The sequence below is a fragment of the Poecile atricapillus genome, chromosome 3, assembly GCF_030490865.1.
Source record: "Poecile atricapillus isolate bPoeAtr1 chromosome 3, bPoeAtr1.hap1, whole genome shotgun sequence".
NCBI classification, from domain to species: Eukaryota; Metazoa; Chordata; class Aves; order Passeriformes; family Paridae; genus Poecile; species Poecile atricapillus.
Genome location: NC_081251.1, coordinates 33,027,317 through 33,097,112, shown reverse-complemented (window position 1 = coordinate 33,097,112; position 69,796 = coordinate 33,027,317). Strand labels below are relative to the sequence as shown.

General features: G+C 38.7%; 1 protein-coding gene across 6 annotated transcripts; it reads left to right on the top strand.

Moving 5' to 3' along the window:
• Window positions 1-44,798: 44,798 nt before the first annotated feature.
• Window positions 44,799-68,702, top strand: HMGN3 (high mobility group nucleosomal binding domain 3). Of its 6 annotated transcripts, XR_009277279.1 has the most exons (7): window positions 45,031-45,516; window positions 59,680-59,730; window positions 63,762-63,791; window positions 64,427-64,474; window positions 66,772-66,885; window positions 67,392-68,123; window positions 68,542-68,702. XR_009277279.1 is itself a non-coding variant. In XM_058835920.1 (6 exons), exons 1-6 carry the CDS (start codon window positions 45,004-45,006, stop codon window positions 67,403-67,405), a joined length of 231 nt encoding a protein of 76 aa, XP_058691903.1. In that variant the 5' UTR covers window positions 44,799-45,003; the 3' UTR covers window positions 67,406-68,702. The 6 variants fall into 6 exon arrangements, 5 of the variants coding, with proteins under 5 accessions (XP_058691903.1, XP_058691902.1, XP_058691901.1 ...); XM_058835920.1 differs by lacking the exon at window positions 45,031-45,516 and adding an exon at window positions 44,799-45,018 and having other exon boundaries at window positions 66,772-66,844; window positions 67,392-68,702; XM_058835919.1 differs by lacking the exon at window positions 45,031-45,516 and adding an exon at window positions 44,799-45,018 and having other exon boundaries at window positions 67,392-68,702.
• Window positions 68,703-69,796: the final 1,094 nt, after the last annotated feature.

The window sequence follows — 69,796 nt, the reverse complement described above, 5'->3', positions numbered from 1 at the left end:
CATTCCAGTTTATACAATCCAAATTCAAATGAAATCAGTTGCCTGATGATCTCAGATGTTTCACCTCCTCTTTTTCCAAACCATTTATGAAACACCTGACTCTCAAACCAAGTTCAAGAGCACTCGGGCCCCTGATCTGCAGGGAAAGCAGTGGACAGTAGGTCCTGAAACACTCCTGAGGCCATGAGCATGGAGCACCTCTGAGTGAGAAGGGCCCAGGAGGCTGCAGCAGTGTGTGGGTGGAGCACAGATGCTGTGTGTGATATCTTGTGCTTATCTCATTAGCTTGCTGCTCATAGTGATCCTTCATGGGATGAGCTGGTTCCCAGCTGTCAAAAAACAGAACTAGCAAAGCAGAAGGTAGCCACAGACACAAACTAAACCTCAGCCTGGTCTTGTTTTTTGCCCTTTCTGAGCAGTTCCCTGCCACAGGCTCAGCTATAGCATAAAAAATAAAAATACTTGGCAATCTGGATACCTTGAAGGCTCCAAATTCACCTTTCTACCGAAAAATTGCATAGGTAATTCTAGTCCTCAAGTGAGTTCACATAGCAGCTGAGAGAGAGGCTTTCAGCAGCAGAGGAGGATGCTTCTCTTCTCACAAGTATACTCTTGGCTCTCATCTTGCTGGGAGCTTGTCCCAAACACAGCAACACTTCACCTGCCTCAGCCTGAGAGAGGTTTTCTACAAAAGGTGTCTTCTCCTGTTCTTCCTCTTCTTTAGGTCAGTGCTGCCTCTGGATGGTCTGCAGCCATTGATGCAAAAATTATGAAATTGTTCCTTTGTCACTATGTCTATAATGGGTTCTGCTTGAATTTTAAGCTAGACTTACCCTTCCAAAATACAATTGGCTTACTGGCTGGAAAATCCAAATTCAGTGGTATTTTCTTTATTTAAATGGAGACTGTACTTAATACAGCAATAGAGTTGCATCTTTCACTTTTTTCTAAATATTTTCTTTTTATTCCATTTTATGCTCTTTTATAACTTTCATGCATTGTTTAGACGACCAACACCCAGACCTCTATTTCAGTGTAACAGCAGAAAAGCTGAAAAACAGAAGGCACCTCTTCATCATAAAACCCAGTCCTGCAATCAAAGGAACATGTCATCTCGTCCTTAGCTTAAGCTGAATTATCTCAGTCTTAAGACTGAGTTGTCTCCGTTGCTTGTTCTTCCTTCTAGAAAGCTATTCTCACAGCTTTAGTGACAAGAAAGCCTCTGATTTTCAAAATTACTTAAATGGTACTCCTCTGTTTTCCCACTGACTCTAAGGTATTTTTGGAGGAAGCTACTATTGCTTTGTGATGCTAAGTCAGGTTCCCTTATCTCCTCTGGAAACAGGGCTCTGTATCCCCTTTTATGTCCATATACCCTCCGAATTTGTACAAAGTCCTTTCCCTCTGAGCTTCTCAGGCAGAGGTAAATTAGTGGAGGTGTCTGCTACAGTCATTAAACATTATTTTGAGTTGAATTTGATACATGGATGTGACCAGCTACAAAACTAAGGGAGCTAGGACCCAGGCATGCAATGTTCATCATCTCTTAATAATGAATAATTATTATGTATTATTGATTTCTTATCAAGTATTGTAATTTACAGTATTTTGGTCAAAACACTAATGAAAATGTGGCTGCAGCTATATTAAAATTCTGTGACAGTTATTCAAATATAATGAAATTTGTCATCCAATATATTGCTGATAACTGATGGGACCTACACAATCCCTGTAATTTCCAGCTTTGTGGGCTAACTGCCTTTCACACCTACAAACACAAAGACAAAGGACAGTTACAATGATGGACAATTCCCCATTGTTTCTGTTGAGGGTAGGAATGTTATTATTTAAGCAACTGGTGTTAAATACAAGAGGCATAGAAGCTCTTGCTCCTACTCAGTGTGTCATGCCTTATACATTTAAAGACAGTGTTAATCTTTTAGACCATCACTTTGCACTGAAGCTGCAGGATCAGCTCACCATCTAGTGTGACTCCTCAATTTCTTTTCCTTTCCCCAGGATGCAATCTCTGCTCCCATAAGCACAAATGTTCTTTTTCCAAGTATGTAACTATTTGGCTTCCCTGTAAATTAATTGTTTACTTGTTTGTGCTCAGTTTATTGCATCTGCTAGAGGGAACACCAGTCCTTTTTTTGTTTATCAATCCTCCTGGTTTTGTTTTATGTACAAACTTTATCAACAGTATTATAAATGCTCCCAGTTCACTGATAGAAGTTAAATAATGGGAAGACACAGGGCAATGCACTAAAAATATGCTTCCTTAGTAAGGATTTCCCAGGAACATTAATCTTTGAGATCAGTCATTTGATGGGTTTTATCATCTACTGCCTCAGTGATTCAGCCAAGATGCAATCTACAATAATCAAAATTTCCTATGTGTATATATATACATGTGTTTGATATATTGGATTGGCATTTAGACATTTATCAACCAAATCTGTCACATGACTAAAAGGATATTGAGTTGCTTTGGGAAAATACTTTGTTTTCTTATTTTCTTACTGGTATTGATTGTATGCCTCTGCTGTAATTTATTTAATAATAAAATCCATATATAGCCTTCTGTTAAATTTGCCAGAACTTATAATAAGCTGGCAGAAGAATGGTTAATTTAGTAATCCTTTCAATGCCTTTGACATACAAAAACACATTGAGAGCAGCCATGTGGAGAAAGATTTAGTGGTTCTCATGGACAAAAAACAGGACACAAGGCAACAGTGTGGACTTGCAACCCAGAAATCCAACCACATCCTGGCTGCATCAAAAGAGGGATGGCCAGCAGGTCGAGGGAGGTGATTCTCCCCCTCTACTTTTGAGACCCTACCTGGAGCACTACATCCAGGTCTGAAGTCCTCAGCACAAGATGGACATGGGCGTGTTAGAGCAGGTTCATAGAAGGGCTACAAAGATGCTCCAAGGGCTGGAACTTCTATGCAGACAGGCTGAGAGATCTGGGATTGTTTGGCCCTGAAAAGAAAAGGTTTCAGGGACACCTTATAGCAACTTTCCAGTACCTAGAGAAGGCTTATAAAAAAGACTTGAGAGTGACTTTTTACACAGGCAGTTAGTGATAGGACAAATGGGAAAAGTTTTAAACTGAAAGAGAAGAGATTTAGGTTAGATGTTAGAAAGAAATTATTGACTGTGAGGGTGGTGAGGCACAGGAACAGGTTACCCAGTGAAGCTGTGAATTTCCCATCCCTTGAAGTGTTGAAGGCCAGGTTGGACATGGCTTGAAGCAACCTGGTCTAGCTGGAGGTGTCCCTGCCAATGGCAGGGGGGCTGGAACCAGATGATCCTTGGGGTCCCTCCCAACCCAGACCATTATATGATTCTATGATACATTTTTATATGTAGCTACAATTTTTTTTCTTCTTGCTTGTCTTACTTTTAAAGGCAAAAAAATATATCTCATATATCTCATATCTATAGAGTTGCTGTTGGCATAAACCAGTATATTTCCTGTTGCCTTCTCTTCAGTCTGGGAGAAGATGAGGCTATCAAAGTGTTTTTCTAAAATCAGATGCAATGAATTATCCAGAACAGAAAGAGCAATATGTATTTGTATACTAAGTCCATCTATTTCCAGGGAGCATCCTTTAATGATGAGAGAATAATTCCTTTTGCTTCTCTTCATCTTGTGGGTACAATTTTTGCTGCTGTGCTTTTACACTGCTGCTTCTCCACCGTGACACACTCTTCTTTCTTCATTAATTTCAGGCAATGCTGCTCTTGTATCTGTTCTCAACATCTCCTGTAGCTATTTACAGACTAGAAAGGTTGGTTTGCTCTCTTCAGACTTATTTTGGCTAGTCCTGGCAAGACCCCAGGTTTGTTTATCTGAGGAAGTGGTTGGGAACTCATTGCTTTTCTCATCAAACCATAGTGAGGTTTCCCTTTCACATCTAGATGTCTCAGACACTTGAGAAGCTGAGAGCTAGAGATGGGTGGAAGACAGTTTTCACTTGCTGTAAAATTATTTCAGATTTCAAAAGCTGTCCTATCCTATTCTGGGACAAATATTTTTCCAAATATTTTATATTTACAGAGAGGTTGAGAGAGCTGGAGGTGGTTTGGGGTGTGGCACATGTGTGGAGGTTCTGCCACCCTCATCCAGGGCAGGAATTTGGTCTGTCCTGTGCAAGGCCCACAAGGCAGCTCTGGGGTGAAGGAGATATAGGTTAAGAAACCTAAATTTAGGAACCTGACTGTAGGTTGTAGAAGTATATCAGACATCTGAGCTTCTTCAGCTGGTGGGTATCAATGGAGCCAGTTCACCTCCCTCTGAAGCAGGTGCCCTGTGCCAAGTCAGACACACTGTGTTGATCCACTGCTTGATTCAGTCACCTACACATGGGGCTTTGAAATGCTCTGTGTTGCCTTGCCTGGCTTTGCAAGGTGCACATCTCTCCTACCTCCTGTGTCAGGTCTATGAGCTCTGTGTAACCCTGCATTAAACACCCCCAAGTGGCATTCGGCAGGGACTTTGACCTGAATCCATCACCTCTAAGTCAAGAAATTAATTTCTTTTTCTGGTTGGTGGATACGTCATTTGTACAAAGTTGAACAGCCTGGATAGCTGAGGAGAATTTGTTAGAGTGGGAGAAGAAGGATCAGAGTTAGCAATGTCTGCATCCTAAAAGCTATTGAATATTGCCAGAGGCACAATTGCCGTAGTTATCAATAGTAGAATATTTTGGGAAAAAAATGACAGCAGACACATTCCAGAAAAAAAACCAAAAAAAAACCAACAAACCAAAAAAACCCAAAAGCAACAACAACAAAAAAATAACCACATGCAAAATTCATGACCTGATGTTCTTAATCAACACACTTGGGGTACAGTTCATGCTCAGAGCAGTGCTGAGAGTCTGGTTTCCTTTCAGCCACCTGGCTGTTCTCATGGTGTATGAGGTTGAAGAGCTGGGCAATCATTTATCTGCCTACCTGGACTGCAGCTCTGCCTTTGGGGGAATTGCTGAGCTGTACCTCTTCCTGCCTCTATCCAGCTGGCCCTGCAGCAGGAAGCTCTCCTGCAGAGGAGTCCCTCCAGGCAGGCAGCACTGAAACTCCACGAGGAAAGAACACCTACAGGCAGTGGAGGATGATGAGGTGAGGCTGCTGTGGCACACAGGTGTTCTGTCAAGGAGATAAGAAGGCTCCTTTGGAAGGACAAAGTTGAACTGCTCACTTCTGTGTCTCTTACAGCTCCATGGCAGGCACCTTTGCAGAGACCATTTGAAGCCTCTCTCTGCTTTCTGTCAACATTTTACTATTTAAGATGGAATTTTGGAGATAAGTCTTATAGTTCTAAAATCCCACTTTATGTATTATCATCCTTAGAAATGTTGGTGGTTTTTTTCTGGCCTAATTACACTATGAAATGCACAAGACCACTTGTCACATCCTCTTACCAAGCATGACTTTTTTAATGGACAAGGAGAAAATGCAAACACTTTGCTTGGATTGATAAGGTGTTCGAGTGATCTCAGATTTTCTCTGTTGTGAATCTTTATTAATTAAGCAGTGATTTCTGTATGTGATTCCTCAAGTTCACCCCATCATTTTGGACTTCTGAGTCCAAAATGGCCTGGGTGCTGCAGATTAGGATACATCTTTTTTATTCTTTTTTTTTTTCCCCTCTCCTTTCTTGTTGTCTGGGATGAAAAGCTTTGGATAAAAATGTCTAGGAAGTTACCAGCCCAAATACACTGCTATTATATACCCACCTACCCCAGTGCAAGTCCTCTCAATGTTACTACTTGGCTTCAGTTCTCTGTTAACCATAAGGACAGTTTTGGTTTTATGTTTTTGAGGGTTGAATAAACTCATCATCTTCCTACATCTATCCCCCAGCAAATCTGGAGTTTCCACTTTCAGATATTCTTTTGAGATATCTTGGCTAACAAAACTGCCTAATTTCTGATTTTATTAACAGGGAATATTTACAGAATACCAAATCTCTTCTGAGGTCCTTCATTGAGGTTCTTCTTTAATATTATGGCTTGGAAGGGTGCATGGGCTCCAGGTCACCCTGTGTTCAGAGTAATAGATAGCCTTTGAAAATCAGAAATTCAGGAGTTGTCAGTCAGTGTTTCTAACAGAAGTATGAGCATCATACTTCATTTCATGCACAGACACTCCTTGTTAAAATGACTCCTGGGAGGTATTCTCTTTTGGTTTGTGAGTGGCTGACAAGAAGGTACTATGGTTTTGGCAACTGTTTTCTGCATGCCATTTTCTCCCCTCTCATTGAAGAAGTATGCTACCTAGATATAGCCTGAGGGCCTATCCTTTGTACTGAAATGAGTTGAATTTTTCCTGCTTTGGTCTTCCCTGACCGCATTATATATATGCTTTATCTTAAGGGCAGTAACCATCTGGACTTCCCCCTATTGGTGGAGCCAGTCCATAATGGCAAGGACAAACCAGCACCCCTGCAAATCCACTGGGAAAGGGAGAATCGTATATTTGAGACAGGCACAAATACCTGGAAGCTGATTCAGCAGCTGCAGGACCCAAACAACTCTTTATGCTGAACAAATGTTTTCTTCTACGGAGAGATAGAGAGAGGTTCTTGTTCTATCCCACCTTCCAGACCTATTCTTAACTGCCTCTCCATCTGTTTCTCAAAAACATAATTTCAGGCTGTCTTCTTCACCCACTTCTCTTTCGGGGATGCCCCAGTGGAGCTCCACTTCTGCTTCTTTTCTCTCCTTGTGTAACTGCTGGCTGATCCCTTGTACAGCAAATATCTCTATGCAGATGATAGAGGTGGTTTAACTTCTGTGCCTCTCTCCTCTGTTTAATCCTGTCCTGCTAGCAGCTCTTGGAACAATTATCAGCTCCCAGAGTGACTAACACAGATCTCAGCCAAGCCTTCTCCCAGGCTGCTTTCTTTGTGGGGAAGACTGTGCTGGTCACCCCATGCTGCCTGCATTAAGGGCCCTGAAACCAGGGATATGTTTTAAATCACACCTCTTATCTTCACACTCTTTCTTGACTTTCATAAATATAGATGTATATATGCCAAACATCATATGTATCAAATATATTTATTTGTGGCTTTACTCTTCTAGGAGACGCAGTTTCACTATCCATCAACTGATAGAGAAGTCACAAGCAGGTGCCAAATGTGACTGCCCTTTCTTCCTCATGCCATTACAACCAGATACTTTGGTGTTTTCTTACCACTTACACTGTGCGAGGAACTGGCAGTGGCATGGGCCAGGCAAGGCTGGGAGATGCTCATTGCTCTTCAGGGGTAGGGAGGCTGTGAGATCACAGGCAGAGGAGCACCTGGGGGCTGACACTGCTGTGAGCTGGGAGGGGTGGGAGTCCCTGAGCCAGCTGAGTGGGAATGGCTGCTCCAGTGGCACTGATTCCACACAAATGTTGCGAGGTCAGTTTGAACACAGACAACAAACACACACGAGAGGACACAGTCTCAAGCAGTGCCAAGGGAAATATAGGCTGGATATTGGGAAAAAAGTTTTTATGGAAAGGAATTCTTTTTATGGAAAGAATAATAAAGTACTGGAATGGTCACTACCCAGGGAGGTGGTGGAGTCACCATCCTTGGATGTGTTTAAAAAAAGACTGGATGTGGCACTCGGTGCCATGGCCTAGTTGTGGTGTTGGGGCTGGGTTGGACTCAATGATCTTGGAGGTCTCTTCCAACCTCTATTGGAATTCTATTGAATTCTGTTGAATTCTGTTGTTGAACATTAATTGGAAAGCCCAGCTCTCTGGTCAAACAGCATTGTCAAAGTTTTGGAAAGGTGAAAATTCAAAGTCAGGCTCTACCCAAGTCATGCCACTAATGATCTCTGATTTGTAGCAATTAATGGCCTTTTTGTTCTAGCTTTATGCATCATGCGATGAAGTCATGATCCATGACTACAACTCCTATGCAATAAAATAATACAAATAATTAATAATAATAATAATGAGTTGAGTTTCATTATGTGTCTCGTGCTGCTTAAAATCCCCTGTGAGCAGTTACTGTCGGTGAGAATATTTAATGTCTTGATGTAATTTGAAAATGTAGTACAAATGGCAGTGTAATAAAACAAAGAACTTCATCAACTTCTAATTGATATTAATGAGGACTGAACTCCTGCTTTGTGCATAAAAGAAGATACTTTTTCCCCAGCCTCAAAAGCTGTTAGCTCCAGGAGTGGCTTGACTCAATTTAAATTTTCTTCTTTTTTTACCTCAAAAAGATTTTATTGCAGAAAACTAGTCTTATTTCAGACAACCAGTAAATATCATATGGATTAAAAAGTTAGACTTTTCTCTCAATTCCTGCAGAAATGTTTTCCCCATATATTAGCAGATCTGTAAGAAATCATAGCCATCTGTATTTTGTGAAACTAGGAGCTGAAAATACATTCCTCATCTAAGAGACTATTTTCTACAATACTATTTCAGAAATTTATACATAGACCAAATCTTAACGAAAAAGACTCTTTTATTTCAAGGTCATTTTAAACCTCTATGGCAGAGGTATGAAGATTAGAAACGTCATCAGGCAAAAGCCCAGGCACTGAGGCCTGGCAGTGTGTTTGTCAAAATGGCTGTGGAAGCCCTTTTCCCATCTCCTGGCAGCAGAAGGGAATGGCAGAGGTGGCTGGAAGTGCCCATTGCATTTTATTACCATGCAATAAGACAGGCAGATATAATCCTCCATGCTAACATTTGGCACTGGTACAATTTCACAGACCCCTAATGACTGTAGTGGAGCACAGTTCAAGCCACTCAGCTCCAGGTAACTGAAGTGTCCCTCGTTTTCCAAGTTATCTGTAAAATTTACTTTTCTTGTAACTTTTTTTTTTTTGCTATAAAATCTGCTAAACCAAGAATTAATATTTTCTTTTTCTTTTTTCTTTGCCAGTTTGCACAGCTTTGCGGAGCTTTAAGAATGTTTAAATTGCTGCAAGCTTTAGCACAGCCATTTAGGTCATTCCACATTGCTATATTGCAGCAGTTTGCATTACGTCTTGTGGGTCACTTGTGAAGGGAAGAGTTGTTGTCATGTACTGTACTTGCCAAAAGCAGGCACAAATCAAGAGAATTGTACTTGGAAGCATATCATTAAATTTCAACAAACAGGTTTACTGAAGAAGTCATTCTTCCTGTGAGATCACTAAAGCTGCCATTGCCCATAAACTATTTAGAAGACCTGTATAAAGGGCTACTTAAAGTCTTCAGCTGATAAGGCTTAATGCTGTGTTTTCTCATTCCTTTGTTTATGATTCTCCTACTTACCAGTGGTTTTTTCTCATTGCCTGGATAATTTGTCTTCACGGGCACCTGCTTTCAGGATTGTTGGAAAGATAGGATGTTTAAATTCTAGCTCCATCTAGTACCTGCAGGGAGATCTAAAGGTCTGTAAGCTTTTTGATGTCACAGCATAAATGGATGTTTAGCTTGTGACAAAAGCATGCCACACAAGTCTGTAAGAAGGTGAGTTCAAGTGGCAGTTTTTACCTCAGATGCTTTTGGTTTATTTCTTTTCATAGCAGTAACATACACTGCTTCTAAAAATAATTTTTTTTCATATACCATCAGCCTGTACTCTGGGTCTAACTCAAAGACTGTGAAGAAAATGGAGATTATTCTAAGCAAAGATAAAAAAAAATCTCTATAAATAGGATAGAACTTGTGATATTTTGTTCTATTTTACTTTAACCAAATGTGAAGATATAAAAACTATAACTTCTGTTTTCTGAAAATGTGATTAGTCTGCACCTTCCAGAGACACAGGAAGCAGTGCCAAGAATCTACAAACTCTTCTCCAAAATGGTTACCCTCTTGGAACAAGAAACAGCTTGTCAAAATTCCATCTTTCATAATGGAATTTGCTACTTCTTGATGAAGCAGGATGCTTTCTGCAGCAGTGTTATACACTTACAAGGCATGAATCAATTTACATTTTAATCATGGGGGGCCCATACCATCAATTGGTAAGAGTGCTTTTAATTTACCTGAACTCAGTCACTGGGTTGATCCCAGCAGATTTGCCTCTATGGCAACACCTGCTTTTATCATGGCATCTCTTGAGTATTCAGCCTCCATAAAAATAAATAAATTTTCCTAAAACTGTGCTGAATTCCTTACCAATGAATCTTGTTTCACTATATGAAATTCTAAAAAAAAAAAAAAAAAAAAAAAGACAGGTTTATTTTAAGCTTTTTAACAGACTGTTGTAGTTAATTGTGTATATCAGGAAAGAAGCTTGGTTGCTAAGAAAATCTTTGGCATGTTTCCATGGGATTTGTGTGTTATTGACAGAAAAAGTACCAAATGATAGGAAATGCATCTGCTAATTTGAATAGTGAAACAAAACAAAAAAAAGAATAGAACAATTTTCTGCCCAACTTTTGAGTTAATGCAAGCTCAGTCCAAAAATAACATACTTCCCATCAATTTACAGAGAAGATTTTTGGCTTCCAAGACTTGATTAAGATTATGAAAAAATAAAATCTCCACTTGTATGCGGATAGAACATATGGATCGCTGGTTGTCAGTGGTTGCCCTTACACTGCTACACAGAGGTTCCTAGGATGAGCTCAAAGCTAGAATGCATTCTGGAGGTGAACTGCAGAAACACCCAGAGTGTTTGTTACTTCCAGAAGAAATAGCAGTTGTATTTACAAGGAGTGTTCTCCTGTGTGCAGTTGTCTGCCATTGTGATCAGGCAGATCTTTCTCCAGCTGTCCCAATTATTATGGTCCAGAAGAGAGTGAGAAAATGGCCAGAGATGGGGAAGGCAGAGTAGGGCCTCCTTTAAAATCCCTGACAGTGCTTGCCTCAGGAAAGGACACAGCAGTAGGCATCCAGGGCTTTAGTTGAACAAAGCCTGCCTAAAGGAACTGATGCCTAGTACTGGGTCATAGCCTGGAGCTCAAAATGCTGCCAGAGAAGTTTTGCCAGGTACTGGAGCAGCCAGTGGCAGAGAAAGCCAGAGTGGAGATGGAGCCCTGTACAGGCCAAGTTTTAAAGATTGGCTAACCATGAAAAACATACCTATTCCACTTCAAAAATTTTTCCTTTTTTTGTTTTAATATAGGCTGGAGTAATCTGGAAGTCAAGAATCAAGCAATGGGGTTAGATCTTATTGGTATATTCTCAGAAACCATCATTTTAGGTGCTCTGTATTTAGGTCCTTGGCTATGCTCCATAATCAGTGCATGACCCCATAATTTAGGATTTTGGAAAAGGAATTAATCCCTGAGGTCTACAAGCCAAATAAAACAGTGGATGTATTGTGGGAGGATATGTTGTTTAGCAGAATAACATAGTTCAACAAAGTAGTGTTGTAGCCAAGGAGCCTACTCAGAGAGCAAAGTTCCTGGGCATGCTGAGAGCATTGATCTGCAGTGCAAAGTTCATAAAATCTTGTGGTGTCCTTTTCCCAAACCAGGACCCCTTCAGAAGTTTCCTCACAAACTTGCTCAAAACCAGGACACGTGGAAAGGTAGTTATTCTGTGGGGTGATAATTTTATTCTGACTTCTTGAATTCCTTTTGCTTTTAGGCATCATTTTTTGATTCCTGGACAAGGAAAATCAATGGTACAGCTGAAGCCTATAGCCACATAAGGCTCAGTGGTTGCCTCCTACTGTGTTCTTTTACCTCGTGAAAGAAACATGGATTTTTTTGTTCTCGCTCATTTAAATAATTGTTTCTTATTTCAGTTTAAACATGGGAGGATTTTAAGGAACTGGGTTCTTACCTCTGATTACCATTGAGCTAATGAAGCAGCAAAGCAGTACTGGACAGTGGGGGAATCCTATGGAGGCAAGAAAATTGAGAATATAAAACTCTTTGTTACAATTCAGTATTTGCACTGGAGAGAATGATTCATTTGTTGTGGAAGATCTTTTCTGTTTTCTTTCTGCTTCTCTTTTTTTTATCCATTCTGTGACTTTGGGCAAATCCTCCCAACTTCTTGGTCCCTCAGTTTTCCCTTTCTGCAAAACAACAAATCAAACTACTTTGCTAGAATTTTGGAGGAGTGAATGTACTGCTTTATAAATATGTAACGTGGTCTATTTTTGCTAGGAGGCAGGATGGACTAATATATATAAATTTAATGTTTGCCACTGGGTTTGGAACTTTTTCAAGACATACCAATAAAAGAATAGATTTAGAAACTACTCTGACACATCTCATTGAGTGTCAAAGTTTTGCATCAAATATTTGATTCGAGCTTCTCTATGAGTCTCTTTTTAAAACAGCACAGAGGCAAGGCACATTTGCTTAGCCTGCATATCCCTAGAAGGAAATGAGATATATACATTTTTAAACTATCTTCATTTACTTATGAGAAGAATATCTATCTGCAATACTTCACAGAGTATATGTACAGAGCACATGTTTAATTTTAGTTCAGTACAATATTTCAAATTTAAACAAATTAGCCGAAGGCATAAAATACTACTAATCATTTTTTCCTGTTTTTAATACAAGCCAAATTGTAGAGAGGCATTACTAGTGAAAACAGCAATCATAAACCTGAGTATATTTTACTCACCCCTCATTAATAACAAAATATAGCTCTTTTTAAATTTAGATTTTCATATAGTGAAAGAAAATTAATTGGTAATGAACTTATCTTGTTATTTCTTCACAGATTTTTATCATCACTGGTTTAAGGAATTTTGAGCTGATGGTACCATTAAAACGTTATTATTTATGGCTATCTGCCTTCAACTTGTTCAGTTCCCATGCCCAGTAACCAGGGAACACGGACACCACCATCTCTGAACTACTTCTAAGATAACTGCTAATGATAACTAGGAAAAGCAAGTCAGAAGGTTTCCATTTACTGTTCAGGAATCCACATTTTTAATCCTGAGAAATGGTATCTATTATGTATATTGAACATGTACTCCAGTAAATCCTCCTTCTCCCATGGAAGGCTTAGCTTAACAAATGGGATGCTATTTTTCCAGTTACAAATATTCTATGGCAACACCATACATAGTTGCATTGCTAGTTACATAAAATTTTATGGTGAAGCCTCTTTAACTTCATTCAGAAGCACCCTCTTGAGAATCCTCTCACTGAAGGGAAATTCAATAGTTAATATTATTGCATGTTATTGAATACTCAGCTATTGCAAACAATTGTGTTAAGTCATAGAGATAATGAACAGATTGTTTTTTCTCTCCTGTGCAGCAAATGAGACATTGTTACAAAAAATATTAAGGACCAGGTTTAAAGTCCAAAACAAAAAACAATACATGTAAGTTTCCTACTAAAATTCATTTGGACGTTCCCTCCTTCTGTTCACAAGAACTCTTTTATCAGACAGGACTTCCTACAGGGTCCTCATATTTGAAATTCATCTATCTGACTTGCTCACATGAACCCTCCCCATTGGTCTAAAGTGAAGTTATCTGGGATGGCTTAAGCAGAGTTTGTTTAGGTCTCTGACACTTTCTCAGGAATGACTTATAAACAGCTCAGCTGGGAGGCTGAGTAGGATGGAGATCTCTGGTCCAAAAGGCAGAGAAAAGGAGAGAAAGGGAGGTGTGTCCATATGGAGAGGGTGCCCAAAGGGGAATGAGGGTAGGAGAACTGGAGTGAAAACTCTCCCATTGGCTCAGATAGAACTGGAGGAAGACATGCCCATGGCAGGGTGTGTCAGAAAGGGATCCGAAGGATGAACTTGGTGGAACTTGCTTTCAGACACTGAGCTAAAGTTGTCACACTCAGTGCAGCAGCAGTAGCACTAACACACAGGAGACGATGGGTACAGCTGTGATCCCACCCTGACTCTGGTTCCCATGGCACACACAGAGATGCACACACCCATAGATAACCCTCTGCAGGGAGACTCCTACACCCCTTACAACTCTTTCCCTGTTTCTCACCTAGGAAGGAGAAGGCTTAGGGACTCACTCTTTACAATTGTCTTAGAGTGAGAAACTAAAACTAAGGCCTGGTTCCAAATCTCTCTCCAGTTTGAGAGAATTTAAACTCCATCCACTTTTCTGAGGAACTTCCAGTCCTGTATGGATAAAGAAATATTTAAACTTGATGTACCATTTTCTGGAAACCTCCTTTTTTTTATTTTTTTTTTTTTCTTTATAGCAGCACCTGAGTACCACCCTGAAGGGTTTATGTTTCAACAGTGAGTACAGTGGGGTTTTGTAGGGAGCCCAGTCTTTTCAGCATGCGTTCTGTATGTATTCTGTATTTTTCTTTTTTTTTCTCTCTCTTTGAGATCTGGTCCTAAAAGTCTTGCCTGGCATCATATAAAGATGATACAATGGAACAAGAAGTGGAATTCTATGTCCAGCTTTCAGATTACTTGAATACCTAATTTGTGTTTCAGCACAGCCACTAGTATTCATTTATTTATTGAGAGATGCATCAGTGCAAAAAAATAAACTTTTCACATGAGTTCCCACAGACCTATTCTTGATTTATGGCATTATACAAGAAGCTCAGTCAAGCTAATTTTGTTCACCAGATATCAAGGGAACAAATTTTAAGTGCTCTATTGAACCACTTTTCTAGTTTGAATTTCATGTGAAAACCAACAGTCTGCTTCAACTTATTCAAGTGCAGATGAGAAGAAACTACTGCAACTATGGTACATGAAAAGCAGCTTTTGTTTCAAATAGTCATTTCTTAAAGTGGTAGTCACTTTCTCATTTCTCTTTGTTTCTTGGTTATAATTAATCTTTAAAAGAAGAATGGTTCAAATTTTAAATTAACTATAAAATCTATAAAAATATAAAATGAAGTATCTGAACCCAGGCCTTTGACAATTACATTTATTACTGCACACTGACTGAACAAGATTCTGCATTAGATACAGAAGGACAATTGACATCAAACAGGCTCTCAACATAAAGTGCAACAATATGTATTAGGAAAGGCATTTGTGGGATATTTGATTAATGTACTTTTAATTGGACTTTCCTGCCTCATTGGTTTTATTCTTTCAATTTAGTTTGAGCTGCTCAAAAATGTAAATAGGCAAAGCACCTACTATAATTAACAAAATACACTGTTTGCAAATCACCATATTTCTCAGATTGTGTATGCACAAATAGGATATTGTGCAAATATTGCTGAACTCCAACAGAAATATAAACAGGCAAGGAAAGTCCACAACTGACCAGAAAAAAAACCCAAACAACCGAAGAATAATAATACCAACACCCTCCTCTTTGAAAGCTATTTGGGTCACTTGATCTTTGTGATTTGTTTTCAACAGCAATTGTAGCTTTAGTTGTACATTTCAGTAAAAATTCATAGGATGTTCTGTCAATACCATTCAAGCTCGAATTTGAGTGTACTAAGTTTTGTTCCCCATATGATGCTCTCTAATCATATTAAGAATGTTAGAGACCATTCTTGTACAACCAAATTCAAGAAACAGCACTGAAAAGCAAGCATATACTGAATAAAGGATGCCTAGAGTATAGAAACCAAACAGAAAATGCTAAGTCCTATTGCTACTTATAATGCTGAAAATATTCCAGGATTTTTAAGATCACATTGTAGGTGCTATTAATCTAGGATGTAATTTAAAAATAATATTTATATTGCACAATTGCCAATAAAACACATCAAACATTTAACAACTGAAAACCATATAGGCAATTTGGATTTGATACTTGCATTCTCAGCAAATGTGAATGGCATCTGGGCAATAAAGCACATGGACAGAAATTCCACAGTCAGGATATAAGATGAGTGAAAAATTCATTGTGGGAATATTTGGAAGAAAAGGAACAGACTGAAAACTGCACATCTTCCATGTTTGTTTGAGAGGTCATCTAGCTTTACATTATTTAGAAATTAGAGTTAGTATAATATTTAATATATTTTAGAGGTTTTACACTTTAAATACTCTTCAGCTACCATATTAAAACCTCCAGAATTCTCCTTCCTCAATAAACATTATTTAATTTTCATTTTAGACTATGATTTACCTTGGGAGCACCACCTACTGTTGAGAACCTACATGTAGAGTGTGCAGTGGGAGCACCTACAAAATTGATGGTTCAAATACACCTTAGAAAAATACACAGCTTTTCATTTAAAATAAACATAGACAATTAAAGACACAAGTTACAAAAGTTACTTGTATATTATATGAGCCAATAGGGAAAGATATGATTCTTTTCCTCACACAGATTAGGTAAACATTGCTCAGGAGAAATCAAATATTTAATTTATTTTATATTTACTATTCTACATCCCTTCTTCACTAAACTTTGCCACATAAAAGCATAAAATTCTTATTTGCTTTTTCTTTATAATGTTTTTACAATTTCACCCACAAATTCAATCAAATAGGCTTGATTTATAATAAAAATTAGTATAATTTCCCTCAATAAGTACTCATAAATGATTTTACAAACGTTATTGGAGTCCTTACGTGTTCTTTACTTACAGTTATGGAAAGCCAATAGTGTGTAAGATGTTACTATTTTCTCATTGGCAAGGAGGATTTTTGAACTTATACTGAGTTTGTGGTGCACCTAGGTATTTCTGGGGAACACCTAGGTGTCTTGCAGACTGACAGGGCACTGGGTGCTCATTATTGCCCCAAAACAAAAGGCCCAGAATGTACACACTTAGCTAAAGAATTCATTTTATGGGGGAAGGAATTTAAATTGAATCTCTCTGTTTGTTGCAATCTTTTGTGCTGAGCCAAACAGTAGCAAAGCAAAGTAAATGTCCATTAGGAGGTAATAGCTGGAGTATGCTCCACTACTGCTGTTTCTGCACTGATTATGTAAAACAGCTGTCAGTCAGGGAATTCCTCTGGGAAAACTGCACTTCCTTCTTTCCAAATTAATTACATTAAATGTGGTGAATTACATTAGGGAATGGGAGCATGCAGGAATGGTTGTAGGAAGTTTGCTTCCATGCTATCAGAAAGTTTCAATCGGCTGTTTTCATGGAGGTGCACAATGTAACTGAACTGTCCATATTAATTTCTTATTCAGCTGGGATAAATATAGAACAGATTTGGAGTTTTTATTTTAAATGTATGTACTATTGTTTTATTTTGAAGAGAAAAAACCTCACCTACTTCCTTCTCATAAGCTATGTAATGATATATATTTCTGAATAATCATCTGTAATATGCTTCCAACCTACATATCAGAATTGGTGTTCCTCTTATTTGTATTTAAAGCTTCTTCAGACTCACAGTCTTTCAACAACATTGCTTCCATACCTCTAAGAAATATGTTTTTCAGTGGCCCAGCATCCTTTTAACTGAGGACAACAACAAATTGATATAGCTGCTGACAAAATATTTTAAAATCTAAATGCTGATGAATGCCTCTCTACATCTTGCTGTCTTTAGTGAAAAAAAAATAGCTTCCTTTAGTATTTTCTGTCCTCTTCAATTCCACATCTTGTGTCCGAGACACAAGGAAGACGTTATACGCCAGTTTTACTTGTGCGTACAAAATTTTCCTAACAGTTTCTCAAAGCCTTCTAACAAACACATCATTCTGATTGCTTGGTTGTGGGGGTTTTTCCAATGTACATGTTTGTTTTGAATTCAGATTGCCATAGCTATTCTCTATTACCAACAATCAGTTTTATCACTAAACCTTCTCATTAATTTATTTGCTGCTCCGCTTTGTGATACAAGTAGTTCAAGAATTACTGAATAATAATAGAGGAATAGCTCTGCTTGTATATATATTTTTTTTTTTAATTTTTTTTATTTTTTTTTAAGTTAGCCATTATTTTCTGATCCCTGAATGGCAAAAGGCTGGATATAAAGATGTAATTGAAACATGTGTCACTGTAGTTATTTAACAATATCATTGTAGCATGGCTTGAATGTGAATTGAATTAACTCAGTCAAGTTAGAGGCCAAAATGAGTAGAATTTCACAATTTTTATCACTATACTAAGCTTCATCATTCTCCCAAGTCAGTCATTCCAAGATATGGATTTTCTAATGTGGTCTTAATCTAATGTCATGAGTTTTTCTTCTAAAGTTAATGAATATTCAAGAGCAAGAAATAGAATTAGATATTTCAAATATAATTTAAATACATTTAGAACAGTCTGAAATCAGACTCTTCCTGCTAAAAGAGTTCTTTATAGTGTTCTAACACTAACAGTTTTCTTGACAACCCTGAGCAAGCTCTGCAAATATTCCCTTTTTAAAGATCTCCAGTTTCTCTGCCTATAGGTCACACCCTGCAAGCACAAGCAAGTATTACTACTGTGTTCAGTTCAATGTTCATAAAATTCAGAAACAGTGGAAAGAGTGGATGAAACTTCACCTTCACTGAAGATAATTTATTGACATCAGCACAACAGGATTTCACTCAAAATGCAAAAAATAGAGGGTTTTCACTATGTAGTTTATGCACCTGCAGTATCGTTGAGGAAAAGCAACACTCTAACCTTAGAGCTAATTTAAGTAATCAGAAATATTTAAGGAAAATTACTGTTTCAGCTAGTGAATTGTAATAACTATACACAGCTGTTAAAATTGCTTATGCTGCACCACCACCAAACTCACAGAGCATCTGTGATGAGAGATCAATCATTTCCTGGTATTTATCAAGACATAGCCAATTAGAACAATAAATAGGATCACACACATTTTTGTGTTGTAGCATCAATTCATCTTTTACAATATATAGCTTTGATTATAACCAACATTTATTTTGCTGAATTCTGTCAATGCTTTCTCGGCTTCTCAGTTCAAAAATCCTTTAATGCATTTCTTCTAAAAATGTTCTAGTTTACCTTTTTCTACTGTTAAACTCACTCAAGCCCTTGAAAGTAATTTGCCGCATATTAGCTTCTTTAAGACACTATATTTGTCCTTCATGTCATATGGTGAGTGCTTGTGGTACAAAGTGTATTAATTTCAATATTGTAAGTTCTTTTGGTCTGAAGGGTCACAGACAGCTCCAGGGAACACAGATGACCACTTCAAACCATTTTAATGAGTGTTGCCATTTTATCTTGACTAGAAAGAAATCATAATCAACTTCAATGCCAGAAAGTCCAATCACCATTCACACTCAAAAGGATTTGTGGTCTCTAAGTATATCTAAAATTCTGGCTATCAACAAGCCTTAACTTTATTCAGTTTTAGCTCTCTAATAGAAGGAAGAGGCTTAGTCTGTGCTAGTTCCCAGATTTTATCTTCTCTCAGTGAAGATAAATGAGCTCCAGAACCTATTTGATCTTCTCTGTCTCAGAAACTTGTTGTGTGTCCATGCGCATAAAGGAGTCCAGCACTGCTGAGGCTGCTAAGGGTAAAAGGGATTCACTCCACAGACAGCAAGCAGATGAAGGCACATTATAGAAACACTATTTCTTCAGAAGTAAAATTAAGAAATCAGGGGAGACTACACAGTGCAGCAGCCATGCTTCTTGAGCTTTCTCACTGGCTTGCACCACCTGTTACAACCGGCCACAGCCAGACTTTGCAGTTACATCTTTCCAACAAACTTCTATTCACAACCACTGCCCAACATGACAGATTCTTCCATTCTTAAGCATTACCTACATTTCTTTTGCCCCAGAGATGTAGAGTTTCCCCCAGACTGTCCTGAAGTGCATGATCAGCACACGTAAAGAGTAATCCATGCTGCTGGTGTGTCTCATTCTCTCTGTTACTTATTACTTTCACACCCTCTTGTGTCATCTTCAAATAGTATTAGATCAGAATTTCGTGGCAAGTCTGGGCCCCTAGCTATATCCTGTGGGACCAGTTAGAACCACCAGGTCATTGGTGATTCCAAATTTATGACTGCATTTGGAGACACAGTGAAACAGTTTATCCTTCTTTTACTTCGTATCAAATACATATCACTTAACTTTATATGTCTGTATATTTTTGTTGTGTTATACCAGGTCATGCATTTTTTTACTTACTTTTTTATCTTTACAGATTAAACATGAAATGTCATTTTAAAAAAATCAACACAGCAGGATTAAATCTAGTTTCAGTAAAGTCCTGTTAGCTGGTATTAATTATATTCCCTGCTTTTAATTCTTGATGAATCAAGTCCCATATCAGTCATTCCATTAATTTGTCCAGGACTGATATAAGGATGTCAGAACTGTAATTAGCTGGGTCATCCCGTTTGGCTTTAGTGTAAAAGTTGTCACACTCTTCTCAAGTTGTCATAACTAGATTATGCTCACTCTCTTCAATTGAAAAAAAATTCATTAGCTATGTGATTATTGCTGTAAATCAGAATTTCTTCAAAGTAATCTTCCAAAGCAGAGCTGTAGAGTATTAAAGTAACATATTAACTCACAATTTTCTTGTGTCCAAGGGAAGCATTCAGGAAGAATATTCCTATTCCATGCTTAGACTGACAAGGACTTGGCTCTAGCTTCCCTTCACAGCCTTTCTAAACATAATCACTTGTGGCTGTTTGTGAAGCTGTTAAGGCAACCTAATCAAGCACAGAGACTTGTCTCCTCAGCCTAATGAGATAAGGTACAACCTCCACAGGCACACTTCCAAACTGCAATCCAGCTGCTGCCCCAGCTATCCTTGGCTGCCAAGTAGAAATCTTAATCTCAGACTCATGGTCTTGAATGGACAATGCTTACAGTATCATAAAATCATTGAACCATTTAGACTGGAGACATCTCTAAGGTCATCAAGCCCAACTGCTAACCCAGCACTGCCAAGTCCAACACCAAACTGTGTCTCCAAGTTTCTTTTAAATACCCCCAGGGATGGAGGTAATCTGTATAATCCACACTCATTGTATCATAGGGAACATCCCTTCTCATATTCTTTACTATCTGAATCATGGAGTTATAGAATCATAGAATCATGATCTGGTCTTAATTTGTCCAGACCCATTTGAAGCTGCTGATGCCATCTGCCCCCACAGTCCCCTGTGGGAACAGAAATGCACTACACAAATGTGTAAAGATGTACTTTTTAATACGTGGGCTTTAAGATGCTCTAGCATCTGTTTCAGTGGATTTCCCTTGTTCTAGTATTGCAGGTTTCAGTGATTAGCAGTTCAGTTTAATTAACACCTACAATATTTTTTAAACCCACCCGAGTTTTCTCCTCTCCAGATGGAAGAGTCTGGAGGAGAAATTTTCACATTTTCTTTAGCCCCTGAAAAGGGAAGAATGGGAGGTTTTAAGCCTGTCACTCTTTATTTTGTCCCATCTCCCACTCCAGGATGGTCATCCTTTCCTCTCATTCTACTGGGGGAAGTGGGAGGCAGGGGTTGATAAAAGAAGTTTGACTTTGCCTGTGGTTGTGGGACAGCTCACAGCCTTGTTATGCACAAGAACCTTGTTCTTGACAAGGCTCCTGTGTATATCTCAAGCTCTGTACCTAATCCCTGCAGACAACTATCCCCACAGGACTGCTGCTCTCACAGGATTTGTGAAAAGGTGGTTCATTAAACCCAGAATGTTGGCATACGTGTGAATGAGAGCCTCAGTGCACTCATTCCCCATCCCCACTCTGATTGCTGAGACTGGAAGCTACTCATGATGGTGCTGGTGTAAGGCAGCTTCCTCAAGGGTGACAAGTGAGACTCCTCACAACACCATCCTTTGAAAGTCCATCAGTTGAAGATGGATATGCTTCTTTGTCTTCACTCTTTCTTTTAAACTGCTAGTGCTTAATGCTGTCTAGCATACGCTTCATAATATATTTTTGGCCAATTTTCTGCTCGCCAGTCTGGAAAATCAGCATAGCGTCATTTTTCAATATTGAGCTTTGTACACAGCTAATGTTAATAGAAAACAGGGGACTGTTAACAAAGAGCATGAGCTGACATTATTCCTTCAAGCTTCATTCAGCAGGAATGCCCTGTCAGGTGGAGCACATTATTCCCAAAAGCATTTTGAGAATGAGTGAGTGAACATCCTCTATCATTCTATAATACTTGTCAAATATCAACTGTGCTGCTGGGAGCGATATACAGCATTAAGGGTGTGGCTAGAGCACTGACACTCCTGAGCAAACAGCAGCACATTAGCTGTAAGTTTTTTTGTTAGTTCTTTGTAAAATAAATAAATAATCATTTCAGTTAGTGAAAAGCTGGACAGAGCCTGGCTCCAGTTTACAGCTGAAAAGTATGCACAGGGAAAATAGAGGACAGAGTCCTCTGTAAGAAAAATGATCTGCCTTTATTTGTCATTGGATCTGCAGTAAATCATTTACAAAAGCAAGGGTCTTACAAATGTTTCCTTAATGGTTTCCTAATTATTCTAATTAGCAAGTTTCTAGTAGGTTCCATCAGTCATTGGTGAACTCATGTGATGTGTTTCTACTGCTGCCTTGTCTTCAGAAATTCTGTAAAACAAGAAGTCAAGAATACAAAACAGTGTTAAAGAAGAATCCAGTGACTAGAACTTGACAGAAAATCATATAAAAAAAAAAATTATCATGATTCAAAATGTAGGTACAGTGCTGGAAAAAGGCAAAACCAGAAGGAAAATGGTTTACTGTCTTACTGACTGGCATGAGTAATTGTGCTGTGGATTTCTTCCCTTTTTTTGCTGGTCATAGTGACAACAGAGCAAAGACTTGACAGAGCCTTTTCATTCTGTATATATTAAGTTATAATCTCACATTTTGAAAACAGCAGAGAATAATGTATTACTTGGCAATCTAATATCAAATGATGAGTAAACAATTCAGGAATATGTTAAGTCCCACTGAACTCAAATTGCTGCTTAAGCTGAACAAGCTATGAAAACATAATTATATTTTGGGAGTTCATCTTGTCCTTCTGAGTAACTCTAAATACGTATTTCACAAATTGTTTCATAGATTGTTTTATTTTCCTTCTTTTTTAAACTTTCCGAAGTCAATTAACGCAATAGAACATGACAATATGAACAGTATAACAGTACCATGACAGAGACACAAGTTCATGGCTTTTTTCTTAATGTCACTCTAGAAAGAATATTCTAACATGTTATGGATTACCAGGGCACCACTGCTTTGCCATGAAGTCCTGGTTGTCTGAATCAGTTAGGTGACATCAAGGATTTCCAGCAAAATGCAAACCAATACAATAGGGGAGATGATAGTGAAAGAAGTAGTTTGTTGGAGGGACAAGTTTGGGTCACAGGTTTTCACCTACTGAAGTTCTATTGTGTAATTAATCTTCATCTTCACAATGCAAAGCAGGAATCTCCTGTAAAATAATACTACCCATTTTTCTTTAGGAGGAAAAGTATCCATGGTAGGAGTCAAAAGAAGCAGGGAAGTCATTAGGAGATGCTAAGAAGGTGGTTCAATGGGATCTATTCAGAACAAACCAGCAGGATTTTTTTTGCTTGAAAAGAGAAATGCATTTTTCTTACTGACAGCATCTGAGTCTCTGAAAATCATAGAACTTAATTGTACAATCTGGCCCATATTAACAGTGTTATATGAATGAAATATGCTCCTGAAATTCGTGCTGTTAACAAGGGTCCATTATGTTGATCACCTCAGAGAACCTGGTCACCAAGGTTAATTTCCAATTGATCAGCTTAGGCATGAAAAGAAGACATGATTATATCTGCAGTCAGCCCAAAACATTAGCAGCACCAATGCCATTAATTCAAAATGAAGTTATTTGTAAACAAAAGTAGAGACTGTATGATCTGATCACTGGTTTCAAGAGGACACAGTAAGCATAGCTGAAATTTTAGAGCAGGCAATAGCTCTGAACAGCTCACTAGCTGAATTATTTTCCTTTTAATGTCAAATCTAATGTGCTGCTAGAGGATGTGCAACACAGCAACACCTAGCATTGCATTAAGGCTTTGCTTAGCAAAGGCTGAGCTTCCTAAGAAAGGTGGATAGCAATAGCCAAGAGGTAGAAATTCATCCTAGTGAAATATTTTTGTGTTTCTTTCCACTTCAGCAAGAGCTTTTGAATTTTAATCACTTAGTCTGAATTTCACACACTTCTTTTTTAGATTTAGTGCAGGACACGCAGTATGCAGGCTGCACACGGCTCATTCTGGACCCCAGGTATAATCCATGGTCTTAGAGATCCATGTCAGTTTTCATTTCTCTCTTTTCCTTCCATAATTACCAGTGAAACAATACAATGATCCTAGGAGTAAACAGAATAAAGCACTTCATTTCTGCAAGAGCACAGATGGAAACACTCAACAATCTCTTATCCTCTTCTCAGGCTTATATGTACCCATAGCCAAAGCTGAAGAAATTCTGTGAGACATCAGCTTCTAGGACTGTACTGAGATGCTACAGTTCTACTTTTTCCTTTTTTTGTTGTTGTTTTTGTTTTTGTTTTTGGGGGAGGGTGGGTTTGTTTGGTTTGGTTTGGTTTGGTTTGGTTTGGTTTGGTTTGGTTTGTTTGTTTTTGTAATGCACATTTCTTATATCTGTACAGTTTCCACTCTGGAAAACTGGAGGTGATTACATCTAGCCATTCTAGAAGCCATAAATGCTTTTTTTCAAATTAATCTCAGAATGCCTCAGACTGGGAAACTTTCACATGTATTTGTTTAGAATTAATTACAGCTTAAATGTTTATTCTTGTTCCAAATAATGACTTCACAAACATTCCTTAAATCCTCATACCTCTCCTGTCCACACTGGTGAGGTCACTGCAGACAGAAACTTATTAAAATACTGGAAAATTTTCTCCTAGCCAAAAATGCTAACACTGATTCTAGAAAAATCAAAACCAAGGAGGGAAAGGGACATCCTGTATCTCCAAGTTCAGTACAGAGACAGGCTGACATAAATGGGTTTGTTAAGCAGAAGGAGGATTTAGGGGATGACCAGGGCCTTATAGAGAAGACAGAGGTTTCTTTTACACAGTCAGAAATAAAGATGAGGTACAAAGAGCTACAGAGAAAATCTGACTGAATAAAAAGAGAAAAAATCACAAACAATTCACAGGAGAGTGGTCAAGTGTCAAACAAAGTTGCCCAAAGTGGCCGTGGAATCTCATTTCCTGGACATACTTTCAATTCAAGTGGACAAAAACCTAAGCAACTTAATCTAACTTTGAATTCAGGGCTGCCTTTGAGAAGGAGGTTGAACTGAGTGACTTTCAGAGATCAATTCCAATCTGAATTATGGTGCATTTCTTCTAATTTTGCTAAGCTACCCAAGCCAAAATTTTTTGTCCCTTCTCATAAAAAAAGAACTCAAACTCATTATTATCTATCATCAAAATAGTACATTATTTTCCCATGTCAGTCAAGAATTTGTAAGGAATGGGGTGTATTGAACTAATATAAATGCTTGTAAGAAGTACATTATCCTATTTGCAGGTTGATATAAAATAGAAGCTCAGTAGATGGAGACACATCACACTGAAATGTATGCAACAGAGTCATGACAAAGGAAGATGTTTTACTACATCTGAAGTCTGGGGTGACACCTGCTCAGGCAGTGCGACATTTCCAACCTTGAAAAGGTGAATCTATTCCTAAATCAACAGGATGAAGATCATCCCTTGTATAACGAAATAATTTTTGGTCAGGATTTCTGAATCCAAATGGATTCTCTGGAAACTTTTAAAGAAATGATGGCTGCAGGAGTTAGGGGGGTGTACTAGTAGGTGGTTCCCACTGTGGAACACAATATGTCAGAAGAGCAAGGAGAAAGAATCAGTGAAGAGAAGGGTACATCTATGCTGGTAAAAAAGGGAGGACTGTGACTAGTACTTGACCTTGAGGATAGATATTATGGATTGACAAAGAGCAAAAGTCTGCAGGGTTTAAGTCCAGTCATAGAGAAATCAACCATGTACAAACTTACAGACTGCCTGGCATTGAGTTTCTTCTCACAAGGTCCTATGACATAATTATTATCTTCTGTCTTTTTAAAATTTTAATCGCAAAGTCTCTGAAAGGACTTTGTCTCAGGACTATATGTGAGCCTGTCGCTTTCATGTCATTGGAGTATGAAACTGGAGGGTTTGTATCATGTTCTCTAGGAAGCAAAAGGGTACAAAGCCTATTAGAGGCCTTTCTGGGAGTTAAACCTGATAGTCTCATCCTGAGTGACTGCTAGATTGATTTCTGGGTTGAGTTACTCCCAAAACTAGGTTTTTATCTTACAGAGAATGAGATAGAGTGGTCAGATGCAGAGCCTGGGATAAGCTGACACACAATTCCATATCCATACAGGCACCTTCCCTGTAGTTTCCCTCAAACTTTTAACAGGACAGCCACGGGATTTAGTGTTAAGGCACAGTCCCTGGCTCTGTGTGTTTGCCAGAGCAGAGATGTGTCTAAGAGTCCCAGGATGTCTGCAAAACAGACTGTAGAAAAGAGATTTTTTTTTTTTTTCTTATGTGTTGATTTGGTACCAGTAGATTAGAGAGTTGTTTTTTGTTTCTATACACCCCTGCAATTGTAACATCTACTTTACAATTGGAACTAATAATTTATCTCTTTCTTTTGACTTAAGTATGATATCAAAGTAACTGGCTGAAAGTCAGTGGTCCCACGTCTCTTTTATTTAGCAAGACATTCCTTTGGATTGGTAATGGGGCAACTGTTAGGGAAAATTATTTCCTTAGGATTTCAGCAACTGTCCCACTTTCCAAGGATAGCCAAAGGAAAAAGAACTGTATCCCCACAGTAGCTGCAAGAGCTGCTTTGAGAGTTTGCACTGCTGTGCTGGCACTGTGCAGGTATGGAGGAAGCCTGTAGCAGCTCCTCGCAGAGAATCATTTCCCTGGCTGACTTTTTCCTTCTTCACCAAAAATAACCTAAAGCAAAACCAGCACATTTACAAAGATCAAGAAAGGAATTAATGTGTTCCAGTCACAGCTAGAAAAGTTGTCTAGATAATAACAGCAGGGTAGTAGATGCTGGTCCTGAATGTCCATGGGCAGCTTGGGTCCATGCTTGTGTCTGCAGGCATTATTCCAGAGAATCTTCAGATCAGCAGTGAGAGCATCCATACTGCCCAGTGAAACCTCCTCAAGCACAGGCTGCTCATGCAGACATTGCCAGTACCTGAGCTGGGTCTCCATGGGGACAGCACAATGACACTGTGGGTTTAAAACATCACCTCATCTGTGTGTGTGTGTATGTGTCTGTGGTGGGATGAGGTTTTTGCTCCAAGTGTAAGAATTATGCTGAATAGAGCCCAGCAGAGTGTTGGTTTTATGAATGTGAAAGTACCTATTGCCTGTTCTGGGACTTGGTGCAGACCAGTGAGGTTTCGGGATGTCTCGAGCTTCCTGGGATAGTGTTGAAGAATGTGAAGGCTCAAGGAAGGGAAGCCTGGCAACTGTGTGCAGGGAACAACTTCTGTGACAAAAAGAATCTCCAGAATTGCCCCAGAGAATGGTAGTCCATCCAAAATAACTCAGGAGCAGCTTTGCTGTATGGTACTCACACTTCCTGGAATCATGTTTGCCTCCTCCATGGTCATGTCATTAATATACCACATAGTCCTGCGGTCATTTGATGAACACTTATGTAACAGCAGAGATTTCTGTTCTTTGTTCCTGAGCCTATTGCTTTGCATGTCATATTGTTACATGCCATTCCATCCTCAAACTCTTCTCCAGTTCTCTTTTATACCCTCAGATTCTGTTTTATACTGCCAGTATCCAAATCCTTTTCTATCTTAATGTTTTTTGGCACAATTTTGCAGCATCATCATCTTCTTTCATTGGGATATGCACATTTTCCCATGGCAACACGTGCTACATGAAACTATTAGAGTTTGATATAGACCAACAGTGCTCCTGGAGAAAATTTGCCACATACTTCCATCTAGTATTATGACTCCTGTGATCTGTCTTTTAACTATCCTCTTTTCACTTCTTATACACAGACCCCTCTTCATAAACTGATGATTCTCTGAGTGGAATAGAAACTGAGTAAACAACATCCAAGTGGATTAAAGCTATTGCATTTCAAGAGAAAGATAACACAGAGAAAATATTTTTGTCCTCAAAAAAATGTGCTGTCATCATAAAATCTACTTCTGGTGAGCACAAGCCACATTTTGTTTCATTTATCCCAGACATACTGGCAAAAAAGCAAGATTTTTCAGCAGCTACATAAGATCTGCTGCTTCCTTTACTGTTTCTCTGTTTATAAGGATGTATGTTAAATGAACTATTTTGATTGCTTTTACAAGATCTTATTCATCTGAATATCCAGCAATTTGTAATTTAGTCTACGCTTTTTGGTCTCCAGAAAACTGTTCAGTCTGTTTTTGTGTTTTACTAAGAATGTCTAAGAATGTCTACTTTTTTTTCTGATATACTTTTCATGTAGTTAATTGTCCACCTTGATTCTGAACATTACCACACCAGTTTCTGGTTAAAAAATTAATGCTATTTTTTGCAGCCTTGACTTCAGAAAAATCCAGTTCAAGTATTCCCTTTTCTTAAGCACTTCAGTCCATCCTGCCTCACTATATAGTTTTTGCAGCTTATGAAACTTTGCCCATTCAAAATCCTCACTGCATGTACAGATCACTTTTGTTAATCCTTCCATTTCATCACCAGTCTTTGCCAGAAAACAATGAGCTCCTTGGTGAATTCTCTTAGCCTAAAAGATTATGAGCTTTGTTAGTTCTGGCTATGGTTTACATGTCCAGATGAATGAGTCTGAATGAAGTTGTTTTACTTGAGGCACCTCCCCTGTATTTGTTTGCAGAGAAGATGAATGCGGTGCCCCCAGCTCTCTTGTGCTACCTGCATGTATAGACATTTGTTTTAAAATATATGGTCCTGTGGAGGGAGTCATATCAATGTTTCTGTCTGAGACAGTCACTGCAGATTTCTCTTTGAGTTCCTGAAGAGCAGTAGATGTTGTAAGGCAGCAAACCAGAAATAAATATTTCTAGTCCTTCCAGTGATTAAGTCTGCATAGAGAGGCTAGACAGTTATCTCAGAAGTAACTTCTACAAGGCACATAACTGCTGTTAAAGGAAATTAATCAAAATGCTGCCCTGCTTCAACCAGTTGCTTCTGAAACAAACTATTGCACCCATTTTAGTGCTAATGAGGTTGTGGGTTCTCTCTGCTACCTATTAACACTGCTGGAGACAGAATACTGCTTACTGAGGCCTTTGATATAATACAGTGTGGTTTGTTCTTATTGCAGACATTTTTCAAGATAATTATGTCACTTAGATTTTAGTTCACTGATAATTAATAGTAATGAGATTCACTTGCTAGATTATAATTAGTATTATCCCTCAATAGTCTTTTATAAATTAAGTACAAAAGACAATGCTTGCTTAAAATGAAGTGCTGGTCTGAATACCTGCCTTAAATTATATATTAGATTTTGTTCAGGATGTGATAGCTTCTGGAGACCTCTATAAAAGGTAGTGCATATAAGGTGGTGTATATTTATAGAAGGTTATCTATTAAAGATAAGTTGATGTGCTAATAAACACACACATATTTTTCTAAAACTTCCCTTAAATTTGCATGGCCATAAAAAAAGCTCACAATTGCTTTTTTCACTCTGAGTCATTCTGATTAACACTGTTTTCTTATACTCTTAGTTAAGCTGTCAATAGAAAATTGGAAATTTCACACTTCTTTCAAACCAGGAATGGCTTTTCCTCTGATCATCTGTACTAAAACTTGCTACTGAAAATATTATTCTAAGAGGAAATAATGCAATTAGGTATTGGCTTTTTTTGGTTATTTAATCGTTATGTCCATCATATATTTTTTGTTAATGTATGTCTGATTTGTCATTAATCACATATGTAAAGTAATAAATTATTTCTGAAGAAATATGTCAACTTATACTGTAAGTCTAAGGAGAGCAGAGAAAACTGCACTGAACTATTAGATAGTAATGAAACACCTTGACATCTGAACCATTTTATGATACTCATATCTTCAGGCTGACATACAGAAGAACAATAATACCAATATTAAGCAGTATAAAAGTACCAAGTGCTACTGACATTTTGACATTAGAAAGGTTAAGGTGATATACAGACACTCAGTGCCAAAGGATTACCTGATTTCCACAAGCTCAGCTGAGGCAAAAGTCTGGTGGAGGTGGAGGTGAATTTCCCTGGCAGGTGATGTGCAGTGATGAAGAGAAGGAGGACCACCGCCATTTCAGAAACAGGAATTTCTGCAGCAGAGAAGTTGCTCACAGACTGCTGAGCTCTACAGTCATGACACTTTTCAGGTAATCACTTTTCATCAGTTTAAGCCCTTCTTGTGAATATTTTATTAATATTCACTACAGCATTTAGGCCGCAGAATTTGAAGTGGTATCTTAAAATATTGATTTTTTTTCACCAAAACTGTATCCATTTTTCCAAAATATTATAAGTTCGCTATTCTGTGTTTTTTTTCACTTGTGATGGGTAAGTCTTCTCATCCTTTCTAATTATTGATTAGAAAGAAAACTTTTAAAACAGCTAGGTAGGAAATAATGGACAGCAAGTACTATTTGGGAAAACACAAGCTCTCTTTTTATAAACACAAAGCTACATCCATGAGGAGTACTCTAATGATTGTGATGAACATTTCAAACCCCATTCCTTCAAGAAACATTTGGATTACAAGCACAATTGTACAGGGAAATTCATTGGAATTTGAAAGTTCATAAAAGTCACTTTCCATAGCTTTTAGTATAAAAGTGGCATGAACTTGAGCATTACTTGGAATGAAAGCAGTCAAAATAGATTAGATTTTATATTTGGTTATATCAAAAAAGAGTTTAGCCTGAATTACCTGGCATTACCAAAAAAACCTCAGAGCTATTTAACATAAATGTGCAGCAACTCTATTACACACATTACATGCTGTTTGTCAGTAAGTAATCTTTGAAGATTAGCAGCTAGGGAACTTAACAATCAGATGCACTAAATTCAGCTGTCAAGTAATACAGTGACTCACAAGAATTTAGAACAAATTTAGGAGAAAAAATCTCAAGTAATTCCAGTTCAGTATATGTGTGAGAAATTACTTCTGCCCATTATGGGTATGGTCTCAAGTACTAATCTGAAAAATAAGTGAAAGTACTTTACAAGGCTCCTGAATAAGAACAGAGGAGGATGAGAGGAAGGAAAATTAAAGTATTCCATTATATTTTTCTCCTCTTTGGTTTTCCTCTGTCTTACAATATAATAGTAGTAGTGTCACAGGCCTTTGAGCATCCTGTTAATTATCTTGAAATTTAACTAAACCAAACAGTACAATCAGTTTATGCTTTACTACCAGATAGCTCTATGCATCAGTCTGCATGTCATGATTCCAGCACTCTTCAAAGGGAAGCTAACAGAAACAGGTGCTGACTGGGAGGCAGCATCCCAAACTCTGCACAGAGATACACTCCAGACCCATCTCTTTCAGTTCTGCTGCACTCCAGCTAACACAGCATGTCTCCAGATTGCAACCTAGGCTCTCTTAGGTATTGCACATAAAGATATCCTAAGACATACTTGGCTCATGCTACTTTTAATTTCTCTCACTATGGTAGTTCAGGCGAGTTTAACTGAAGCAGACTCATGTGGATTCACCCCCTAGCTGCTTGAAGATCGAAAATAATAATGGAATTCATAATTAGGCAAATGCCAGTTTCATTACTTCTGACCTCCATATCTCAGTTCCAGATAAAAGAACAACTGCTCCATACTCTTCGATGAAAAACCATTTAGATCAAGGCTCGGCAAGAAGCCTTGGACAAACCTGATATATCTATTTAGAGCCATGACAGAGAAGAGCAATTTATCAACATCAGTAAATTCTGATGAATGCCAAGACACCCAAGCTTCCTAAATCAAATGAGGGCTTCAACCAGGTTTTGTCTAATAATTGGTTGCTGAAAGCTGAATGCGAGGTAGGACATAATTAATTGGATTCTCCCTCCTCACAGCATAGCAAAGCACTAAAGTGCAGGCTGTGAAGGTTTAGGATGTCAAACAGGAACAGGAAATTAACTTGCAGAAGATATAGGAATGGAATTCTCACCTTCTCCAGTGGGTAAGATCACGTAAGACGTGATTTTTTTTTGGATTGACTTTTCCAAGCCCCAAAACTTATTTTGAAAGTGAGGAATTCTACACTCCATCTGCTAATCCTGATTGTCCATTTTAGCTCAAATACTGTGAATTTTTTATATCTACTTGGCAGGCATGAGAAATCCATATTTGGTTTAGGTACTATATGATAATTAATTCCACTATAACAACGTACTGATGTAGAGATTAAAGGGCTAAGAGACAATTTGGGGCTTGTTAAATTAATTGATGCACTATTTTAGCTTGTGAAACAAATCAAACCTTGCTCTGCCAGGGAACAAATGTCATTTTCCATGACCATGGATATATGTAATGTTGGGCAAGTAATTTACACTTTCTTTCTGTTCCCTTTCCTTAAATGGGAGTGCCATTGCCTGACTGCAATGAATTTATGGACAATAGATTTGTTTAAAACTATGACTATGCTATACTAGTGGACCTATGTAAGTGTCTTCCAAATAGAACAGTGACACTTTTATTTCTCTCACATTTAACAAACATACAGAGCATGTGGATGAACCACCAGGACCTGTGGCATCCAGCAGGTAGCAGGAATAAGTGAATAAGAGAGAGCCATCTTAATGTTCATGATGTTTCCTTGGGACACAGATAATATGAGAAAAGAAAATGCTGGGGTCTGCACTTGATGTGTTTGGGTTTTGCTATCAGGATAAAAATATTACACACAAGTACACACACATATCTAGAGAAGAATTCAGATAAATAAGTGAGCTTGCTTTCTCCTATAGCAGTTTCTCTTCTGCAGAAGAAAATGGAATCCTGAGAAACTCATTTTCCTTTAATTTGCCAAAAGACAGCTTTGCCTGAGAAATAAGCTTTCAAGCTAGAAGGCAGACCACCTCTAATATTCACCCACCAGTAATTGCCTGTAAGTATTATACATTTTAAAAGGAGAAAGGTGTGTATTCTGTGATGATCCTTTTATTTCGCAGCATTTTTCATAGTTGTTATGTCAAAAAGTACTGCTTCTTTGAGAACTCCTGTAAATGTGTAGGTGACTAAGATTGTTGATGCTTTTCAAAACCCACTGGTAAAAATCCCCAAATCTCAGAAAAACTACATCCCAGGCATCCAAGGCAATGATAACCAAGATGCAGCTTATGTAGCTTAGCTGTCTAAAATGGAGGACTTCCTGTTGTAAGATTGTTAGTCTCATTCTTGAAAGCAGTCATCTTAGGGAAAAAAATAAGAGAGAGAGGTGATACACAGGCAATACAGTCAAACCTTAATGAATGTTGAATTTCCACTGACTTATGCCAGCATATTGCTTGTGCCAGAAATATGGCAGAAGATGATGACTAGACACAATTAGTGCCTAGTTAGTGGAAAAAAAGAGAGATTAAAAGAAAATTTAGGGAAAGAGTAACCTGTTTCTTATTTTGTGCACGAGAAAAGTCCATGGAACCTGGGTCTTGTAGCCACATAAAAAGTCACTCAAAATATGTGTATCATTGACTGCTACTCTCAATAACAAGCATGGCTGCTACTGATATTTCTGCAGCCAGAGTCTGTGCTGTGAGAGGACACTGACATCCTGTCATTGTGGTCTAAGTGAAACTTAAGGTGAATCTGTTCCCTCTGAGTGGGGAACTCCCCAAAAAGTGTTTGGAGCTCAGCATTGTGATTTACATTACACTTTTCATCCATGATTTACATTACCCTGTTCTGGCTTCAGTCAGCTGTACGAGGCAAAAATGAACACTTCATAGGTTGAGTAAAACCCACTTGAAAGGGTTGAATATTACAGCTATCCTTTGCTCAAGTTCGTAGTAAGAAATTGCACAAGGGGCCTCATACCAAAACACTGCCACACGTTACCACTCTAAACAAACGTGTGCCCTGTGAGATCCTACTCAGGAATTTGAACTATCTGGGTGGAGGGCTTATATAGATGGAGTTTCTGTGAGTATTCTTGTGGATGTGTGTGGGTGGGACAGAGAGAAAGAAAAAGAGAGGGGGAAAGAGAAAGGCAGGGGGAGGAAGCAGGAAAAGAACAGAGAGGATATCTTATTTTTCTTTTTTCTTTTTTTTTAAGCAGATGTGAGCTTGCTTTGGTTGTGCTCCAAGCAGGCACAACTTGTGCCCACGCTATCAGCAAAGGCTTAGTAGCTCAGGCTTACTAACCATGGCTACACTGTTTATGGTTTGGAGCTGACTCATACCCATCCAGAGTAAAGGCCGACAACAGTGCAGTTAAAGCCATAAGAGACCTGAAAAACAGTTGCAGACACAGGCAGAGTAAGAAGCAAGCTGTGTCTCCTCAGAGATGAATAAAGGTCTTAGACTTTCAGCAGGATGCCCTCCATAAAAGTTTAAATTAATCTTAGCACTGAGCTACAGGAATTCATCATGCAGTTCTTGTCCTTCAATCCAGCAATTTAGCTGCATATACATTCTGGCAAAACTTCTCTTCTTAGTTTTGAAACTGGAGCACACTCCTCAGTTATCTGTTCCATAAGTGAGCTAATCCTTATTATTAACTGGTTTTGTTGACTTCAGCTTTCAGCCATGAGATTGTGTTAGTCTCATTTTTCTGTTCTCTGATATTTCATCTATATTGTGTGACGTTGGCTAAATCCAGCTGATGTGCATCAAATCAAATACTGATATACCCATAAAAAAAGAAAAAAATCAATTATTTCAGGCCTCAAGCTTGAACATGTCCAAGTCTAATATAAATATCTGAAACAAATCTTTCAGCTTTTTTCTGAAAGTGTATGTGAATCTCAGCACCTACTTCATGTCCGCACCAGCTGAATTAGTAAAATCATGATATTTCTCAATCTCTCCAGGACAAAAGAGGGTACTCAGGGAGCCTAGCTGGCCTTAGAGAAAGATCTTGGATCTGAGTTCTGCTTTGACAATTTCTGCATTTCATAGGAAATATTCAATGAAGAACATTCATGAAGAGTTCTTGGAGCAGAAACTAAAAACCTAGATCTTCCCCCTCCTGGGTAAAGAACCTAAGGCTCTGAAGCCTAGGATCACACCTTCTTTTCTACTGGGTGGAACTCAAAAGCTTTTTTCATTTCTCTGGTGCTAATAAATTACTGGCAGCTGCAACTCCAACAGGTGGCAGATGTTCAGAAAACACAGTGAAAAGACCATTGATTTCAAGTTGGTCAATCAGCTCCTGTTCTTAAAAAGACATTTCTGACACGTGTCCTGAGGAGAGGAGACATCTCTCTTAAAATGTTGAGTGCCCAAGTGCCAGAGCAGAGCTGGAATCACCATCAGCACCATCAGCACTCTTTAGGTGTAGGCAAGCCAAAACCTTAGAGCATGCTGACTGTAACTCCTATTGCTACCTTCCTCTGACCACACGTAACACAGGAACCTGACATCACTCCACCCAACACTTTCATAAGTTCTGCAAAAGATAAAGGGATTGCAACTTTCAGTGCTGTGAAAGTTCACTTATAGATGCAAGCTCTCAAGAAAAATACTGATTTCTCAGCCATGGTGGTTATATTGCATTTCTCCTGAGAATATGTATAATTTCAAGGGCAAACACTACAGGTATTTTCATGTCTTGATATGTCATATGAATGCCTCTGAACTCTGCACTGCAACAACCTTCTCCAAGGACAAAAGGATAATAATTCTATAGCTTGTGCTTTAAAAAATTGAGCCTAAATAATTAATGAGAGGTTTGGTCTTTTCCCCTTAGTTATAATAAAGAATTAATTTAATAATTTCATTCTTCATATGCATCTCCTCTCCATGTCTCACAGCGTTATGGTCAAACCTGGAAATGTTTTTAATCAGTGATGGAGAACATATCTATGTGTTCCCCACATAATGAGGAGTGTTGCATTGGGCTAGCAAGCAGAGCTGACTGAAAGCTGTTTGCTTCCTGCTGAAGCATGGAGGATATACTGTGTGTTACACCATTGTACAGTCACACTGATTCCACAGAGGTACTACCTCTGCATTACAAGGTAACAGTGATAATAGCAAATTTCTTTTTCATAATCTAGCTGCATACATAGCTGTAGATAAGGTATTTAAAGGGATACGAAGCAGACAAAGCTGCAGAGGTGGGCTTGAAGCTCTGACCCCATTAATTTCCTTTCTAAGACAAACTTTCAGTTAAGAAGCCAGAGAAACCTTAAATCAACAATGTAACATTTTAGTATATATCATATTCTGTATCTAAAGCACAATATTGTCATATGCAACATGTATTACAATAACATACTACAATATATGTGAGGTAATGTATATTATTTTATATGTTCTATTACATGTTGTACATTTTGTACAGATGTGCATTTATAAATAATGGTATGTTTAAATATAAAATCAAGTTTACATCCTAATTTGAGGAAAATTTTAAAGATAAATGGCACTCAGTATAGCTGAACAATCTCCCCTCCCCTTCAAGTACATATCTCTGGCATGTAGAGGCACTATAGTAAAACACTGAGGCAGTTTGACTTTACAAAGTGCAATGTTGAAGTGCTTTCAGAATCCATTAGCATACTGCACTCCAGCAGCTTTGATTTTGCCTCACAACAGTTAAGAAAAAATTCACTTAATCAGTACAGATAGGCTCAGTTTACCAACTTCTTTTAATACTTGAACATCTTTGTTGGAAACTGCACTGTGAACCCTCAAAATCAATCATCACAACTTCTGCTGGCAATTAGGATTAAGGAAATTAAACCCAGGAGACACACTAGTTGTACATACAAAGCTGATCCCCATGGGGGAGATTGCTTCACCTACTAGAGCATGCCAGAAACATCTCTGAAGGCTTTACATCATCACCACACTGGAAAAAAAACAAAACCAGTTCTGTAAAGTGGCAGTATGATTTATGTTGATCTATGTTGTAGGCCCCTGAAATTTTCAGTTTCAAGAGCTCTGTCTTTAGCATTGCTACATCAGTAAAGCCCATACCAGGTATGTTGCCTCTGCTGTGGTACCTGTCTGTTAAACAAAAATGACTAAACAAAAAGGTCATCAGTCAACTCCAGATAATTCTCCAGAGTTTAAATTCCAGATGTCTAAATCAGCAAGTATAGAATCCCTTCAGGTCATCACTGGACACACTTGTTATTTGCTGACTTTCACTGTTCACCCAGCTGCACAGGTTCCCCTAGGATAACAATGCCTGGGATGGATAACAGTTTAGCATTTGGGAATTAAAGGAGCAATATGAATTTTCAGGAAGACTGGGTTCTTTTTTGTTCTAGTTTAGTTTAGTTGGTTTCAAAGCCTTTACAGAATAAGTCAGGCAGGTCTGCAAACATTTTAAGTATCATTCATATTTTCAAACAGTTTGTGTTTTTGCAGTTGTCAGGGAAAAATTTTATTGAAAGGCTCAGCTTTGGCCTCACTTTGTTTCTATCAAAGGTAATGGTTTCAATGTTTTCAGTGGCAGCAGATAGTTGATATAAAAACCTTGGGAAATCCCATCAATGATGTCTCCTGGGTCTGAAGACAATGTGTGATAAAAAGTTTTGTGGGTTTGGGAGGTGGTGATGCTTGTTTCAGTTTTGCTTGGTTTAACTTATCTCAGGGTGTTAGGAGTAACACGTGGCAGAAAAAGGATGGACTAATTATATTCTCATATGTTTTTACTACAAGGGATAATTATAAGACTAATTCAGGAGAAAAAAAGATCTGCACATATCTAAAAAACTAATGAGTATGTGCAAGCATTCTGTAAAGAAAAAAAAGGTTTGTAAATATAACCATACCTAAAGTGCCAAAATTGTTATAAATGTATCTTATTAGACTTTAACATGCCTGCATGTGTTTACAGAGTTTTTCATTTGAGTTTTTTTAATAGTGACAAAATTTCACCAACAAACACTTTTTCAGTGCAATGACTGTATACTGTTTCCTGTACAGAGCCACGCATTCCTGCAGTAATGGTTGTCAATGATGATTCTAAAGCAGAACTCTTGAAATTTATTATTTTAAAAATAAATGTTTAGAAGCTGCAATTTATGAACTCCATAAAATTATCCATTATCTTTATTTCCTAGGTTTCCTTAACTGTTCCTTGAGTGCTATGGCTAGACTTTGATATATCAACAAGCATAATTTATGACATCATTTGTGTCTGGTTGATATGTTTACTTACAGGTTAATATATTTACTTACTACATTATATAGCAGTTGATTTAGGATTTCCTGTTTAAATTACCTTGTCTATTTAGAGGCCTTATTTGACAACATTTCCCATTGCATTGTCTTTTTCTTCCTGTCAGCTGAATCAAAAATTTTTTATATATTTTTCATTAAATAATCACAAAAACTGATAAGCCCTGTTAGCCCGGCAAGACACATACAAGGAAAACAGAAATACTTATTATATATTTACACTACTTCCTTGCTACAAAATAGACAGTAATCTAACCTCTACATCTCTAGTGCAGCCTTACAAAGGCCTGATTCACATTTAACATCTAACAGCAGATTCTTACCCAGAAGCAGATACAGCTTCAGTGTAAATGAAAGAGAAATTTCATTCCTGCAAACTCAGGAGCTCTGAGCCAGACCAGTACAGCTACAGTTTGTGTTCTTCTTCATTCTCTCCACTTTTTTAGTTTGGGGCAGATGAACTGATTGCAGAGAAACTCTAAGACTGAAGAGAGCTAGTAATAGGAAGTGCAGAGAAACTGCTTGTTTTGTTTAGCTGGTCCAGAATTTCAATGGAACATTAGGAGCATTGACTTGAGCTGTTCAAAACGCCATTAAACAACAAGCTCAGAAAACATTGTTCCTGCGTTGTAGCAGCATTTTGTCATTAGTCAAGGTGGATTCTTCACATTTTCAATTAAGATGAGCTTTATACAGTGTCTATACTAAGAAAAAAAAAATAAAACCCTTACATTTTAGGAACATAAATAAATGTATATATACCACATCTAGAAAAACGTTTAACAAATATTCAATTTTAGCTGACTTAATTTGACTTTTTCTAGTAATAGTCCCTACATTTAAATTCTTACAGATTATTGAAAGCTGTGGGACAGGAACAAATAACTAGTTTGATTTTCTTCTCATTGCATGTTAAGAGAGTACTTACCATTAACCTAAAATTGTCTTAAAATTTATTAACTTTAAAGTTTAAAAAACTTCTTTTCCTTATTTTTGTCAGTTAGATGTAGTATTTCAGAGAACTGTGATGGAAATGCTTCTCTATACTATCAGAAAAATAATAATCTAGATTTATTAATCACTTTCTTCTATTTATGCGGGTTTTACAATTTCAGAGGGTGATTCAGAACCTTAGCAGGATAAAGTATGTCTCATAGCCACTCAACTCTCTCCATGAATGAAGGAGGATGCTCAGGGATGTTGGTTTTCTGTGTACACACAACTATTTCTGGCTGTAGCTAGGCTACCAGAAGAACACTTAGGGAACCCTTAGAGCTGCTCATTACCACCCCCAGCATAGATTTCCACCTCCCAGGTTCTGCCAGTGTAACTTGTCTGGTTGCTCCCCAGACTGTGTTGAAATGAGCCAGGCCCACTCACTTTCAATGACAGGTCTTTGCAGGTCCATTTTGGTTTGCCCAAACTGAAAGAGAGAGTGACTGTTTGAAAGACTGGGCCAGCAGAATTGAGGGCAGCACTTTTCATAGGATTTTTATGGTCAAAGGGGTGGAGGGTTTCCTTGATCTAGCAAAGCTGCCACTGAAATGGGGCAGCACTGCAGGTACCTTCTTGTCTGAAAGCAAGAAGGAAGGACAAGTGCTGCACTCCAAGTGCAGCCAGTTCCAGCAGAAGCTAAATGAGATCTACTGCTACAGATTACTGCCCTGCTTCATTAGTTGGAGCTCAGCATTCCCCCAATCTCCACACTCTATCTGGGATTGGTTTTAGCCTCATTTTCTGAAGTGGTTTGATTAATTAAATACCTCCAAATACTTGTGTTTCTAACCTAACCCAACCCACTTTGATAAGTAGTGAACTAGGGTGTGGCCACATAAATTGATATATTGGTAGACCTGACAAGGATCTCTAGTTTCACTTGGTTTAGTGGTAGGTGAAGCAACACCTGAGACCTTTGTTAAAGCCTTCTGAAAAACAGTCATGTCTTCTTCTACCTGCTTGAGATAAACCCCCACATAAAAATCACTTCAGGGTGCTTCTCTTTTCTAATTTTTTAGCCACTTTATTCTAGAAGTACTTATACATGCTAGGGATAAATGTGGAAAGCAATGTATTCCAGGTAAGTTTCCTGCATTCATAAACCAAATAATAACATCCCACTGGAAACATGAGCATATACTTTAAGAAAGGGCTGATATAGAACTAAAGACAGAGTGCTGAAAACAGGGCTACTGCAAATAGAATTACTCAACAGAATGTTTAAGATGATAGAATCACTTCTCTGGAATTCTTGTGTAAATGAAATGAGACACTTTCCCTGTCCATGTAGATGAATTCAAGGCTTTCTACTTTTATTACTACTTCCTCTCAAAAGGTGGAATCTTTCTTGGACCAGCTTTTGTACACAAGGAAAACAGAAGGTAAAACCTTAGTCAAGGGAGAGAAAAAACATTATGATAATGTTATTTGTCTCAGCTTAGTGTTCATATTAGTACTTAAAACACCTCAGCTGGTGGTGTTGCTGAAGCTGATACAGATGAAGGCCTTTGCTCTTGCTTCAGCAAATCATGCAAAACAATGAGTTAGTATATAATAGGCAATAAGTTGCCTGATGGAATTATGTAATAGAGTAAGAGAGCTTGAATGGCAGACAGTTGCCTGATTTGACAACGGGCTGGATAACCATGTGGTGTGCTTCTTACTGAACTTCAATGCAATTGAATGCAATTTACTCTGTGGGATGTGTTTCTACTGTACTGCTGCATAAAGGCCTAACAGACTTGTTAATCACTGAATTCAAGATTCTCTGATGAAATTCCACCTGAATGTAAAAAACCCACTAATTGTGTGTGGTCAGACACTAGAACAGGTTGCAAAGGGAGGCTGTGGAGTCTCACATCCAATTGGACACAGCTCTAAGCAACCTGTGGTATCTTACCCTGCTTTCAACATAGGGTTGTACTAGACAATCTGCAGAGGTCCCTTCCCCCTTCAATAACCCGTGACCTTAAAAGTTCTGTGAATCTGTGATCTTAAATGTTAACAACTCATCGGCTGATCATAGCATGAAAGTGTCACACCAAAGTTCTTTGGTGTACATGGTGTCAGCCCACTTCTACTCCAAACCTCAGTGATCTGATTCCTCTTGGCTTGTATGGAAACTGTGTATACCAGATGCTCTGTTTCTGCTAATAATCAGGAGAAATTAATGGCAAAAAAAAAACCCCAATAAACTATTAGATTTCTAAATTTAACTGCTTTTCTAATACATATGTGAAACTGATTGCACTTTTGTTGATTAGTACAGTAGAAGAGTTGGCTTTGTTTTCTGTTTTGTAGTGACTAGCTACTAAATATCTGTTTTCTGCTATTTCCTGCAGTACTGGTGCAGAAGACTATTGAATGGAAATTCAAGAGGTTTAAAGTATGGTTGTAGTGCTTCGAGGTGGTAGAGATGTCCCTGAAACAGTGGTAGAAGCAGCCTTTCTGAATACTATGACACCTTCCAAAAGCTTGATAGATTGAAAAATATCATGATAGTAATGTGGAGTGCTTGATCATTTTTCTTATTTGAAGATAAAACATAAAGCTGTTCTAAAATTTATTTTAGATGGTTTATGTGAGTTTCTTCCTACCAATTGAACTGCATGACAGGTCTCTTTTCAAAGGTAACTCTCACAGATTATTTTTGTTTACAAATAACAATTCTGAAGTAACAGAAATTTCTACACAGCATGACACTGATAATGATAATAAAACAGGTACCAGACTTCAGAGTGCCTATGCTTGAAAGAGTAGAACAAGAAGGGTGTTGAGACTGCTTAGTTTGAATATCTGTAATCCCTTAGCATCACCATTTGGAATTATATGCCTATGGCCACATACTCATTTACACATTACTCATTACAAGGAACTGATGACAACAATGTCTCTTTTGACAGTTCCAAGGCTATATTTCAGGGTGGCTCTGTAGAGCAACCAGCATACCTTGGACACAAAATGTGATGTATGGCTATGTTATGTTGATCTGTGTCCTTTCTAAATGTTGTTATAGGAAAGTGGTAGTGTGTTACAGTTGCATTCCCTAATTATGTAAAAATAGAAACAGTTGTGAAGTTAAGCTATAAACTAATTTCTATGACAACCAAAAATATGGTCAAAACATGGCTTTTCTAGCACAGCCTACATCTGTGCTACAAAAGTTTTCACCACATATTGGAAAGGAGCATTTTTGCCTTTTTCCTCTGAAATCCTACAGGTCAGTGTTTATCTTGTTAGTATCAGAGCTTTTCAGACAAGAGGCATCTTTCAACACCAGCAGGTCAGGTATGATGGAAAAAGACAACAGCTGCAGAAAGATAAAGCTACCAGATAATTCCTGTGCTTTTTAACTGAGAGCTGTAGCAGCAGGCCAGCTAGCCTGAACATAAATTGTATTACAGAGAAAGTGTCACACAGACACAGAGGGATGAGTATATGGGTAGTAGAAAAACAACTTCCTGCTATTCTCAGGTTTCCAGGAATTTCTCCTACAACCTGCCACTGTCCAGAGATCTGATAGGAATTGCAAGTGACAGAAAGCAAACAGAAAAAATTGTATTGACACAGAAAATACTGAGGGGGTGAAGAAAGGGACCAACCTTCTACCCATCAGCAACTTCCCTGAATGATTTCACCCAGAAGTGCAATGTTTCCATTGAACCTGAATTTGGTTCAATTGTGGAAAAAAGGCATCTGCAAATAAGTTATTTGCTATGCCAGTTCTTTCTCTTGCTGTCTCACTGCTAAAATTTTGCTTTTCCTTTGTACTGCTCATTAGTTGTAGATAACTAGAAATTAAGTGTCAATGGGATTGCTTCTTCTCTTCCCATAAATCCAGGGAAAATTTCCTCTTCAAGTCTACTGGACTTCCTCTCTTGCTGTTACCAGGCTCCTACTGCTCTCATGGAATTGTTGTTGCTGTCTCCTAGCTGCAAATTTAAAGAAACTGGAGTGACTGTAGAAATAGGGTGGGGACAGTTTTAGAACTGAGCTTATGCATATGCAGGGGAAGAACCAGCAAAGGGTGCCTGGGAAGACGAAGGAATCTGTGTTTGCAGAGACATTCTGAACTTGACAAAGTCTTCAGCTGCCTGCTCTAATGGAGCAGAGGGTTTTATTTGATGACCTCCTGAGAGTCTGAAAATATCCAAAGTCTGAAAATAGGGAGACAAAATGGAAAAGGAATATAACCAAACGAGGAAAGGAGAAATAGAACTAATAAAAAAATCTAATCCCCCTCCCCCCAAGTTACTTTGGTTTGGAATGAGACATGGGACTAATCTAAACTTTTTGGATGGCATAGGAATAAATCATTGCACATGTGCATCATTTTGCCTTGGATGACATTTTGTCTGTATTAGTGGAGGGCTATCTCTGTTTTCTCCTTCTGAATGGATGGTACACAGTGAAACTGTAGTGGGTTGCCCCCATCATCCATTAATGATTAAAGACACCTGGGAAAAGTGCTGGAGAAAAGTGGGGAAAAGAAACAGGGAAAAGTTAAGTTACAGAGTAATTCTGACCTGTTTCTTCCCTATGTTACTCAGTACCCAGGCAGCATACTCTGTAAGGTGGACCTGAATTTCTGATTTACACAGGCATCTGCTGTTAAAGGCCATATTTCCAATCTTTCCATGTGGAACTATAACACTTTTTGCAAACTGTTTAAATACACATGAATATAGCATATAAACAAGTGGGTGTGACTCCCTAATTTGGTGGTTTACACATGTAACTGGGAGAAAACCCAGCTGAGTTCCTGCCCCAGTTATTAGTACAAATTATATAATTAGTACAAGTTGTTTAAGCACAACAAAGCTTTTGAAACTGTACCAACAGTAGAATCTAACCTCTCCTGCTCCAGAGACACTGTAGTTTGTTGTCAAAATAATGATGTGGGAGAGGAAGAGGTATGAGTTCAAATGTCCCCAGGTAAAGAGGGAAAATGGGGCCTATGGCTGTCAGATGATGCTCCATGCACATTCTAACCACAGCTCTTGGCTAAAAGGCAGGTGGCCAACCCCTTTGGTTTTCATTCTGCTTCTTCTACAGGTACTTGAGAGGGATCGCTTAGTTTCAAGCTGTTAACAAGTGAATCAACTTTATTTTTCTCATTAAAACTAAAAGAAAAAAAAAAAAAAAGATAGGTGACATTTGAACTTCAAACGAAGAATTGATTACTCCACCTTGTAATGGAGCGTTTCTCTCAGCGGCACTGGTTTTTCTTGCTAATGATTTATCAGGGCAATGTAACGAGGAGACCTGATACAACAGCATGCTTGCATCTGGACGATGAATGGATTTACACGGCAAAACAAACCCCCGGTGGAAAAAGGCAGAACAGTAGCGATGTAGAAAAACTGGCGCTGATTTCAGTCGAGAAGGGGAAACCGGAACCCGGCGAGAGGAGAAAACGAAGGTAAATTTAAACAGGCTGAAATAATGCACCTGTACAAGGACCACTGCAGAGGTTTGCGAGCGGATGCTGTTCGCCGCTCACCGCACGCAACTTGCCCGACGCGCCCAGACCTTCGCCTGGTTCGCCTTCCCGACGGCTGATGGAGAATCCCGGGCCCGTGATTAGCGGCCGCCGCCGGGGCGGGGGGCGCGGCGCCGCCGGGGGAGCCAATGGAGAGCGGCGGCCGCCCCGCTCCGCCCGCCCCGTCGGCGAGGCGGGCGCTGGCGGCGGGGGCTGCCGGGGCGCCGGGGGCGGCGGGGCGGCGCGGCGGGCACCGGGCGCGGGCACAGCTGCGGGCACCAGCCACGCCGCTGTCGCCGCCGCTGCCGCCGCCACCGCCACCACCGGGCGGATCCCGCGCTTCTGCCGGAGCTTCTTTCGGTCGCTTTACTTTGGCGGCCCGGAGCAGGGACATTATGCCGAAGAGAAAGGTGAGGCGCCCCGGGTGTACGGCGGGTCCTGCCTCCCCGGGTGGGGTCGGGGGCCCGAGCGGCGGCCGCCGGGTGAAGCGCGCATCAGGGGCCGGGGGTGCCCGCTGCTCTCCTGGCGCTCTCCGGCCGCCGCTCCGTTCGCGCTGGGGTTCGCGGATGGCTCCCGAGCCCGGGCATTTTGCTGCCTGTTGCAAGCCCCCTCCACCCCGCCCCGCCGCTCCCCGCCGCCTGTTTACTTTGCCGGTGCCGCGCGGGGCGGTGTCGCCCCCTCCCCGGGGGGTGAAGTCGCTATCACAACTCCAGCCCCCACCTTCCTCCTCCTCCCCCTCCGCCGCCGGGGAGAAGCGCTGCAGCAGCTGCGGCTTCGCCCCTGGCCCCCGCGGGAGGAGTTTCCTGCTCGCAAACTCCGGCGCCGCGGCGGGGAGGAGGCAGCCCCCACCCGGGGCCGCCGGATCCCGCCGCCGCCGCTTCCCGCCGCGCCGGAGCGATGGCTCCGAGGTAAAAGGGAGGACGGGAGAGGCAAGCCATGTTTAAAACAAACTACACCCTTCTCCTCGCCTCCCGCGGCAGACCCGTATGTACCAACTCCGGTGCCCATCCAGGCAGGGCCCCCGGGGGCGGGGGGCGGCGCCTCCCGAGGGAGCGCCCGCGGCCGCCGCCGCGCCGGAGGAGCCGTGCGGGGCTGAGGGGCCCCGCCGCCGTCCCATCCCCGCTCTCCGGGCACCTCGGGGCGGGCAGCTCCTCCTCGGGAGGGAGCCGGCCGTGAGACCGCCTTCCCCCAGAGAATGAAACTTGGGCGGCCCCTGAGCGGCCGGGCTCGGTGCTGTGGGGGTTTTTCTGCGCCTCCCGTGCCCGCTGGAAGCGGAGCCGTGGCTGCGCGGCCGCCGGGAGCGCTCGGCGCTGGCAGAAGGCGGGCTGAGCCCGGAGGGTGGCAGCCGGCCCCCTCCCGCCCCTGCAGGGCCCCGGGGGTGGGCGGCCGAGGGAGGCCCTGCTGCTGGAGATCCTCGTCGAGAACTTGCCTGCCTTCCTAGGGTTCTCTTCCAGGCTGACAGAGTGTAACGAGAGACTCGACATTAGTACGTGCAATGACAAAAAATGATAGCTGCAGTCCTTTAATTTTAACTAGGTCAGCCAAGGCAAGGCAATTTGCGTTTTTCCCAAATGTCACCTGTGACCTCCTAATATACCATTTCTGGGCTGGGGCTGCAATCTGTTTTAATAAAGTTACAGGTAGATGGTGCCTTCCCGGTAGCTTGGTGTTTACTTATCCTTTGCTGGTTCCTTATGGGAAGTGTCAATATGTCAAATTGTCAAGTATGTTACCGAATTATTTAATTCATAGGTGAGGGCCTGATTCCACTTCTGAAAATGCATACAGCTGTGCAGTTGATAGGAATAACTGAGCTTGAAGTCAGTGAATGATGGGCCTTTTTCGCTGTTGCTTTTCTGTCAGTGCACCCTCATGTGCTTCTGTGCTTTTAGTGCTCTTGCTTGTTGCCAGGAGAAACTTGAAAATTATCTTGTGTACACAGGACCCCCCAGCTTTTGAAACCTTGTGAACTTCCTACCCTGTTTGCTTTGCTCTTCTGCATTCTTACACTACAGATGTTTCAGGCTGTCCTTCTTAAGTGCAGGTAGAGTTAAAGGTACTCCTCTAGGTTTTGTGGTCCGTTGTGAAATGGTTATTAAGGGAAACTACCTTTGAGTAGTAAGTCCATAAGAACATGTCTCACTTATAGAAGATTATTTTTAAAAAGTACTAAAAGCATTGCATATGGGATGAGAGCAATGGAGATGAATTTTAACAGCATAGTGAATTTTATTTTGGTTAGCACTGTATGGGTAAAGATTTGCATTTAAAGATTATATATGAAATGTGGGTTTTGGGAAGCACTGGTTCCAGGAAAAGTGTATGATTAATGGCTTTTCTTTTTAAGAGAAGTAGAATTGTAGTATTTTACAATAGTCAGTTTTGTTCCAGAATAACATCCATAGAGTGAGAAGTTGGTGGTGCAGAAGTAACTAAATAATTACATCAGACAGTTTTGACATGGAGATAAACCATCACATGCAATTAATAGTCAATTCTCTTAAAATTTCTAACTTATAAAAAGGCTTCTAACAGGGAAAATTTTGTAAGGAAGTAAACATCAAAAGTCAAAATGAGAAATTTTCACTGTTACAAGGGTAGGTAAATAATATTGCAGAAAGGGCTTAAATCCATCTGTGTCAATTTTTGTGTATCTGTAGTTATCTAAGCTGTCTGTTTGCTTTTCTTTTCATCTCTGATGTTTCTCATCTCTGTGTAAACTCAAGTCACTTTCTAAGTCCCTGGCTCTATGTTCATTATGAACAAAACACTGTAAGCTGCCTCCCCTTCTCTAGAGGGCTGTTGCATAGGATATTGGGATATTATTACTCAGTGCTTGAGGGTCACTTGAGAAAATTAAGAACTTACTCTGTGTTGAAATGGTGTTAAATACTGTGCTAAAGCAAAAAGGAGTTGAACTCTGGAGTGCTCATGTCACATTTCTGTACCCTTCATCTGTTGTAGTAACATGCTGTTGTGTGAACATGGCCTTTTCTCACGAAGAATGGCATGCCAGTGTGGGATAAACCAGAATGCTTGTTGTGGTATTGATAGAAAGAACGCCTTGAAGTGGGTTGGAGTGTTTTGCTTTTCATTTGTCTTTGTGGAATTAGCTCTTGGGTCATATTGACCAACTCTTTGACCTTGAAAGGTATCTCACTGTTATCCATAAAAGCATGAAGAACCATTCTGGACCAGATGACAAGGAGAATCGTGGTGTGGTCACATACAAGTGCAGAAGCATACATCAAGATGAATGACACTTGCCTTGTGAATGTTCATCATGTCTGAGGGATGCTAATAGGTTACGTGGTGACTTGTCCATATTGGATGGGGAACCTGTCATTTAGTTGGGATTGCACTCCAAAACGACCCAACTTGTTCTTTAATCTGAATCTATGCAATACCACCTGCCTCTCACTTGTTGTTTTGAAAACAGAGTTGAATCAGATGTGAGGACTAAGTGCAACATAAATAATCATTTTTTTATATATATAATTTAAATACATTGCCATCTTTGAATATTGTTATTGTTTCAGCGCAAATAAAAAAATATTGTGCTCTAATTAGCCATTTCAGTTGGTTATTTGCTGGCTCCTTTTAGTCAGGAATGTAGTTTCTGCAGTACAGTTGATGCTTTGAAGATATACTAGAGACCATCTGGGACAGGTTCCCATTCCACTATGCAAATTCACTTTCTTTAAAGTCAAAGGTACTTGGTTATATTCACTGCTGAAAAACAAACCCGCTGAGTATTTTGCTTGTAATGCTGCTTCTTTAGCAGATGTTGGAAGGGACCACCTTGTTGTCCTATCATAGTGCATTTAGTTACATGATCACACGATTTTTTGTGAGATGCTTACTGATTGTTTCACCAGCCAGGTGTCTAATCACTGTATTTTCTAACCTTTGGGATTAAATGCTTGTTCTTACAGGTACTGACCTAGAGCTTCTAAATTCTCCTTATGCTTTTTTTGTCTGGACCTAAACCTAGTTCTCTTTGTGAAATTCTTCTAAGATTTTATTTCTGAAGTGTCATGAATACTCGAAGAGACTATCTACCATATTCATCCACCAACAGGGGAAATGAGGCACAGAAGTAAATTGCTTAGTTGTTTGGAATGGTCCCTTTATCTTGAATTCTTAGGTTAAGAAGTCTGTCCTGATGTTTTATTCCCACTAATAAGCACCTCCTGCACTTTTGAGTGGCGCATTTGTTGTTACTTTGCCAAATTTGTCTTCTTGCTTTGTGCTGTGTGCATGGAAACTGAGAAACTTGCAATAGTAACCAGTTCTCTAAAATTTTGCTGGAGCAACTTGTTTGTGATCAGACAACTAATGGAGCTGAGGTCCTGCAGGTGACAGCTCTTTTTTGCTGTGTCTCTGAATAATCTTGCTGTTGCTCTTTGGTCTGTGGAATGAAGTCCAGATTTATGCAAAGCGTAGTAGCAGGTGAGTTTGTGCTCATGGTGCAGCAGTATGAAGTATACTCAAATTCTCTTCAGTTCCATTTCACATCCCTTTCCATGTCTTGATACTTCAGCTGTGATTCAGTCTGCATCAATGTGATATATGTAACATAGTGGTTTTTTTCAAAGGTTCTCTCCATTTTGAAGCTATTGGTGTGGAAAGAAGCTCCAGTGATGACGTGGGGACCTGCGTCTTCCCAATAAATTATTTCAACACTGGGATTGGAAGCTCTTTCTCTGTTGCAAAGCCACTCTTTAGTTTATCCTAGAGCACAAGGGACTCTCTGTTAGCAGTGAGACATAGAAATGAGGGAGGTTCTGTATTTCATTTCACAGTCTGTAGGTGATTATAGAATAGAAAGGAAAAGGGAGTCACTACCAGATCCAGATGTCTTGGCTGCTGCCCTCTCCCCACTCCTATTCTGTCCACTACTTTTTCCAGATTTTTACTTGGACTCACTCTGCCTTCATGCTGACTGGTTTCTTCTTTCTCCCAGTCCATGAGAATTAAAAGCAAAAGTCACAGCTCTGAAAAAGGTAGTTTTTCTTTTCACATTTTCTGGTAGGTCACTCCTAGACCATTCAGTAACTACTGGAAAACAGGCTAAGCAGCAGCAGCAGATGTCCTTCTTTGCATCTGTCACTGACAGACTTTGACAAATTTCTGTCTAATGTCTCAGCAGAGTCCTCAGGTAGACTTCTACCTTCAGCATGCCTTGCAGGGACAGGTAAAATTATTGCTGTGCAGAGATGCACTTTAAATTCAAGCAAGATAAACAGAACAGATGTGCCAGAGCATCTTAAAAGATTGCAGGAGCCTTCTAGTAAAAGGGAGAAGGATGTTTTGCCGCTAACAATTTTAGAAATTGGACTGGTTTTGTAACTATTGCAGAATTTTAAGCCTTGAGATGTTTCAAAGCAATTGAAAATTGCGTAGTTGGCCTGCTTCAAGAAGGCCAACAAAGTCAGTTGACCAGACTGGCTCAAAGGATCTACATCTTTCATAGAAAAATTAGGCAGAAAAGATCAAAAACTTTTATCTGCACATGAAATACTTGGATATAAAGCAAGTGTTCAGTGTTCAGTGTATAAAGCAGTGTTCAGTGGCAGTGAAGAACAAACGTGCTGGAGCAATGTTGCTATGCCACATTGCAGTAAATGAAGTTTACAGGGCTATTAGATACGTGCAGCAAATATTTGTTTATGTTTATTATTAGAGACTCTTTAACTTAGAGATAATTATGTCATTTTAGCTACTATTATTATTATTGTTGTTGTTATTGTGTTATAGAGATTAAAATATCATTGACCAAGGATTTAATGATCTAAAACATTTCTGTTAATTTTATACCAGTCTGTAAAGATCTGACTCATTTATTAGCATTTGATGGCAATGTATATGAATTTTCTTCTTAGAGTACACTAAAATACAATTGGACTTAATGAATAGGCAACCTAAAAAATTCCAAGGTTTTCACTGAATTGTCTATTAAAAATTATTCTTCATGCTTCTTTGGCACATTAAAGCATAGTAGTATCATCTTTGTAAGTCATCAACTCTGACTTCAAAATTGACTGGGTGCATGTACTCTTTCTATATATGGTAGTTCAACACTCAGATATAGGCAATGTTCTTTTGTACATACAATCCGTATTGTTAAGTTTAAAAAATAAAAAAGCTCTGTGTGTAAATGGAATGTAGTTATATATGTGAGTAGAATATACCTATGTGTTATTTAGTTTAAGGTAGCTTTTCATTTCTGCTACTTGGAGAACTTCACTTTCTCTGCTTTTTGTACCCAAACAGTAGCTGTGTATCGGAATGATGTGTTCCAAGGTGTATCATTCCTTTAGAGAAGTTGTATGAAATGAATTAGTCCCTCGTGAGGGGAAGAGGAGGGGCAGACACTGAGCTCAGTGGTGACAGTGACAGGACCTGAGGGAATGGCCTGAAGTTGTGTCGATGCAGGGGGTTAGGTTGGATATTAGAAAAAGATTCTTCTTCCAGAGGGTGGTTGGGCACTGGAACAGACTTCCCAGGGAAGTGGTCACAGCACTGAGCCTGACAGAGTTCAAGAAGCGTTTGGACAATGCTCTCAGTCACAGGGCATGACTCTTGGGCTGTCCTGTGCAGGGCCAGCAGTTGGACTTCCATGATCTTTGTGGGTCTCTTCCAACTCAGGATATTCTATAATACTATATTTTGCCTAGAGTGTAAGTAAACCAGATCCAGAGATTTTTCTTGGAAGCTAGCACTTGGTATGATCATCATGGACACCATTTATTTCCTGTTCCTTACCTGCACTTTGCTAGCACTGTGATTTATCCCATGGTCCAGTAGCCAAAAGGCTGCTTCAATATTCTCGAATTACCCTTCAGGCCATGACTCTTAGAGTTTGTCTGCTGAACAGGTTTGAACATGATTTGGAATTTTTTTTTTTAATTCTGGGTCATTTTACTGATCAAGCTTAGAGATGCTGCACAATGGCACAATGAATGTGTGGTAACCTCTTAGAAAGGAGTAGGCTGGGAATGAGCAGCTGGCTGTGTGCAAGAGAGAAGTAAGGTGCTCTTATACCAATTTTATTGTCAGCAAAATTGGCATTGTGTGACTTCACAGTTTGGACAGCAGTTCAACAGATACTTCAAGCTGGCATATACAGGCTGGAAGCAGAAATTCCAGATGCCCATCCCTGTTCTTGTTCTGATTTAACCTGTGGGATATCATATTTGTTTGAGGTAGTTTTCGGGTAGACCTGACTGCTGATCTAGTTTCCCATACCTTGACACAAAGAGTTAAGCTGGACTTGGCAGGAATGATTAGGTGGGAAGATTCTTAGCAGCAGCCAGGCATTCATCTTTGATTTGATTGTCCCTAACTCAGGGTTTCTAGAGGAATATTCTTTAATTCATTAGAGTAATCAGAACAACTCAGTACTCAAATTGTACCCTTGCAGCACCAGAGGGAGGAGGCATCAGGCTTGGCTTTTGTTTTGTGGGTTTTTACCCCCTTGGTGTCTTTGGAAGTTACCAGTTTTTGGAGCTACAGCTCCTGTCTTCCCATAGTAAAGAGTTGGTGTTCTTGGTAACGGTGAAAGCTGCAAATAAAAAATGCTATGTTCCCTAAGAATGTTGGAATCTATCTGCAGAAAAGAATTGTGGATATTCCCATCACTGCCAGCTTTGTTGGGACTGTTGGTATGTTTGCTCATCCCACATAGCTTTCTCCATTGACCTAGTGCTACCTGAGTCAGTAGTAGCTTGCATTATTGAAAATGAAGATCTAAGGACATTTTTACCTCTGCAGTGTTTTGCTCCTCTCAAGCAGAGTTGTGTCAGTGGTCTAGTTGTAGAAAGAAATCATCCTTTACCTCTGCTGCATAATTTCCTTATCCCACCTGTGCCCACTCGGAGACATTTTAATTTTTTTTTTGTCTTGAAGCCGCACTTTGGTTGCCTGTGAAGCTCTTCATTCTGGCTGTTGTAGAGCAATATTCCTTTGAACCACAGCTATAATTATTACTGGGAGAGATGGGTGTATCTAAGGCTTTGTACCAGTTGTGGTTTTGGTACCTGCTATCATCACCTCAGAGGTTTGATGTTCTGTACTAGCAGTTAGTTGAAACAACAACTAAAACGGTTCTTTTTCTGGATTATTGTGGGTTTTGTCACTGTAATCTGTGATGTCCTCTGGCAGAAGAGGAATTAAACACCTCTTTTCAGTCCTTCACAATATTTTTGTTTGTCAGCGGTGGTTATTTTAGGGAATCAGTTGTTATTGAAAGTAGTTATCTAAATGTGATTTCTATTTTTAGATTTTTTTTTTTTCAGAAGTACTATGTGTTAGGTTTACTTTGCAAATCTGATCAGTTCTATTTAAATAAAAATTTTGGAACATAATCTTGAAGGTTTTAAAAATTGCCTCTATATGTAGACTTGGACGAGTTCAGCAGATGCATCTCATTGCAGAACTGTCATCAGATTTGAAAGTTAAAGAAGTAATATTAGGGACTGGATTTTATCAGTTACATTTTTTGAATCTGCCTTTTTATTTTATGGTGGCAGTAAAATGGTTAAGCAAATATAGGGACGAAGAATATACTCACTACCTAGCTGAATTTTCACATCTGGTGTTCAGGGGAAGCTGAACAATTTCAAATGCTCGGTGCTCTCTGCTCCGATGGCTGATCTGTATTTTTCAAAATGGAACTGATTACTTCACTGTCTTAAAAGGGAACTGTCTGTCTAATTTTAAATTACAATTCTATATTTTTTTTAAGTCTGAGCCTCTAAAAACTGCTTTTACTTTTTTACTTTGCCATAGGTAGATGTCATGTTCAAAAACTGACTACAGGGAAGGGAAACTTGAAAGGAAAAATAGAAGCCAAACCAGTTATGAGATTTTTTAAAAAATATCCTATCAAATATAAATGCATTTTCAATTATATTTGTCAATCTTTAGCCTTTTTTCAGTGGGAATAGTAAAACTTCCATCTACAATGAAGGAATTTCCTCTTCTGGAAAAGCACTTATTCTGTCTGGTTTTAGTTATCAGGAAATACCCCAGTTCTAAGTTGATTTGCTGTCTTGTCTGGAAGAGCATAAAGCTCACAGAAGTCACCTGTCTTAAGAATTAAGGAATTTAATAAAATGCATGTTCTGCACCTACTGATTTTATTTATGACTTTTGGTGTTCTTATTTTCTTGTATATTTTTTGAAAATGCATCACATGTCAACAAGTCACTCTGGCTTGAATCTTTAAGCAAGAGTGGAAACCTTGATCAGGAAGTGTTTTCCCTGATTTTTCCCAATTAATATGTAATTAGCATATTAATACAAGGTATAATAATGCTTGTCTTTAAACTTTTAAGTACCATTCATCTTTCCAGAGCTTTATGATCTTGACGTTCTCCCCCAAGGAATTAGAAAATTAGGTATTCTGCTCTTAACAGATATAAAATGGAGGGATTGAAATTATAAGAATAAAATGTTATAATATTGTAATAATTATTAACAAAAATATTAAAAGTTATGTACTTAAAGAAGAAATACTTAAACAGCATGGGGTTTTGTGTAGTTGGTTTTGTTTGTTTTGAGGGTTTTTTGGTGAAGGACTTATTTACATGTATTTATAAGAAAACCCAACCTCATTTTTTGAAAGAGATCAAGACAGATATAATTTTGGATAAGTATTTAAAAAATCCAGCCTGCCACTAAACAGTTTTATGCTGTATTTCCCTTGTGGTTCTAGCAGAATTTTTTTTTTTTTTTTGATTAGCAGAATGCATAGTTTTTTCCTCATCCAGGATCAGACTCTTGGTAGAAAAAAAGAAATGAAGCTGTGTAGTAGGAAGAATACCTGTTTTCTTAAAGCATTTATTAGAGGGAATTAATTTTACTTGCAAAGCTAATTCACACTGGCTTGGCAGTGAGCACTGTTCTATCCATTGAAAACAGATCAAAGAACTAGTTGTAAACAAAGGTTAATGATAAGATGCTGGAGAAGCTAAATGAGGAAACAATAGTTAGAAGGGTATTGCAGGAGTTGGTTGGTGTTAAATTAGTCAACATGTAGTCTTCATTAATCTAACCAAGAAATAAATAGCATTTTAATTACATTTATGAAGTAGCTCAAAATTCAGAGCTGCTCTGAAGATAAATAATTAGAAGATATAGCATGTATGGGGAAACCATTCATGGCATTGAATGTAGTATAATGCATAGTTCTAGTCAAAAAGAAATGAGGGCTAGAAAATTTTAGGGAAAGAGTGCAATAAAGCCTGAAAAAGACTGTGGTCTTGATATGTCTGCTTCTCTTGCAATGCTTTTTTTTTTTTTTTTTTTTTTTTTTTTTCCTCTCCCCAAGGTTTTACCTTATTTTGGTTGGTGAAAAAAATCGTAGGAGGAATGACCGAAAACGTTACATCATGGAAATTGCAGCTGCAGGAGTGAGCCAGGAAAACTACAGGCAAATCCCCTTGCAGGCAGTGTATCAAGATGTGGCTGAACCAAATAGCTTGCAAAGAAGGGAGGAAACGCTATTCAGAATGCTCATGCGCTAGGACAGTTAAGGCTTTCTGCCTTTCTAATTTCTAACTTCTTAATGTGGTAGTTAGAATGAAATTTGCATCTGCTTTTTTTTGTTTGTTTTGTTTTCATGTGGGTATGAAAGGACTAATTTCTCTCCCATCAGAGCCAAGGTGTTGAGTTTCAGCTTGTAATAAAATCCTTCAGAGAATGAACCATCTATTTAATTTTATACCTACCTTCTACTGACTGTTACTTCTCACATACTTGTATTCTCATTTTTTAGGCTTTTTAATAGACTTCTTTATAATAAAGGCATTCATGACAGTGCAAACAAAATATTTATCCAGGAGCTGGACATGGCAAGTTCAAATGTGTATCTTTGGATCTCTCAAAAGACGTTATTGGCTTCACTGATTTGGGTTATTGTACTCCCATTATATACTGCTTATATTTCAGGGTTTTGATTTTAAAAAATGAAGCTTTATGTTTCTTTTGTGGTGCATCTCTGCACTACAGAGCAAATACCCTTGCCTTAAGAACAGTAAAAACAGGAAATTGACCTGTATTTTCTATTAAATTTTTTACTTAAAACAGTTGTCTAGTTTTCTGTTTTCAACCTAACAGTTCTGTAACGATGTTGGCATTGCAGATACTACATTATTGCTTTGGTGTGTGGAAACACTGGTTCTTATGTATGCTTCACAGCTGGTGAAAGGGATGTGTATACAAATAAGTTCAATGTTAATATTCCTTCAGGAGTTTTTCAACAGTCTCTACCATCTATTAATATTCCTTTGTTTTTTCCAATCCACTCAGTCATTTTCTGGGTTGCTCTTAAAAATAGCTGGGGTAAAAGCAAGTGAAAAAAAAAAAAAGCCAATTGCTGATAGACAATCTTATAGTTTGAAAGTTATGCAGCTGTGAGAGTTCTTGACTTAAGCTACAGCTTAAGTTGCAATCTTATTGCCAGTATTTTGTGCTAATTGAGATGTGACAAAATGTGTGGTCATCTGAACCTAAATCGTGCTAGTAGTTCAAATGTCAAAAGCATATTTAAAGATAGCCGGTCATCTTCTTTCCTGGTGTGTACCACTTTGAGACAAAACAAAATAAAAGAGCACTGTTATCTGTGTCTTTATTTGCTTTATTTTTATGCTTTGTCTCTTGTAGGCATCCATACAGTATCACGAACAGCAGGTTTATAGGGACTACTTTATAAATATAATGCAGGCATATATGATGGAGTACAGCTGAAGAATTACTGAGGCTGGAGTACTGCCCATGTTGAGTGATTCAGTGCTTGTATTGGTTTTTGATTTTGCAGTGTGGGTATCCCTGCTCCTGACTGCTTTACGATGTACAGCACAGTATTCAGGGTGCATTTTAATGTGGCTGGGGTGTCATGTGAAATACGGTGAGCCATCACATTAGGTCATGGGGAAAAATGTGCCAAGGGGAGGGGTTGCTTAGTACATTTTGTTGCTTTGAAACCAGAGGTTCTTCAGTAGTTTGTCACTAGGACAAAAAATGGGGGAAGGGCTCCTGTGGAAGAGTTAAGGGCAAAGGCTTTAAGGTTTTCGTGGTATCTGCATAAAAGTCCTGTGACTCCAGATAGTAGTGCAGACAGTCTCTGCTCGTGGCATGCCAAGTTCTTTGGGAACTATGCTTGGCACAAATTCATTTGTGAATAAATCTCTCTTTTCCCCAGGGAGAGGAGAAAGTATTGCAAAAACTGGTATGAAGAACCACATCGGTTGGGACTTATCAGGACTCATAGAGGGGAAAATAAGTTTCTGTTCCTCTTTTAACAAATACATTGTAGCCATATCTCATAGATATATATTTCTTTGGTGTGTCTGTCAGCTGCAATAGATGGACAGAGTAGATGGAGTCACAGGCTGCCTGCAGCTGCCCTGTGCTGCTGCATTCTTGTCTGTTGTATTGACTCAATTGTTTGTGCAGCTGTGCAGTAAAATGATTCTGCTGGAGCAGGAAAGACTATATATTTATAATTTGTCTATATATTATAATATTTATGCATTTGTTTAAGCAGGAGGCTATTTTTCAGCTGGATCAATTACCTTGCTCATGGCATGGCCTCCCACACAGCTGTGCCAGTGTACTGGGGAGCCAAGGCTGGGAGGATGAGCCCAGCCACCAAATGCCTGGACTTGCAGAGAGGAGGAAGCGGGTCTGAAATGGAAATGAGAGCATGTCAGAACCCCTTGCTGCTTATTCACACCTCTGAAATTATTATTATTCTCCATGTCCCTCCATGGAGAAAAGTTACTTGGCCTTCAGAATTGCTGTTGGATTTTCTAACTTGAGAGGGAATGCTGGGCTAATTAATTATCTAACTTAATTGAAGTATGTTGTGTAATATATCACAGTAGTTAGTATACAGAGGTTGTGGTTGCGCTAAGAGTCTTTTAATATGATTTTTTTCCCCCCTGTGGTTAGCCTCATGAACGTTTTTTTTAATCTGTTGTCTAGAGGTGGTATTGGCATCTAAAATCAGACTGCCCTGTCTGTCAGAAATGTGGGAGACTTCTCTTTCCTAAGTGCTAAAGAGAATGGGGTAAATGTGTGTTAACTGTGCAGTATTGCAGGTGGAGAGTTAGCTCTTGTGCAATTCCTGCAAGGCTACTAGCATGTGGCAGTGCCATCTTGGGATAAATCAGCCCTCTCTCAGAGCTCTATGATTTCTAGAAGTGAAGCAGGCTGGTTGTGGAGTGTCAGTCAACTTAGTTTAGCTTAAGATGAGATTTTTAGCTTGGCTTCCAAAGGAAATGGATCATGCTGTCTTTCTGTCCCTGACCCAGTAAATCTAAAGTCTCTTGACCACTGTGAGGAAAAGATTATAAAATCTCAGAGAACTTCCATATAAATAGGTCCTGCCCAGGACAGGAAGGATGCTATTTGAGCTCCCTCTTGGGGAAAGGGTGCAGCACAAGTTTGTTAGAATTGAGGAAATTCATATGGGAGCAACAGATCTTATGAACTCATGGACATCAGGAAAGCTATACCCAGAGCATATCTTGTATTGTGAGTCGAAGAGGAAAGTTGTAGGACACAGGACTTTGTTACTGACAAGAATGACGGGATAACTTGTTTTTGTTTTCTTTCTGACTTCTGATGCTTCCAGCACCACAACATCAAGCTCTAGTAACTCCTTGGTAACCAAACTGAAAGACTTTTAGAAATGCAGACCTGAAACGATCCTGCAGGTGACTGGTGAGGCTGCAGTTGCACAGGGAACAGTCAGGCTCCATTTTGGATGCCTGCCTGTTGCTATTCTGAGTTGCTCTGCGCTGTGCGATGCTGCTTAACTTCCTGCTGTTTTCAAGCTACTTACATGATCAGTCCTCGGCTTTTTTTTTTTTTTAAAGCAGCTGCTCTTGTGGCATGCCTCCTTTCTGTCGGGAGAGTGCACAGTAACAAAGCCACGTTTTATTCCCTGGTGGGGGGTGTCTTTCTGTGAGTATGTTAGAGCCCAGTGCCAGGAGAAGGCACTGGTCAAGTGCTGCAAACTAGTCGGTCATTTTCTCTGCTCCAAACCACAGCTCTCTAACTCAGAGACATTTTGTGTCAAAATCTGTGAGGAAGTTTGAGTTAAGATTGAAGTGGAAAGAAAAGGGAAAAGATAACTAGCCTACTTCCTTACTGATTGTAAAACAAAACAATAACCAAATTGCTTTCTCTGCTGCCTGTAGAATGCCTTTTTGAAATATGCTATTCTTGTAGTTCTCCTCTAACTGCTGCTGCTCGTTCTTTATCCAGGAATTGCTTGCTCCTACCTGGGAAACACAAATGTTTGCAAAATATGAAGGAACACATCTTGGGCTGTAAACAAAAGAGAAGCTTGATTTCACCTGCCCCGCCTCCTTTAATTTAACCAACCTTTTTCTAGTACCTCTGCAAGATTAGTTTTACAATGTTTGAGTTGCTACTTTGTTCTTAAGAAGATACATATTTGTCCCAAGCTTTCCTGTCAATGTTTCAGTGTTTTACTGATTATGTTCTTCTGATGGAGGAGGTGAGATAGGATGTAAGGATACTTTTAAAACTTCCAGTTGAGTGAGGCTGAGAAAAAAGGAGTAAAGGAGGTAAAGAAATCATAATGTCAGTAATGCTGTGTTTTTTTGGTTCATCTCATAACAGGTTAAGTTTGTGTTTGGGAAAAAGAATGTGTTAAATTTCTTGGAAATTTCAAAAGCTTTCATAGAGCAAACCTCAAATTTCCAGTTCCTACTGTTGTGCTACCAACAGCTGATTAGATGGAGCTTCCACTGGAGCCTGTGGATGCTTTAGTTAATCGGCTAGAGGGACTCTGAGGCGTGATGTGTGATACATGTATGTACCTGGTGCTCAGTCCTTGGGTTCTTGGTTGGTTTTGGTAAAGAGACTGGTTTGAGTACAATGCTGCTTGTACATACTAATGCAGATTTGTCAGGCTGCTTTAAGTTGTTGCAAAGGAAAGAGCAGTCAGTCTTCACCATAATCTTTGTTTTGCTGTTGTCTGCATGCATTTAAGTCTGTAATAAAAACACTGATTTAATATTTTCTTTCAGTCTCCAGAGGGTGCTGAAGGCAAGGATGCAGCAAAAGTAACTAAACAAGAGGCAAGTATATATATATTTAATTTGTTTTGGCATGTAATTATTTATTTGGAGATTTGCAGTCATGTATATCAGAAGATTATGAATTTCTCTGGCATTTCTGATGAGTTGTTTTCAGTGGGAGTCAAGACGGTAAACCGCATTTGTACCTTATCTGTCTTGATTTCATCTTGGTGTACTGAGGATTTATATGACTTATTAGTACACCAAATAAATTTGAGAACGTTTTAGAGCTTTCATAGACAAACTCTGATGGATCTTGTGGTAATAGTGTAGTATGTTACTGCCTGGAACTGTTGCTCTGTCTCTAGTGGGTTGGGAGAAGAGGGTTAATGCACACACCTCAGCCAGTCTACTTCAAAACTATTCTTAGCTTAAATGACTGATGGGAGGGTGTCTTGAATTAAGATACCAGACTAAACTGGAGCAGCTGACACATTTGTGTGTTTTCTTTGACTGGATTTGTTTAAAGGCCACAGTACATTTTGTTAGAGAAGGCAAGAAGACAGCTGGTGATATCTTGGTATCTACAATAAAGTTTGCTAGTTTATTTTTCACAGCCCTTAATGTGAATTTAAAAAACAGGTAGAGAATTAGGAGAATTTGTTTTAGATTGCCTTCTTTTGTGGCAGACAAATTTAAATTTAAATCAGGACCTTGAGAAGAATGGAATCTTTGTGAATCTTGGCGTATATCTTATCAAGAAAATAGCAAGTAAACTATTGGCATGTGCTATAATTTACTTCCATGTAAAGAGCAGTTTTTCATAAGGTTCCCCAAGCACTGAAGATCTTTCTAAGAATTTCTAATGTATAAAGTTATGAGAAGAGAATGGAGGAGTGGAAGTTAGTTTTCTTAAAGGAGGAGATTATCAGTGGAGTACTGGAATTTTTTTTTTGGCTTTTGCTGCTGAATATATTTGTTAATGATCTCTAGGACAAAAAGTACTAAAGAAATTACAAAGTTTGCTGAAGCTTACAAAAATTGTCAAAGTAGTCAGAAGTGAGAGAGGCTGAGAAGGCTGTTATATAACTGATAAATAACCAAGTGATAAAATATTAAAAAAAATTCAATATGGAGAAATGCAAATTAATGCACAGGGGGAGAGGAAGACCCAGTGGTGGTCACCAAGCTGTTAATCAGGGGAGAGATTGTAAAATCACAGTGAATAGTTACTAGGAAATGTCAGTAGTTCTAAACAGAAAGTAACTAGAACATAGGAAAAAATGCTAGAGGACAGAGTAAGCAACACAAGTGTATCACAAGATTAATTTGTTGTGCTCTCAGATATGGGAGTACTAAATGAAACTCTCCTGATAGAGACCATGATAGAATTAAAAGGATACCAAGTACAGTGAGACAAATAGAGGATGTAGAGCAGTTTTAAAAAAAAGGTAAGCAACCCAAACTAAAAAAATCAAACACAGGTTTTCTAGGATTCTTCATCTTTTATATAATGAAGTTGCGATAAAATAATTAGTAACATGAAGAAAGGCAGTTAGGGAATTACTCTTCATGAAAGCTGTAAACTAGAGGAATCTAATGAAAGTAAGAGGTAAGAAGTTAAAAGGAGAGACAGCAGAGGGGAAAGGTTTTGCTTTTTATTTTCCACATAGTACGTAATCCCATTATGGAACTCATTGACATAGGATGTTATGGAAACTGAAAGTGTAAATGAGTACTATGTTATTAAAGATTTGTCTAGAAAATAACCCTTGGGGCCTGTTTAAACACTTGATATGTATGTGACATCCAGGTTGGAAAGCTGGCAACTTCAGATTTCCAGAAGCTGGTGCAATAGGAGAAGGCACAGAATTGTTCTGTCTGCTCCTTTTCATAGACTCTTTCCATAGATGTTTGCTGCTGGGCCAGTGTCAAGCAGACTCTCGGGTGAACTGCTAATTTCTGGGTTAATACAGCTATTTGGAGGGGACAAAGGATCCCAAAGCGCATGAAACTGTAACCTTTGCTGACTTGGCTCTAGTTCCCTCCTTATAATCAGGTAACACAAAAATACAAACTCCAAATGAGAATTAAAATTACTTAGCTGTCAAGCATTTTTGAAGAACTTACAGTTTATGCTGACTTTCTTATGGCAAACAAATTATGGAACAGGGGGTAGGGAAGAGAATTATAACTTATCTAAATCAACGTATTATCCTTTAAAAAGTAGATGCTAGCAAAATATTTCAGTTCCTAAATGTTAAAGGGATAGAAATAATTGGTTAAGAAAGCAGATTTGTAGAAAATAATACCTTGAGTTAGAGGTTCTGTGATTTCCAGACCAACTGAAATGCTTAGTTTATTGTGTTGTAAAATAATGCTAGGCTGCTTCTTAAGCTGTTGGTACACTAAATTGCCAAGAAAAGAGAGGTTTACCTTTTTGCTGTTAGTGATGCGTAAATATTTCATAGCTGAAAATATCTTTAGGTTGTTTTTTTTTTATTTCTATTTTGCATGATGCAGATTTGAACTATTTGCTACTGCTTTCCACTAAGAATTCTTGAATGGCTCCAATGAACACAAATTACAGCATTCTTCAGATATTAACAAGAGCTTTTTCCTGTTGCAGGATGTGCAGAGCCATATTTTTTCAGCTCAACTTAAATTAATATGTAATTAGAAGAGTTTTTGATTCTCTTTTTAAGCTGAGTTCTGTTTGATATTTGTTGCAGTTTAGTTCTCCTTTTGTTTTGGCCACAGGTGTAATTCTAGTGTTATGACATAGACCAGATTTTAGCTCAGTTTATTAACCATGCTGTGTATTCTGTTTTAATTAACACAAAAATATTGTGAATGAACTAACAAGCTAACAAGTATTTTTAAGACTTTAGTAATAAATTTATGACAAAGAGCAGGATGAAATAAAATTTAATAGGGAAAGTGTGTTGAAGTGATAAAGCAAGCTGGAGAGAAGCAGAATATCTGGTTCAAGTCTTTCCTTTTGAGATTTGTGTTTAAATAGAAGAAATAATTTCTGTCTCTCATCCTGCAGCTGTCTTTGTGCACCTGGACTCTCAGAGCGAGTGTATGGGGAACTGAGGAAGTGGAAGGACTTAGTTTCATATTTTGAAGTTTTAGCACACTGATATCCTCTAGAGAAGGATGTTAACTTAATTCAGCTGTTAATCAGATGGTATTTGTGCCCACTACTACATGTAACATCTGCTAGATTCTAAAACATCATTCTAAGTGTGTTTGAAAAAGGTTCAGTCCTTTGCACAGGTAGTCAAGCTTACTGGGTTTGTGAACCTTTCATAGAGCAGGAAGGGACTCAAAGTATTTGTAAAAAGTGTGTGTGTGAGGTATTTAACTTTAAAGTGTGTGGAAATTTTGATGCCTTAGGATTTTAGCTTTTATATTTTTCATGTATTTGTAATCTTGCAATTCTTTATATGGAGTATAACTCTAAACTCCATATCTAATAATATGGGAAAGCTACTGCTTTCCCATTTTGGTCAGACAAAACAATTCCTCTCTAGGCCTGGAAATCAAGGACACCTCACTGTCTCAGGCCCCAAGAAATGTAAACAAAAGTGAGTTAGGAAGGACCAAATTGGGGTAAATTACTTCATCACCTGAAGCTGTAATTGTAAGGTTAAACCTCAATATGCAAATGGGCCAGGCTTATAAAAGTATGAAAACCTCTGACCTGTGGTCCATTTTAGCTGTAGCCGCTGGGGGGGCTTTTTCTGCCTAAAATATCCCTGAAGGCCTTCAATAACTATAACCACTTTTTGTTCCCTTAATTTTGTCTGACCTCTGTTTTTAGGTAGTCCCAAGAAGGCATCAGTTTAGATGGTATAATTCCTGAACAACTTTATTTCTAACTTTCACATCAAACTGTCCCTTTAAAATTTTGAGTGTCCAAGGTGAGGGAGATGTGAATTGTGTTTGGCAGTAGACACATATTTTGGTAGATGCATATTTTATGCTGTTCTATGAAAATACTGATACTATGTTGTTTTGGATACTTTTTTCTGTAAGCCTGTAAAAACGTTCTTTTATTTTTATTTTTTTTTTTCTCCCTGTAGCCCACAAGACGATCAGCAAGACTGTCAGCTGTAAGTATGTATAGTGCCTCCTGGTATATTCTTTTCTAAGCACATATGGTTTCTCAGACCAAACAAGTTTTTCACATTTTGCTTGATTCAATTTTTATTCTTGCCGAGGGGTATTTAAGAACTCTAGCAATGAAGTTATCTTTGGTTTCAGGTTTTCAGGTTGCAAAAGATATATTTCCCCACTTCAGTGCAAAACTGTGTGTTAGGTGCAGTATTGACTTTGTTTCATTTTGCAGGCTGATGTTAATTGTGGAAACGCAGCTACTTCTCTGGAAAGAAGGAGCTATGTTTCAAAAACTTCATTTGATGCCACTGTTAGTACTTGGTTTTAGTTCCTCTTCTCTGTTAGAATATAGCTGATGGGGTTTTTCTTAATAGTTACAAATAGTAGTATCTCTGTGTTTTACTTGTAGAATGCCCCAAAATTACTTTCACTTCTAGATGAGTGAACTAATGCAAACAGGTGTGTACAGAGGTGAGGTGCATTTGTGCAGTAAGGCTTTTCAGACTCTCTCTAGATGCATACTATTGAGCAGGAAGTAAGGGAAGGTGTGGGGTGGGGGGAAGCAGGGTGTGGAGGAGGCTGGCTTCTGGTGCTGTGTCTAACATGTTGTGCAACAAAAAATGTTTTATAGAAACCTGCTCCACCAAAACCTGAACCCAAACCAAGGAAAACAACAAAGGTAAATACTCTTTCTTTTTAGTTACCATCATTTTAGCCAATAGTAAGCAAGCATACTCCTTCTTTATGTTGCAAAGTGTTCAGTTCACAGCATTTTTTTTTTGAGGCATGGTCTTCCCTGCCCTCTGCAGCTCCCTGCCCCCCCCTCCCTGGAAAAAAAACACAAATTAGATCATTCTTTTCTTTCTGTTCCACCCCTTCCTGGCCTCATTACTGGCCCAAAGAAAATGTCTTGCCTGTTTGATATGCAGACCATGTTAGTTTGTAGTGAATTGCTAGTTTAAAAAGAATTTTTACCTTTACTGCACCTTTCCTGAAAAGTACAGGCTTGGCTGAGTAAACTCTGAGACCTAGCAATTTCTACAAAAGCATTTGAGGTTACTCTGTATCATTCCGTTTCCTTGTCTAGAGGTGCAGTACTTCATTTTGTACTGAGAAACTCTTATCTGTTCTTGAAGCCTGGCTGTTGCTGAGAATGCACAATTATAATTAAAGGTGAAATTAAATATATTTAAATAGAATGGTTTGGGTTTTCTGGGCCAGTTACAGTCAAATTAAAATCTTATTAGTGTTTGAAATACCTTTTCAGGATTTTTGCATATAAATAATGTACTTCAGAAACTGTAGATTTATTTGTGCCTAAGGGAAATGTTGAATAAGAGCAATTGCTTTATTGGGAAAAAAAAGCCCCCATGCTGGACATTGAGTCTAGCACTTCTCACACTTCCATTTTTCAAGTCCTTTTATTATCATCTCAGTTGAGCAAGTGCCAGGATACCAAGTCCACATGTGAAAGTAAAACTCTGACTTTAAACACTGTGTGATTTATCATATAAAATTACTAATAGTCTTGCTGAGTCCATCCTGCTCCTCTCTTAAAAAGAGTATTAATAAAGAAGGGAATGCGGTAGCTTCTGTAGCTTAACCTACCTGTGGGATGAGCTCAGTGTCACAGACCCAGTCTAAGTTGCATGAAAGACATTTGAAGCTTATTTTGGGTGACTCAAATCCTTCATCATATTACTGTAAGTAAGTAACATTTTAATACAGTAATCTTTTTATTCCAAACCCTAACTGGATCACATTTGTAAGGAATATATTAATCTTGCTCTCCTCAACAGAAAACAGCAAGTGTGTACTCTGAACTTACTAGTAAACAGTGAAAGATGGTACAGATTGGAGTTAATTTTTATTGTTAGAATCTTGCATGTTATGAATTTACTAAGTCAACTCCTTAGTTTGTTCTTTTGTAGGTGAAGAGTTATAATTATGCTCTACCACCTGTAAGCTTCCAAATTAAGCTCCTATGTAACATTGAAGCTGAGGGGTGGAAGGAGTAATTCAGGCTGCCCTGGAACTTGGAATTACTGCTGCTCTCTCCTCACTGTCCCACTCCTGTATGGGGATGTAGTGAATGAAGGAAGGCAGACCTTCATATTGCTGTTTGCACCTATTATTGCCATTTTGCATAGAGAATGATTGTGTGAAAGATATCCAGTGTTTATCAGAGCTACTTGAAATACTAATGTAAAATAATAAATGCAATACCATTACAATTTTTTTTTCTCATTGCACTTTAAATACCTAACCTATGTCTTTGCTAACCTCTAGATCACAAGCATAAATAAGTACATACAGAAGGATTTATAAAAAATAGTAGACTTCAACACAGGAATTAAGAGCAAATCTCAAAATAAAACTGTGGCTGTTAGAATTTATCAGAAGGAACTATTCTCTACTCTGTGTTGCTGCAGATGGACTTTTATCAGTTTGCCTCCCTAGTGTGTTGGCTGGTTTGTTCATTGACATAGAATGACTATCACAGATGTTATCAAAGTAACAAAAGGACAGTCAGCAAAAAAGCTTAATTTTTAAAATCAAATTTAATATTTTATGTTAATTGAAAATGTAGTGCTGTAGTTACAGAAAGAGTGTAGTGTTTGTGTTTGGCTGAATAAGCTTTCAGTGTACTGTGATTGGATTTGTTCACACAGATATCCTATATATACCTCATTGGACAGCTCTACCAAAGTAGTCTGATGTGATTTTGTATCCCTGAAAAAATTAGCAGAAAAACTGTAAAAGCAAACACCACCATTTTCTAGAAATGTTGAGTCTCTGTGTAACTTATGTGAGTTTACAGTTCCCAGGCAGCCTTTAGATGGTTTTCTGTTTCAGTCCAGCACGTGAAGCTTGCCAAGACTTGCTGTTTAGTTCATGTGAAAGTTGTTTTGATAAAGATGCAGGCTTCTGGCTACTCATACAACGTCTATGGCCATGTTTTTAATCTTCTGTCAGAAGGAACCTGGAACAAAGGCCAGCAAAGGTGCTAAAGGGAAGAAGGATGAAAAGCAAGAAGCTGCAAAGGAAGGTACTACACCATCTGAAAATGGTGAAAATAAAGCTGAAGAGGTACTTTCCACACATACCTCCTGCTGATTGAATCAGTGTTTCTTAATTATTCAGCCTTTCAGACATTGTTAGCATGTTCATAATGTTTCTTTTTATTGCCCATAATGTTATTGCAGATTCGCATCTCGCTCAACTGTTAGTGTTTCAACATCCAGAGGTGCCCCACCCAGCACACTGTCAGTAAAAGGGCAGATTGAAACAGTGAAAGTTAAGGGTGCGGTAGAGCATTCAGCATGTGTGCAGTGAATAGAAACAGTTGGTAGTGTGGTGCTTTTCAGTGTGAACATGGAAGCTGACAGGTAAGGCTTGTATTGCTTTTGAAAAGCTGGGACCGATGAGTTGAGAAAAGTGTGTGACTGTGCCTGTTCCTGTTGCATAGATGTACTATGGACACAGGTTTGGAGCTGTTGCAAGTAAGAAATCAAAGGAGTAAGGATAGCTTGGGAATTTAGGTACCTAATAGCATTTCACTATAGTAATTTAATTTCTTTCTTTCTTCTCCACAGGCTCAGAAAACTGAATCTGTAGGTGACAAGAATGAATGAAATACCATGAAAATTTTGAGTTGATTTTATGTACCTCTTGGACAACTTTTAAAAGATATTTTTATCAAGTATTTTGTAAATGCTAATTTTTTTAGGACTATGATAGTTGACATATTAAACTGTATATGAACATTTCCCCTCTCATAACAGTGCTTTTAGAAATTCCCATTGTTGCCAAGTAATATAAATATCAACTTAATATTGCAAGGTATGTGTAAAATTGGATCAGCATTCCATACACTTGCTTTAAAGAATTATGTCTTGTGCATATGGTGATGTTTTTACTGTGTGTATTTGAATTTTTCATGCAGTTTTTCTAGAGCAATAATCAGTGGTGCTTTTGTACTTAGGTTTTATGTGATTTTAATGAAACATGGATAGATGTGGCCACCTGCTGACAATTTTGGGTTCTTTTAATGGATTAAAATAAAAGGTCTCCTTGCCTGCAAAACTAAAGACTCCTAATGTTTTCTCTAAATCTGAGGAATGCCTTACTCACATCTTTGACTGTTACAAGGAAGACTAAATGATTTAGTAACAGTTGTTTTGCATGCGGTGTTTGCTTTTTTTTGCTGATGTCTGATTAAAAACCACCCACACAGGAGCAGCAAACTGGGATTTTCAGGGCCTACAATTTAAGGGATTTACAGATAAATTCTTCATAGATACATTCATCAGATACACTGTCACAGGGTGAGTAGAGTTGCCATACTCTGACAGGATATTGTGTCTTCAATGAGCTATCAGTACGGAACAAATTGCTTGATTGATAGAGATATACAGTAATTTAGAAGTAGCTTTGTTTCTCCACAGTCTTTTCATTAATGTGCACTGTAATCTATGGAAGCCTTTCTTTCTATCTGTAGACTCAAATTTAATATAAATAGTAATTACTGTTCTGCTTCAGCTGCGGACAGTTGTTAATACATTGAAATCGCTGTTAAACAGTGCTATATATTTGGTACCTGGTGGAAGTGGAACAATGGAAGTTGGTTTTTGAGGTGATTGTGGTGATGTGGTAGATTAGCTAATGATTTTTTAGTGTCGACGTTTCAACTCTGCAGCTCATTCTAAGTACCTTTTATGATTTTTCTCCTTCTCTTTTCCGTAGGGGTCCTGGTGTTTCTGTTGTTACTTCTGGGATGGGAGGGGTGAAAGAAAAGATGTTCCCTGTTCTTCAATAGCATTTATTTGTATTGCTCAAGTGGTAGCCGTTATGTCTGAGGATACCTTTTGCTTGTTTAAGTCAATAAATAAATGACTGTTGCCTGACCTTCTTCTTTGGGAAAAAGTCTCTAGTTGCCTTTTTTAATTAAAACCAAAAAGAAGCCAAGCATATCTACACTCAAAAATTGATGCTTGATTGCCAAAACTCTCTCTGCTAGCTAGAATAGGAGTTAAGACCTGCATTGATATAAATGTCACTTACACTTTTTTTGATAGGCTTGCTACACCCACAGAAGAGGAGGCTGTTCTCTGCAACATGAACTTAGTTTTGTTAGAAATTTTATACCAGTGCTCTGCTTTTGATGATGGAAAGCAGAGAGCTATAACAGAAACTGCAGACAATGAGAAGGGAAGTCATTAATGTTACCCAGTGATATATGTTTGGAATTCTGCACACTACTTCTGATTTGCTTTCTGATGCACCCTGTTGAAAGTCTATTAGAAACTATGGTTGTGGGAAGTTGAACCGTCTGAACTCCTTCACAGAATTATCAAAGTGCTATATGTAAGCATTTTTTCAATTTGAGTTTCTTGTTCCTCTGTGTGTGTGTATATATACTCTGATCATTTTGTGTGGATCACCAAGAGTTTAGTTGCTTAAATCCTGTCTAGACACTTGAAGCTCTTGAAATGACCCTTTAAACTTAGATTTTAACTTAGGCGTGAACATCAGAAAACACTTCTCTGGACAGGCTTATTTAAGGAGAGCTCTTTTAATAAATGGCTAAAAGGTGTGCAACAGTTGGGTCCTTGAACTAATTGCACAATATCTTGACCTAGTAATTTTGGCACAAAATTCTTCTGTTGTCTCAACCGGATTAGGAGATTCAGCTCAGTGCCAGAATTCCATTGGAAGCGTTTAACAAAAGATCCACTTGGCTAAAGTGCAGTGAAACACACTTGCCTGCTGATTCACTTAACATTTCTGATTTTTAAAAAGTGTTTTGTAAATGTCATTCTTACCTATATTTTTTCTCTACGTGTCAAATTCTCAGAGAAATTTTCAAGGCACTGTATCAAGTTCTAGAACATGTTTTTAAAATTAGAATGGTCACACATTCAGACATATGTAGCAAGAGTCTTCGTGGGCAGGTGGTGATCTGCAGAGCACCTTCAGGAAGTATGTAAGTATTTTAGTT

Excerpts from the sequence above, each read along its gene's own strand:
- HMGN3 (XM_058835915.1), top strand. The coding sequence starts at position 45,175 with ATGGCTCCCGAGCCCGGGCATTTTGCTGCCTGTTGCAAGCCCCCTCCA. Across the intron at positions 59,731-63,761 it reads CAAAAGTAACTAAACAAGAG|CCCACAAGACGATCAGCAAG; the intron begins GCAAGTATATAT and ends TTCTCCCTGTAG. Across the intron at positions 64,475-66,771 it reads AACCAAGGAAAACAACAAAG|AAGGAACCTGGAACAAAGGC; the intron begins GTAAATACTCTT and ends ATCTTCTGTCAG.